This window comes from Dermacentor albipictus, chromosome 2 (genome assembly GCF_038994185.2).
Source record: "Dermacentor albipictus isolate Rhodes 1998 colony chromosome 2, USDA_Dalb.pri_finalv2, whole genome shotgun sequence".
Classification (NCBI taxonomy): domain Eukaryota; kingdom Metazoa; phylum Arthropoda; class Arachnida; order Ixodida; family Ixodidae; genus Dermacentor; species Dermacentor albipictus.
In genome coordinates, this window is record NC_091822.1 from 81,610,592 (window position 1) to 81,682,286 (window position 71,695).

Consider the following 71,695-nt stretch of genomic DNA (forward strand, 5'->3'; position numbering starts at 1 on the left):
TTCATCAAGACGGCTCCTCAAAAATTTTGGAGATATTTTAACGCGAACGTGCATAAGCAAAGCAATTTGCCGCAGAAGGATGCTTTCCAAAGAGCAAATCAGTTTAATAACTTTTTTAAATCCGTTTTTACACAAGACAACGGAATTTCACCAGATTTAAACCATCAGCCGAGGGGAACCGGCGACATACTTGGTGACATAGAGATAACAGAATCAGGTATACTTTCACTGCTGCTTAACATCGACATTAAAAAATCTTGTGGCCAAGATGGGATCCCCAATACTTTCCTCAAGAGATACGCAGAATGGGTCTCTAAATACCTCTTACTTATCTTTAAAAAATCTCTAGAATCGTCTGACGTGCCCAAAGACTGGAAAATAGCAAAGATTGTCCCGATTCTCAAATCAGGTGACGCAACAAGCCCATCAAATTATAGACCGATTTCGCTAACCTGCTCATCTTGCAAAATTCTCGAACACATCATACTAAAACACATCGTAACCTTTGCGGAAGATAATAACTTGCTTAGCATCAACCAACATGGTTTCAGAAAAGGACTGTCTACTGTTACGCAACTGACACAAACTGTGCATGATCTCGCTCTAACAATTGATAACCGCGGGCAGACTGACATAATATTCTTAGATCTATCGAAGGCCTTCGACCGGGTATCCCATCCTAAACTCCTGGGCAAACTACAACACATTCTCGGATCTGGCAGCATAATAAACTGGATAAAAGCTTATCTTGCAGGTCGGCAACAGTACGTAGAAATCGAAAGTCAGCAATCTGATTGGGTAGAAGTGTCATCCGGAGTACCACAAGGAACAGTCTTAGCACCAATTCTTTTTTTAATATACATCAATGACATGGCAGATAACATAAAATCAACGATGCGCATGTTTGCAGATGATTGCATTATATATAGGGAGATTAGGAACCATAATGATCAAGTAATACTAAATCACGAGCTTGCGCAAGTAGCAAATTGGTGTCAGGCATGGCAAATGAAGATTAATTTAGACAAGACTGTTTTTATGAGAGTAAGCCGAAAAAGAACCCCACTAGAATTCACCTACACGATTGAACAGCAAAAATTAAAGATAATCGATGATTATAAATATTTGGGCATTGTCCTATCATCTGATATGAAATGGGACAAACATGTGTCACACATATCTTCTAAGGCATTTACAACACTTTGTTCGCTTAAACGCTCTTTAAAATCTGCCTCACCAGACACTAAGATGCTAGCCTACACCTCATTCGTTCGTCCTATACTAGAATATGGTATTACCTGCTGGTCTCCACATACCAAACAGTGCATAAAACGCCTAGAAACAATACAGAGAAAAGCCATCAGATTCATTTATAATAGGTACAACCGTAATGATTCTCCGACAGAACTCCTTGATAAAGCTTGTCTCCCGACTATTTACAAGCGTGCGAAATACTTACGTCTCAAATTTCTGTTCCACCTCCTTAACGGAGTCTACAAATTAAACAGTGGTGCATATGTATCTTTCACTGAACAGCGAAACACTAGAACTAAACATCATAAACATTTAATTGAATACAGGTTCCACACAGACACATTCAGGTATTCTTTCTTTCCCCAGACAATCAGAGACTGGAATTCATTGCCTAGTGATATCATAATTTGCTCACCTGACGATTTCCTTCCTATGCTGGAAAAATATGTCTATGAAAGCGCATCTTGATTTACCAGTATCGCCTGCAGACCCCGCATTTTTGGTTTTGATGTACTTTTTTGTTATTTATCTTATGCTTCTGTATTTCTGTTCATTAACCTTTAAGGCCTGACTCAGGAAGGTCACACCCTTTGTTGTATTACTCAACTACGTCTACTTGTAAACTACAATACTAACAAGTGTATAAGTTTGTCATTCTTATTTTGATGCAATGTATTTTCCCATGTCCTGCAACAGCCTCAAAATGGAGGCTAGCAGTATGTATGAAATAAATAAATAAATAAATAAATGGTTTGGGGTTTGAACTATGACTCACGCACGTCGTCTCACCAAGACGGAGATTTTTGCTTTTGCATTGACCATCTACATGCATCGCATCGGACACTTAAACTACTACTGGTAACATCACACAACCTGCATTCTTTTTTTTTTCTGTCCACCTCCTCCTAGAGCCCTTCTTCTCCGTCCCATTCGCTGGCTAAACACACTGCATGTTCAATAAAGAGCTGTCTCTCCCTCTCGTTCCACCGACGACGAGAGCGGCCCTTCGTCGTGTGGAAATCGTGCCACCGTAGACCCGGCAACTCGGCTCATGCGCAGGCCACTTCCCCGCCACTCCTCCCCCACTTACCGCCTCATGCTTTCACTGTACTCTCCTCCCCCACTTTTCTTCTCGCACGCTCTTTTATTTCCCGCTGCACTTCGCGTTTGCTTTCATCTTTTGCTGCGCTTGTTCGCTCGGTTACACAGAGGAACGACGCCAACGCTCAACGCAGGAACAAGCGCAGGAACGGGCGCAGAGCTGCGCGCTAAAGCTCCTGGGGGTGTATTCTGTAAGAGTCCACCTAGTGGACTGTGTGTTTCGGTCGCTGCTGATTGGCTAAGGCCGCTCGTCTCGTCATCTCTCACAGAGCTGCATCCAGTCAGCAGTGACCGAAATTGACAGTCCACTAGGTGGACTCTTACAGAATACCCCCCTCCCCTGGAGTCCGCAGTGCAGCGGTTTAGGGAGCTAATACACACACGCTGTATATGGAGGCTGGAGTGAAAAGGTATAAGGGGATGTCAAAATAATAAAATTAAAAGAAAGTACTGAAATTAGCAAGGTGATCGCGTGCAACAATCAACGAAATATCCATTGGCTTTGTTCAAGTACCGAGGAACCTAAGGAGGGCAAGTCGTTGAAGCGGTGTTTCAAAAGCTTAAACTAGTTAAAACGTGATCACCAAACACTACATAAACGAAATACTAAGGACATGTTTTTTTTGTGTGTGAAAGTGATCATGTGCTCTGAGGTTTTGCCTCTACTATGAAATATAGAGCACGAATGTAGAGCCTGTGTGAGGTAAATTAGAAGGTGGACCTCTTTAGGGCCAGCTATCAATGATTCCCAAATAACGAAAAAAAAAATTCTGCAAATCCCACGGTTGCAAATCCCACGGCAATGCCCCGCGTTACCTAACGGCCCTCTCTCCAGCGAAGCCGACTGGGAAGAGGCACTCCGGAGCCCATCGCTCCAGACACAACTAGCGGCAATCCAGAGGGCCCGAGAAAGGGAGGAACATCACGGTATTCCTGCCCCAACTTGGACGCGGCCAGCGGCTTCCGCGGGTCCCCGATAGGGGCCTCCGCTGAAGCTCCTCAGGATCAAATAAAGTTCATTGTCTGTCTGTCTGTCTGCAAATCCCACGCACTGTGGGAAGCATTATTGGATGCATTTTCCAGGTAACTGGCTATCTAGCATTGTTTGGGGTACTGCAAAGCGCTACCAGGTGGACAGACGTCTTTTTTCTTTTTAATTGAGTAGAGTGCGTGGGTCGGGAAAGTAGTGCCTGTGACGATAGCAGCACGACGACAACCGTGTTGGTGACAGTCGTGCAGAGGCGACGAGACAATTTTTACGTTAGCCGGCGTTCGACGCGAGCTTACGACATGGCAATCGTTGGTTTCTACATAGGTAGCGGACGAACGCGAGTGAGAGAAACACGGATTCTGACGTCATCAGCGAATACATGTTGTGCAACCGTACGTGTACGTGCAGCCGGCTATGGATATATCGTGTGGTGCATGTTAAAACGACGATGGCATTTGTAGTATGCGACTAAATTAGGCGATCATGAAGTCGGTACAATGTCGCACAATTTATGCGTAACATGCTAAGAGGAAACGACTGATGTAAGTGGGGTGGTCTTGGAGATCGTGCAGTCTTAACAAGGCGCGTCAGAGCGTGGCTGGCAATGTAGCGAGACAAGTATGCGTGCGATCGTGGCCTAATTGTACTTTGGTTTACACGTGTTTCACTGTAACTGGCAACAAAAATAAAAGCGATCGTGGTGAATGGTTATAGCATCGGGCTGCTGTGCTCGACAGCAGAAATTCGATTCCACTGTCGGTCACATATATTCTTTTTATTAAACTGAGGCGAGACAGAAACCTACCGACCTACAGCAAAGTACCACGAATGAAACGAAGAATGCTTCGCATTATAAAAAAAAAGAAAAGAAAAACAGAAGGTTGTCGACGCGCACTATATAGACACAAGTAACAAGCGCACTATTGGTGGTGAGCACTTACGGAGTCGCCATCTGTCGGAAGCGCCTCCCTCGCGTAGTATGAGGGATCACGCGGCGCGCTCCTCATAGGTTTCGCTTACCGCGCTCAATAGAAACACCACGCGGCAGCCCTCCTGGACATTTATGTAGGTACTCTCAAAACGAGGGAAGTTTTTGACTGTCGATATAATAATCTTGGGCAAACTTAAAGCACAGAATCGTTTACAGACGCTATCGCTTTACCGAATACGTACAGCGAACGCCGCTATACGCGTGGTCGCCGCGATGGAGTCTCCCGAACCGGCTTCTTGCGTGAAAGGTAGGCACACGTTGAACGTAAACTATGTGAAATATGTTCTTATAGTGGGCTGTCTGTGTAACCAAATGGGGCATAACAGAATGAAGCCTCAATGCAGCGATCGCACGGGTTCGCAGCGACTGACTGCGCGTCTGCATGCATTTCCGCGCACAATGGTTTGCTTTCGCTGTGAGCGCGTTTTCGCACCGTGCCTGAAGCTTTCATCATCATCATCAGCCTGGTTACGCCCACTGCAGGGCAAAGGCCTCTCCCATATTTCTCCAACAACCCCGGTCATGTACTAATTGTGGCCATGCCGTCCCTGCAAACTTCTTAATCTCATCCGCTCACCTAACTTTCTGCCGCCCCCTGCTACGCTTCCTGTTGTGTCGGCAGCGGCAGGCAAGCGGGGGGCCCCGACCAGCGAACGCGCGGCTAGCGCCGGCGCAGTGAAGGAGACTCGGAGCGAACTGCTCCCGATGAAAACCGGAACGAAGACTCGACCGACCCTCGGCCGTTTATTCTTAAAAAGGCTTCACACGCCAGATGACACCTCCCGATTGGTCCAATGTTCGTCACATGACAGAAGGGAGGTGTGCCATCTAGCTAAACAACTACAAAACATACATGTGCGATGACACATAGATCTGACAGGGGGCGACACTATACTACATCATCCCCCCCCCTGGAAACAAAGTAAACATACAGTGAAACGCGCACATAAGACGCGCACTTAAGTCACACACGCGCACCAGTTGCACACAAAGCATGCACTTAAGTCCACAACAAATTCAATCCATCCCCGCCCAAGTTCACATACACGCGCACCAGTCTTGGGCACCAAAACACAGGCAGTCACTCAAAGTTCAACAAGGAACACGGCACAAAACTCACTGCACCGCAACAAGGAACACATTTTATGCCTGTGTTAATGAAACATGTAAATTGCCTGAGACGGCAATACGCTCTACACTATAGAAACAAAATCATCGAGCCACGGAGGCCGTTTTCTGTCACGATGAGGACGCGTGCGTACCTCAGAAGAACTTTGGGGGTTGCGACGCGTATCGGTCGACTTTCAAGACCTAGTCGTCCCACTACTATTTCCCTCCCCCTGGTTGGACAATTGAATGTGGTTGTTGCTCAAAGCTGGAGAGGGTTGCCCAGGAAGCTCCTCTCGACGTCCCAACAAGTCCTGGGAGGCTACCGATTCCCCCACGGAATCAGAGACGACTGCTGACTGCGTAGACTCGGAAGTGATACAGTCAGACAAGCTACTTAACTGATGCTTATGAGAAGACGATGTCACTACAGACAAGTAATCGGAATGACAATATGAGTACAAAAAGTCTCTATCACTTGTACACAATGTACTACCTCCTGGATCCTTCATCACTATAGGGTTAACTTAGACACATGCCACGTCTTCCCATCACTGAGTAGAAAAGTAGATGGTCCTATCTGGGCCTTGACTTTACGAGGTTTACTGTACTTAAAAATTCCTTTCCTGTTAAATCTAATTCTGACGGTGTCTCCCACCTTGACACAAGTTGCCTGAATACCTCTACGTTTGTCTACGTACTGTTTAGTCTGCCACTGTTTCTGCAAGACCCTTTCTTGAACTTGAGACACAAGACTGTCCTGTTCCCGTGAATCTACACAGAGCCGCATGGTTCCATCCTTCTTGTGCGCCACCACGAGTGGAGACACCCACTCAGAAGCGTCAACGCGCTCGATGACGTCGCAGTCCTCGAGACGTCGCAATTCATTTGTGACCTGGTCACGGAGAGCCAGGGGTAGTCGGCGCAACTTTGAAGATACTGGTTTTGCATCTTGCTGCCGATGAATTCGGTGAACAAAGTTGTTGACGAGACCCAACTCGTCACTTTAAAGGTGATCAAAACCCGGAGGCACACCTGTGGGGCTCTGTACTGAAGGAAGTGATGGTAGACGACATGTCAGCGACGTACCGTCGATCTGTATGCCCAAGCGTTGGATGGCGTCTAAACCCAGCAGTGATGTTCCAGTAGTCGTTACGTGGAACGTGACGGAGCATGACCTTTGGAAAAACTGGACAGTGGCTTGAAACAGGCCTTGAATGTCGATGCGTTGCTTGGAAAAATTTTTCAAGTCCACTGTTGTTTGTGACAGTCTGGGCTGTCGACCAAAGTGCTTTCCAAAATCTTCGGCCGTCATCAATGAGACAGACGCTCCCGTATCCACCGGCAGTCGCATGGAGACGCCGTTAACTACGACCGGAACTTCCAAATCTTTAGTTTCAAAACCGTCAAGACAGACGTGGACGGCTGCCCTGCGGAAGTTGAAGACAGCGTCTCTGCGGAAGAGACGTGTTGAACAATACGGGTTTTTCGGCATACGGATGCAAAATGGCCCAACGTGTGGCAGGCGTTGCACCGCCGGTTCCTTGCTGGACAATTCCTGTACGTTGCAATATGTTTCGTGCTGCCACACCGATCGCATGCACCACGGTTCCCGGAGGAGCCACGTGCGAAATGTCGGTCGTCTTGGCGGCCTCTCGGAAGAAGTCGGTCGTCTTGGCGGCCTCTCGGAAGAAGTCCGTCGTCTTGGCGGCCTCTCGGAAGAAGTCCGTCGTCTTGGCGGCCTCTCGGAAGAAGTCCGTCGTCTTGGCGGCCTCTCGGAAGAAGTCCGTCGTCTTGGCTCGTCGACGGAACGCCAAGTTCAGATGCCTCAATTCTTCGTACATTTTCGGAGCCGAACGCGCGGTTCGCTCGATGCAAGGCTTCTAACGAGCGTCCAATTTCTTCTGCCTTGTCCAGGGACAAGGTTTCGCCATGAGACATCAACTTTTCGCGAACGCTAACGTTCGCTACTTCATGTATGATTTGGTCTCGGACGCGCTCGTCATAGCTTGTGCCGAAGTTGCACTGTACCGCCTTCTCCTTCAATGCGGTCACGAATTCCAGGAATCCTTCTCCCTCGAACTGCTTTCGACTGGTGAATTCGTGCCGTTCCGCCAGGACATTTGTTGACGCGGCGAACAGCCGGTCAAGCCGCTGCAAGAGTCTCGGAAACTCTGACGCTGGCGAGACCGCATCACTTGACGTTGACGCTGCGCCGGTCGACTGCCTTGCTGCTTCGCTTGAAGCTGACGCTGCGCTGGTTAACTGCCTTGTTGCTTCCTGCTCCTCGTCTGCAAAGTACTTCCGTTGTCCCTCACGCCCTAGAGCGCTGACGAGCGCGGACGCCCGTCGCGCGTCCGTCCAGTCGCCACCGCCGGCCGCTTCGAGGTGGGCCTGAAAAATTTTCTTCCAGCGATACCAGGGAATTAACGGTGGGCCGGGCACTTCAAGAAAAACGGGAAGGTTGGCCGTAAAAGCCATGCCGGGTAGCGTGCAGGAGACAGTGCAGGAGGCAAGCCGGAGCTCGCCGCAGGAATGGGGCACGGAAGAACAAGGGGGCGAGTAGGCCTAGGCTCGGAAGCCTCGCGACGCCAAGTGCGTCGGCGGCGTTTGCCCCGCCGTGCAGACACGGAAGGGACGCTTCACTTACGAAGCTCGTTGGTTTCCCGGGGCTTCGGTCGGAACCGCTGCGGGAATCCCATTCTCGTCGCCAAAAGATGTTGTGTCGGCAGCGGCAGGCAAGCGGGGGGCCCCGACCAGCGAACGCGCGGCTAGTGCCGGCGCAGTGAAGGAGACTCGGAGCAAACTGCTCCCGATGAAAACCGGAACGAAGACTCGACCGACCCTCGGCCGTTTATTCTTAAAAAGGCTTCACACGCCAGATGACACCTCCCGATTGGTCCAATGTTCGTCACATGACAGAAGGGGGGTGTGCCATCTAGCTAAACAACTACAAAACATACATGTGCGATGACACATAGATCTGACAGGGGGCGACACTATACTACACTTCCCTTCCCTTGGAATCCAGTCCGTGACCCTTAATTACCATCGGTTATCTTCCCTCCTCATTACATGTCCTGTCCATGCTCATCTCTTTTTCTTGATTTCAATTAAGATGTCATTAAGCTTTAGGGTAGCATATGAGCATTTTATAGTCACTAGCAACCATTGTTGCGTGGACGCTATCAGCACTGTTAAAAATAATTTCGTTATAGAGACTTCGACGCCTACGGCGACTGTGATGTGCCGTCGCGACGATTCAATCTTTTTTTGTCTTCTAAATTCTTGGACATTTCAATATTATTTCTCAAGTTGCGTCGCACTGTAAGTTTATCGGTCTTCTCAGCGTGCGATTTCCCCCTGCTTCTTTTTTGTAATCCAGTGCATTAATTCTTAACACAAACATGACCATATGCCATGCCTTTGTTCAATGTGCATCTTACCGCTCCCTTTCCATTCCAGTGAACTTGCCAGTATCTAGCATCAACAAGTTCATAGACTAAACCGTCATGACATTAGCCGGGCAGCGGGCGCGGGCGAGCGGCTCAGTGCGCGTTTTATGCTACTCACCGAACATCGCGCATTCCCGGCGCCGTAGCAGAAATCTTCCTCGCGTGTGTGCTTGCTGCATACCCAAGTTGCAGCCGATGGCTGTCTGCCGGTTATAAGTTTCGCCAGCCAAGCTTAACGCAGCTCCTTGCCCTGCGGCTACGTGTGAATAAGGCTGACACCGGGCTCCGTTGCGTACGTCCGGCACTGCGGCACCGAGCAGTAGCCTACTATGCTGCATGCCTCCAAAGGCAGCCACTGCCCGTTATAGTAGTTTCAGATGTTGTCAAGTTGACACCCAAGGCGGTAAAGCCTCACCACTTTATCAGAACCGCGGCGCAGGTTGGGCTTTTAAACTTTCGTTTTCAGCTCGCTTCGGCGCTTCCGAAACAGCCGACGCGGCCGCTGTGTTCACGTGATCCCTCATGCCGCGTCACGCCGACGGTGGCGCCAGCTTTTCCAGTGGTGGAGCTCGCCGCCAATACTGTCCCTACATGGGCACTATGGGGTAGCATTATCCGGTACGTCCGACAGTCATCCGTCACACATGAACGTGTGAGCATAAAATTACATAGCCACGTAGAGGAGGCTTCGGTACTATACTCCGTTCCATAGATATCAGTCAACGCTGTGGGAGCTACGCAAGAACATCATATCTTGCTGGTAAAGCAGCGCACTGACACGGACACAGTGAAGACACACAAGACGACTTAAGGGCTTCAGCCCCACCTGAAATTTTTTCGTACTGTCATGCGCCGCCGACTAAAGCAACCCCCGGTGCCGGAAATCATGCTTGATTTTGTCTAGAGTGTCGTTTTCAGTCTCGAAAAGACATTTCAGCGCGAACATTACGAAATTGGGCTGGAGTTCGTGGCAACGCCAATGCACCAGGAGTCACATCGTAACGCACCCCCCCCCCCCCCCCCCCCCCAAGGAACTCCATCCGAGCACAGTTTCAAAGGCGTTTTGATGGCTAGCGGGCATGTCGCTGCATCTCGCGGAGGCCGCGGAATATAGGGAGCGCTTGGATTTCAATTCTGAAACTTTATGGGTATAAAGTTCTCATAAACTTTTGATGCGAAAGGTGCATTGACATTTCCAAAGACGTGCTTTAGATTTTAAATTCCGGAACTTTGCGGGTTCAATGTTGTTGTAAACATTTCACGCCAAAGGTGCATTACGTTTTCCTAAAGTCGTACGTCGGACCATACTATGAGACAGAGAAAAGCAACGCACTATCAGACAAGTTTGCTAAGTACGCAGCGAGGTCCGATGAGTCTAAGCGCTGTGGGGGTTCATTTGTGCCATTATGGCATAGAAAAGAATATCAACATGTTTTTCACCTGCACAAAAGCATCCATGTCAAGACACTAAACGCAGCGAAGGTAACTACGTTCTTATTCATTTTTCGACTTTGACTTTTATTGGCGAGTACACATTTAACCTCTTCAAAATAGAAGTGAGGCGTGCAGACAGGACACAAGAGTAGAGAAGTGGACAACACGAACGCCGACTTTGTTGAAGCTCCGGAAGTTTCATCCTCCATAGGAAGTCCGCATGTTGCATGGCTAACTTATTCCAATCGTTGTAAGGGCGGTTCCAAAGGTGACCGTCTCCCAGGGCCGCGCAACGGACCCTTAGACACTCCTGGTAGAACCTAACTTGGCGCCATGATTCAGCGGAAAGAATAGCTCCAATGCTCCTGGCATGCCCAGTTGATGGTTGAAGAAAGCCTCACATCATTTGAACTTCCAATGGGACGACACGATTACGACTAAACCACGATATGCTTCTAGCGCGGAACATACATATCGCAATTAAGGAAGCTAACGAAGCAGGATTGTACAGATAAGTAGGGGAACAAGGAAAAGAGCTCAGAGTACTAGAAATGAAGCTTAGAACGACAGAAAGCTGAGCTAGTTGGTAAGGATTCATTATGCAAAATAGAAGTGAGGCGTGCAGACAGGACACAAGAGTAGAGAAGTGGACAACACGAACGTCCACTTCCGCTTCTCTACTCTTGTGTCCTGTCTGCACGCCTCACTTCTATTTTGCATAATGAATCCTTACCAACTAGCTCAGCTTTCTGTCGTTCTAAGCTTTAACCTCTTCACTTTTCTTGCTCTCGTTACCCGCGGGCTGCCAGAGCCAGCCAGAGCGCATGCGTTTTTCCCGTGTTGCCCCGACCACCGCGCGGCGCACTTCGGTGCGTATTCGTTTGTCTGACCGAGTGGCTTTTTGCCTGGCAGAGTTTTGGACGCTTTCTGGCTAGCAGACGAGTAAAAGAAACAATGGTCCTTCGCCACCATCACAGTGGGGACTCGACGGATTGCAACGCGTTCGCGTGAGCGCAATCTGTCTGGAAAGTCCTGTTTCGCCGGTGTAGGATACCGAGGAGTATGCGTATGGTTCTCTGTGGGTCAAACGTCTCACGTTTTCTTCGATATTCATTCGGTATCCACATGAGGTGCCCAAAGTGGGGATTCGATTGTGGCCAACATGCTTTCCTTCACGTCTTTTTTTTTTTCATTTCGGTGCCTGCGCCCCACAAAGGAAAAAAGATATTGTTGCGGCGCAGCGAATTGCCGCATGGTGAAAGTTCGATTTCGTTACTTCTTTTGCGGAGGATAAAGGGCCACGGGACGCTTCAGTTGCCGGGTACTCTTATTATATTATTGTGATAGCAGTTATATGGAAACTCCAGGCGCATTCCTGCCGTCGCCGTCGAACTCATGTTCCCTATGAAGTCCGAAGGCGATAACATCGTAACCGCGCTCGGCATGTTGCATGTGCGAGTGAAAGCGAAATGGGGGGGGGGGGAGGGCGGCATAGGTGAGCCGACGATGGTTACTCAGTCTTGTGTGCGCAAGGGAGAAAATGTGGGAGGAAGCGCGCCGCCTTCCGTCGCGCGCGATACATCGGGGGATTGGAGGGAGGAGGGGGCGGTGATCTGTGAATCTGTGGTTGCGCAACATGTTTATTTGGCTTGGTTGACGCATCATATATAGTGACTTTTGCTTAGATACGTAGATTTATTGGATAGTTATACGTATATTTAAATATCTTATTGCGAGGTTTTGTGTATATGTGCAGTGAACTTTGTTTCCAGTTACACATTTTTGCCATTTATCAAGGTGTTTCTTCGCATTTGTGTATTCCATTGTATCTTCGTATTTCTAATGTACGAAGGCGAGTCAAATGAAAGTGAGGGAACTCACTCTGCGCAATAATGACTCAATTCATTACCTGCGACGCATGCGCGAGGCACAGAGACATCTCTCATTTACAAAAGTGACACGCAGGTGTGAGGATCAAGGTTCTTTAATGCTCTCATACACTAGGTTGAACATGGTTGCGTCACGTAATGGACAATCCAAAGTTGAACGGTGGGGCGTCGTGAGGTTTGTGACACATGAAGATGTTTCCCAAAAAGAAATTAGTTGCCGTATGGCTGCCGTGTACGTTGAACATTGCATTTCATTGGCCACTGTAAAGCGTTGGAGCAAGCGGTTCAGAGAAGGACGGGAAAGTTGCGAGGACGATCCAAGACCGGGCCATAGCCACCGTGCAATCACCCCCAACACAATTGCAAAGGCTGATTAGAAAAGAACGGATGATAAGCATTGAAGAATTGGCAGGGCGTGTGAACATCAGTCACGGTTCGGGTCCCACCATAATTCATGAACATCTCGGTTATCAGCTCTTGTGTGCGCAATGGATGTCCAAGATTTTGAACCACCGCCAGAAGATGGATAAGTTCGGCGCTGCCTTGACTCATCTAATCCGGTATCATGATGAGGGTGACGACTTTTTGTCTGCAATTTTGAGCGGGGACGAATCATGGTGCCACTACTATGAGCCTGAAACACGACGGCTAAGCTTTCTGTGGAAACATTTGAACTCACTACCCCTAAGGAAAGCAAAGGCCGTCATTTCTGCCAGAAAGGTGTTGACTTCTGTTTTCGATCGTCAGGGGCCATTATTCATCGAATTTGCTAAGCCTGGAGAGACTATCAATCGTTTCCGATGTTATGAAACGTTGGATCTGCTGCGTGTCGCAATCAAGAACAAACACCGCGGAAAATTGAGGAGTGGGGTCATCTTGCTCCGCGACAATGCCCGTCCCCACGTCGTTGGTGTGGTTAATACAAAACTGGCAAAGTTCAAGCGGGAAACGCTGCAACATCCGCCATACAGCCCAGACCTGTCGGATTGCGACTTCCACATTTTTGAGCATTAAAAAAAACAGCTTAAGGGAACCATATTCGTGTCGGACAATGACGTGAAATAGTCAGAGACATTTTGAAGCAACAACCCAAGGAGTCTTATTAGAATCACGCAACCAGTTAGTCAGTGGGACAAATGTCTAAATGCTCATGGAGGCTACTTTTAAATAAAGTACCGTGTTTGTTATATATTCGCATTGGCTCACTTTCACTTCCCTCGCCCTCATACATTTTGCAGAACTTCTGCTTTCTATATATTCTCTCTGTTGAGACTAATTTTGGTGCAATTAATAACTCGCAATACACGACCAGTGACAGCTGCTTCTGCACAACACATTGGAACAAAGGAAAGCGTCATTGAGATTTTTCCCTGGTCGTTGCACATGTACAAAAATGTAAACAAGCTTCTTGAATGAGAGAGAGAGAGAGAGAGAGATGCAACTGAGCGAAAGGCAGGGAGGTTTATAAAGCTTTATAAAAATATTTGTCCTCAACGTGTTCATTTCATGGCCTTTACATTTTTCATATCAGCGGCATGCACTGCTTTGCTGGTTTGACACTGATATGGTTCTAAAGTTCGGGTGATGTTTGCTTTAGGTATTAAATATACAGAAAACATGAAGCATTGATATCAGTTATTACCGGCACAATTTTTCAGACATACGTGTATATTCTCATATGAACAAATACACATTTTACTTGTCTTGACAGTGCGTAGCGTTCAAGAATTCGTTTGCAGCATATCTGGCAATGGCAACGCACTTATTATTAATGTTTAATGTATTTGATCCCTGTACAACCTCTATAAGGAGGAGGCCGAGCTGCAAATTGAGCCCCCCCCCCCTCCCCTGAACCAAATTTCTGGCTACGCCACTGCCAGCAAGGTATGATGATCAATCACCAACTAGCCCAACTTTCCACATTACTGCTACCCAAGAAGTTCGGCCAAGAAAAGTCATCACTCCGCGCGTTCTATCTGTGCTTCGCTGAGCGCCAACAGCGTTCGCTCGTGCGAGCATGTGGAGCATAGAGTTTCCTACAATGTTCTAGAGGGAACTCTGGTGCTGCGGTTGTTGACCCACCGTGGGAATGATGGGAAATAGATGGATTTGTCTGATCTTCGAGCTTGTGGATTCAGACGTTCTTGTGGCTTTCTTTATTACGCTTTACATGCCTTCATTCTCGTAATTTTCAGAGCAATATATACTCTTAGAAGTGCACGAGACGCTGCGAACACGCACAATTGCTACTGATTGCAACGATTGAGCCTGTCGAGGTCGCCAAATCGAAACGCGCCAAGCGTCTTGAGGCACTGCGTCCGTGGCGTAATAGCTGCAGCTATCGCTGTAGTGAAGGGTTTCGGCAGCGTAAATGGAAGCGTGCTAAACTGGGGAAAATGCCTTGGCTTCCGGCACGGAGAATGGCCTTCCACCCCGGTCACTTTCGCCAACGTCTCGTGGCTGACGACACCCGTTAAATACCTAGGCGTCCCGCTGAAATATTACAAAAATAACGAGGAGTGTTGGCTAGGTCAAACAAGAGAAACACAGATAAACGCGAACAAGTGGAAAGATGGACATCTGTCAATGTTTGCAACAGCTACAGTTTGCAATTTATTTTTTGTCGCAAAATTCTGGTATGTAATGCAGCTATTGCATTGTTCAACGGTAAATATACAGAAGTTGCGCCGAGTCTTCGCAGTATTTGTGTGGGCTTCGAATTGTGAACGATGCAGTCGAACGAGTTTGTTCAGGCGAGTTAAAGGCGGAGGTTTGGGAATGACGCACCTTTTTATACGAGAGGTCATAAACCGGTTTTGATTTTTCCGCGACTTAAGCGATCCTGCACGGTGTGCCAATTGAGGCTAAGGAGCGCGTGACCTGGCTATGTAGTCTGTACAGAGAATATGAGCGGTACTGTTTGTGGATTTCTTAAAGAAATTATTTTAAGTGTACGGTTCTTCTCCGTTCGATTTTCAAATGAGTACCTTTCTTCAGTGAAACGTGAAACTCTGTACAAAGATGTATGCGATGTAGTTCTCCCTGTGCCAATGTACAGGGCCATATATAGTGGAGGCCAGGTGCAAGACGCGCTTAAGCGGGTGAAAAGAATGCAAGTAACGCCAGGGACCAAGTCCTTCCTTTTTAAGCTTCATACGGGTACGTTGACTGTCAAAACATTTTTAGAAGATCGTGGTTTTTTCTTACCCTGGGGCTCGCATTGCTTGATCTGTAAGAAACCAGAAACTATAGATCGTGTATTTCTAGATTACTGGGCGGGTGTCTTCTTTTGGGATGTACTTCAGAGGACTATCAAAAAAGACTTTCCTTTAGATCCACAGGGTATTAGATATTTATCTATAGAAAACGACGATGGACTGCCGTTTGACCTTATTATACTAGTTGGCCTTCACTGTCTATGGTGCGCCCGTATGGCGCGGTATCACTGCGATCCAGATGCTAGGCCTGCACGAATGCTTTTTCGAGAATGCATGTCGAGATTTGTAGAAATTCAGAAAGCACAAGATTGTGTACCTGCGTGGCTGTCAAGGGTGGAACCCTTTATCGCGCTCAAAGAATTCTAAAGTAGTCAGCCCTGCAAGGCTGACACTTCGTGCTGAAAACTTGCTAATTTATCTTGTTTTCTCAAATGTCATTTGTTGTTTGATATAGTAGTACAAAACAGGCAATTTAGAAAAGCGTCCGTAGCGTAATTACAGTTTCAATAGCAGGCCTCTGTGCTAGAGGTTCCGTGTTCGAATCCTGCTGTCGGACAATTTTAACCAGTTTATTTAATTAGTTATTAAAACCGACGATTTTACAAAGTCACAGAGCCGCTTCAAGCCAGAAGGACGAACTTTCGGCAAATCCATGCACTTCCCATAATTCCAATGCTGGGCCAATCAGCCATTGCAACTCCCGTATACACTAGCGCCAGAGTTCTCTTAGTAATTGTTGTATGAAACTCTATGTTGTGCAGTACATGAGGCTCCTACAAAGAAAAACAAAAATTAAAATAATCTAAATAACCCATTAACAGCCGTATACTGCAGCGTGTTTGTTTCTAAGGGTTAACACTTGTTTCACTCAATACTGAGCCTATATGAAAAATCATGAGCCATTCCACTCTGTGAAGGTGGATGACCAGCGAAGCTGCTTAGCACGTAGGCGCGTTGCTCCTCGGGAGTCCTGACTACCCGCGGCCTCCATATTACGACGACAGGAGAGAAGTGAAATTCAACATGGAGGACGGCAACTTGTCTTCCTGCTTTTTTATATACATTCGCGTAGACCACGGGACCGCTGCCCCGAGGATTCAGAGGAAACTAGAAACACGTGACGTCTCGACTACTAGCCATCGAAGAAGCCATTCAACTATGTGGTGGGCGCACAGAAGACACGACTTGCATCTACACTGACAGTCAAGAGGCCCTCAAGCAACAGAACTCCAGATCGTACACGACTACCATAGCGCACCGCACAAAACAAGCCTGCCGCCACCTGCGGGATAATTTTCGTACTCTCGACACCAGGTCACAACATGAGGGGAGTGGGGAATAGGACGGCCCGTGAGGCAGCAGGCGAGAAAACTAGAGAAGCGCGTCATCGCAGTCGTGAGCCCGCCACTGCGGGACCACACCTATAGCTCCCCGTCACCCATTGTTGTACCAGATCACCAGATTGCCCGGCTGAAACACGAGAGGAAGGCTCTACTATGGGAGTCAATTCCTAGCATCCTTCTTCCCGTTCCCACTCGCCTTTCCAGAACAGCCCAAGCTCTCATCCACAAAGCAAAAGCTAAGGCATCCATTACACCGGATGTTCTGAGCAAGTGGAGATGAGCACAAGAGGAATGCCCCAACTGCCCTGCGATCAACGTCGATCTCAAACGTCTGGTCTGGTCCTGTCCTGCCACAACCAGCCTCAAGCACAAGCATACTTGTGCCTGAGTCTGGTTGTACGATACCACAATTACATTCAAGACTTCTTGACCAACCGCAGCGTGGAACTGCACGCCGGAGACCTCAAGCTCCCCGAACACAAGCTCGGCAGTACGGGTACTCCACAGGGTTCGGTTATATCGCCGTTGCTCTTTAACCTCGTCATGATCGGGGTAGCGAGGGCAGTAGCGGGGACCGGCGTCCGGCATACGATCTACGCCGACGATATTACCCTGTGGGCGGCCGGCGGCACCGACGCCAGCATCGAGCAACAGCTGCAAGCGGCGGTTACTGCCATCGAGCAGCACCTTGATGGCACAGGCCTCATGTGCTCGCTCGCCAAATCCGAGCTGTTCGTCCTCACACCGCTTCGACCGGGACGGAAGCGCGCTCCTCTTCGCGAGTGTGATCACATCAAAATTGTGACTGCATCGGGGCAACGCATCCCCGAAGTTCCCAAGATCAGGGTCCTGGGCCTGCTGCTCAACAAGAGCGGCCGCAACGACGAGACCATCAACAAGCTTACCACCAAGGCAATGGACGCCATCCCGCTCATACATCGAGTCTCTGCACGACGGGCGGGCATGCGTGAAGACAGTCTCGTGCGCCTTGTCCAGTCGTTCGTGATCAGTCACATCGCCTACGTTGCTGCCTACCTTAACTGGCACGTCACTGACAGGACCAAGATCAACACGCTGATCAGACGGGCTTACAAGGTGGCACTGGGTTTAATGGAGACCACGAGTACGGCTCGGCTCTTGCAGCTCGGCGTCCATAACACCCTAGAAGAAATAGCCGAGGCGCAGCTCAGCGCGCAATTCGAGCGCCTCTCTACCACCAAGACGTGCCGCAGTATACTGACGTCTCTGGGTTACAGCCCCCAAGCTACCAGCCGGCAACCGTGCGAGATCACAGATGAGGCGCGGGCTCACATTTACGTGGACCCCATCCCGAAGAACATGCACCCAGAATACAACCAAGAACGGCGGCAGGCGCGGGCCAAAGCCCTCACTGAACAACACGCCCAAGACCCGCACGCCCGGTATGTGGACGCCGCGGAATACAAGCGGGAAGGCTTCGCGGCGGTGGTCGTTGCGGCGGCTACCGGCACCAAGACAACGGCGGCGAGCGTGCGGTGCACGAACGCCACAGACGCTGAGGAGGTTGCCATCGCTCTGGCGATCACCGAGGCCGAGTGTCGCACCGTGCTCAGCGACTCGAGGAATGCCGTGCGCAACTTTGCCAAGGGGCGAATATGCGCACCGGCGGCCGCCATCATCGGCAAGCTCCAACTTCAAGACCGCGGCAGCACCGTCCGTATCAAGTGGTTCCCGGCGCACGCCGGCGAGTGTGCATCCTCACCGAACTACAACGAGACGGCTCATTCGGAGGCACGAGCGCTTACTTTCCGTGCCCCCGAGAGTGACCGTTCCGTGTGGTGGTTCGAAACCAAGGACAGATTGACTAGTTATGCCGAAGTAACCAAGTGTTACCGCTTAGCTCGACGGACAATGCCGCCTCCCCACCCGGCACTCAGTCGGGAGGAGGCCGTAATCCTAAGACAAATACAGACCGCGTCACTCCTCGCCCCCGCAATGCTGCACGTGCTTCACCCAGAGTTCTATCCAAGTGGGCTGTGTGGTGTTTGTGCAGCGGGTCCGGCGGACCAATGGCATATCATGTGGGACTGTGCCAGGTTCCCGACGGCAGCTACCTCCAGGACTTACCCGCCAGAACTTCAAGGTGCACTGCAGTCTGCAGACAAGGAATCACAACTATGGGCCGTCCAGCAGGCCCGGGGTGCGCTCGAAAAGCACAAGCCTCATGACCCACTACAAACGGGCCCAACTGGGCTAGTGCAGAGTAGGGTATAATCCCGGGTCGACGCTTGGCCAGCGTCACGACACGTTACATCGTCGTTTGCAGGCACTTCATTAAAGTTATCCCTATCCTACCACAAGGTGGCACCGTACGAAGACTGGGTCACACCGCAAGCAGATGCCACCATAAGTATTACCGCTTTGCTGTCATTTGCTAAGTAGACAGGCATCCTTCCTTTCACCTGATCCCTTACCTCTATCTTAGGCCACAGGCCATACTTTCTAATGAAAGTTTCAATCAATCAATCGACGGCACCGCCACCACGATAGTGCTGAAGGGAAGGAAACTATAGATATGCAAGCGCTTGGAACGCCGACAAAGAGAGGGCAGTCGCGGTCGCACAGCGGCAAATCTTTGAGAAACCTTCGTTTATCTGGGAGCCTACTGATGTTGAAAATGGTGACTATTGATAACTAAAGTACTCAGTATGCATATCCGAGGGACGCCGACGAGCCAGCTGTGGAAGAAGACGACGACGAACGCGTTCGCGCAGGACCTGAGTATTTGTTGACGCAGAAGAAAAATGCATGGAACCCTAGCCATAAACAGCTTCGCTACAAGAATAGTTTCGCAGAATCGCGGTCAAAGAACTTCGAACTATATCCAAGTGCGAATGAAGCCACTGCAAGAAGCCGGTGTATACGTGCTCGTTGCTGTTAGCCAAGGAGCTTGTGGCTTTTACCCGCTATGAATGATTGGTCAGTAACTGGATTGATTCGGGGCGGAATCTAACGCTCCATGGACGCATTGTGTACTGAAAATTCTGGTAACCGAAAATTAACGTATGACTATGTATGATTCGAAACATAGCCGCCGTGAACTCATGCCCAGCAGCACTCCACGCCCGAATGTCCTGGAGTCCTAAGCACGAATGTCCAGCGAGGCGAAAGTCCCGAAGTCCGATATTTCTTTGTCCGTTGTACTACATTCAGACGCTTTACTCATTAAGGCATGGTTGGGTATTCCGTATGCAGCAGAATTACGATCGCATTGATGATGATGATGACTTTAGAGCCGTTGGCACCTACCCGCTCTGGTGGATTTTCCAATAATCGGGTGGATCTTACAAATGGGTCGGGGTATAAGTTTAAAGATCTTCAATTATATGTAGTACCAATGAGTACTATACCATGGAGTACTATACCAAGCGAAGGCAATTAGAATACAGAAATGCTTTCGTCAGCAGCCATTGTGATAGTACACACAAAAAGGAAGACAACGAGAGAAGCATCAAATGTCATCCTAGGACTCGGGCCTGCCAGATAACTGAGCAGAATCTCAATAAAGTTGTTACCACCACCAGGTTCCATGCGATTAACAATGAAATCTACTGGATTGACAAATAAATTTTTCTATGGCGGTGCATAGATCCCCGAGTGAGTGTCGCAACCCCAAGTCCGGGATGGACAACAACACAGATTTCAATGGCAAACCGTGCTGTCGCGCAGTGATATGCGAGGTCCTCTTCCTCAGGGAGGAACAGCGCCGACAGTCCAGTAAGTAATCATTTAATCGGTTGCAAAAAATGGTGCACTAGCGAATCGCTTCCAAAGATGACGGTGATGATAGTGCCTTGCGGGCACGGCGACGAGGACGAAGCTGTTATGGCGGCGCCCCCGCGGAGCTGAGCGGAGCTGCGCCGAGACTCCGGCGGCATGGCCGCGAAGTCTCCGAGCCCGCCCGCCGTCAGAGCCACCACCTCCAAGCAGTTCCTCGCCCTCGCCGGCTACATCTTGGGCCGCGAGATCGGCCAGGGCACCTACTCGAAAGTCAGGTGAGCCATGTGCGGACCGGCGGTATACCTATAGCAGCGGTAGAATAGTAACAAGGTGTGTGCGGCACACAGAGGTGAGACGTGTGCATTCCGTCTGGTGAACTGTGACGTCTCGCACTGTGTACGCCGATAGCCGCGATTCGCCACTTCTCGGCAGAGTTCCGAATCGCTTTCGCAGGTCACTTTAGGCGTACGGTATGTAATAGGAACGGAACTTTTCGTCGGCAGAGAGTGACAGCCGGTGAAGACCGATTGCTAGTGTGGTGAATGCTTACATTTTATGATATAGAACACTGGCGTAGAACTTGCACGTTTCCGTCATGGCACTATGGTGACAGGCCATGACGTGGTTCCCTGACACGACACCTAAATTGTTGACAGGAACCTATACCAGTCACTATGAGCTGATGCCCATAATTCTCTTACGACTCGCGTAGGTGCGTTGTGTGAGGCTGATTAATCTTATAGGCTACCATGTCGACGCATATCTGCTCAACTGGTGTTAACCATTTTTCGCTGACTTAGGCAAAGCTTTCTCTGCTGCCACAAAAACAGTGTACGTTCAAGCTCTCCCGGATAATTGCGCGTCATAATGCAGCTGCGAAATTGAACGCGGCTTACCGCGCCATGGATGTTGCACACATTAGCGCCGATTGCACGCGTCGTTTACAGAGTGTGTGAGTACGCCAGAATATTCTGTTATTTGCCGGTGTCCGCGTCATGTCGCTTTAGGTTCGATAGTGCACCACGATTATCTGCTGTATGCTGGCAGCCGGTGGTTTTAAAACTTCGAAGACAATTTGTGCTAAGGGAAGGAAACTCTGTCAAAGACGTCAGAAAATTAGATGGCGTGACACAATAGAAAAATTCAAAAATAAAATATATAATTAAATTATTGCGTTTTATGTGTCAAAACCACAATCTGGTTATGAGGCACGCCGTAGTGGGGGACGCCGGAAATTTGGATCACCTGGGATTCCTTAGCGTGCACCTAAATCTAAGTACACGGGTGTTTTCGCATTTCGCCCCGGCCGGGGCCGGGGCGAAATGCGGTCGTCGTGGCCGGGATTCGAACCCGCGACTTCGTGCTTAGCAGCGCAACGCCATAGATGGAAACTTGCAGTCATGCAGGGTAGGATCGGCCGCCCGGAGAGACTTTCCTTCTTTTAGTACACATAAACTGGGCTCGTGATGGTGACTGCACCGCGAGGTGGCATATCGGATGCCGTAAATCTTCGTGCAGGATTGGCGTTAAGGGCGACCAGCGTTATGCGGTTAAAATCATCCCGCGGCATCTGGCACCGCGGGAGTACGTGTTCCACTTCCTTCCGCGCGAGCTGGCCATCATCCCAAAGCTGAAGCACCCGAACATCATCCGCGTCTTCGACGTGCTCGAGATCAAGCGCAAGGTGTTCATCGTCATGGAGCTGGCCACGCAGGGCGACCTGCTGCTCAAGATCACCAACGACGGCCGCTTCTCTGAGAGCAAGGCGTTCCACTACTTCGAGCAGATCTGCGACGCGGTCGCCTACTTGCACCGGCAGAACATCGTCCACCGGGACCTCAAGTGCGAGAATATTCTGCTTAGCCCTAAACGACAGGTCAAGTTGGCAGACTTCTCGTTCGCCCGAAACACCCGTAAGCAGACACTTCTCTCCGTTCGTTTTGTCAGCGCGTTCCCTGGGTGTTGTATGTGCTTGGCGTGCTCGCTGTCTGCAAGCTGTCCTTAATGTGTGGGGCGTGGCGATGGGTCAACCTGCTCATATGAAGCAACTTTACTCATGCAGCCTTCCTCGACGTACTTCGTATACAAGAGTAACATTTAAAGTACGAACAGGACAAGGCTCGTTTGACATCTTAGACAGAAGTAGGACAAAAGGGAATAGGAAATGGGGCAAAAAGGAGCGGACAAACGCAAGAGATCCCTTTTTTTTTCTTCTGCCAGGCGTCAAACACGAACTGCTGTGTTCTAAGATGTCGCACAAGCGTTTCACTCCCTGTTGGAAAATGAACTCGTAACTCAAAAGCGCGCACGCAGAATAGCAATGCCGTTCATATATAGACCTGCGGTCACCCATCTGCGGTGATTTAGCGGCTACGGCATTGAGCTACTAAGCACCAGATCACGGGTTCGATCCGGCCCTAGGCATTTGATATTAGTAGCACTCTCCTGCTAAGCAACTTTCAACCTGATCGAGACGTTCCCGCGAAATTCAAACTCCCGAGGAGGTCGAACTTCGCATGTAGAGGAACGAAATAACGAGGTTGTTTGCACCGTTGGGCATTGAAATTAATAGTAATGCAGCCATCCTGCAAAGTTGACGATTTTTGTAAAATGCTACTCATTTTGTACCGGAAGCGCTCGGCGCTGTTGTTCGATAGATGGCCCGAGTGGTCTATTTTCTTAACTCCGCAACATGTCAAGAGATGACAACGGTTTCTAGTTTGGGTTATTTGTTACCACGTTAAACGTGGTAAACAGTGCGCTGCAGATACAAGGATTAAAACAGATGGACACAAGCCAATGCCTGTTATGTCTGTACAGCGCTGTTGTATTAGTTCTCTCCCGTAGAGAAATGGCAGCGCGCAACAGGCTGAAGTAACGGAACAAGCGGTCGCTTCAGGTTTTGGTTGGGCGAGGTCCGTATAAAGTAGGAGCAGAGCTGCAATCGTGTTTTGTAAGCTGTCGCCGCTTAGAATAATATATGGTATGACACAAGCACTGAATATCAACTTGTCTTAAAGAATATTCTTGCACTTCGTCCGTATTCTGTGCGCGCTTTATGTCGGCGCAGACATGTCAAAACTACATAAGCACATCCTTACATATGAAGGCTCTTATCGCATTTCCTTTCATGCAAGATTATTTTTCGATTGCGTCGCGCGTATATATTTTTTGCACCTCCACACTTTGTTAAACGTAAGTGAAAACTGTCGCGCTATAGCGGTTTTACTGTGTACCAAAATCTGTCAGATGGATAACGCATACCACGGTGCGCTTATGTATACCATGCCGCATAAAATGAAATGTGAACAGGGACGAACCGATTGAAACACGTTTCACGCGCAATTACGTGGATGCGCGATGTGTAATCGCTGTGTAGCCGGTTTTTTTTTTCATATGGGATTTTACGTGCCAAAACCACTTTCTGATTATGAGGCACGCCGTAGTGGGGGACTCCGGAAATTTTGACCACCTGGGGTTCTTTAACGTGCACCTAAATCTAAGTACACGGGTGTTTTCGCATTTCGCCCCCATCGAAATGCGGCCGCCGTGGCCGGGATTCGATCCCGCGACCTCGTGCTCAGCAGCCTAACACCACAGCCACTGAGCAACCACGGCGGGTCCGGTTTATAGGAAGTACTATAGTCCCAAATGTACGTTTCGTGGCCTCAGGCAAGCCGCTCTTATATATGTGCAATGGAACTTAGAATCGGCAACCACGCATTGGAGTGTCGTTTCAGAATTGTTCGCATTTGAACATATGCTGATTGAATGTATGCAGTGTGTCGGAATAGAACAAAAAACCAAAATGAAGAATGAAAAAAAAATATTTTTGGCCGAAACGAAAACGTAACCGAAACGTTATTTATTAGTTTGTTTCGAAGTGAAACAAATATTTTTTATTCGGTTTTCGATTCAAGGGGAAAGTCGGCAATCCGAAACAACGGACTTCAGGCAACGTCAGAATTAGCGCGTTTATCTCAGGCAGGGATAGTGCAAGCGATAGCAGGTCGAGCGCAGGCCCTAATCAAAGCCTGTCGCTCGGTGCACTGTCAAATCGGCATAGTTGCAATACTCAGGGGTTGCGCGCTTAAGAGCTTATTGTTTCGTTTTCTACGGGTATCAACGCTTTGTTACCGAAGTTTTATCGTTCATTTATGTTCGTTTGAGTTCGTTTTATCACAACAGCGGTCTCTCATTTCGCCGAGTACACTCGATGACGTGCTGCTTCTGAGATGATGCTCAGTGGCTTGACTAAAGGCACTGAGCATGATCTCAGAATTCATAATTCACTTATTGAGAAAAACAAATATCTTACTGCGAAATAATAAAGTAAATCTTCGCTTATTAAGAAATAATAAGTAAGAAAAAGCTTTATCTTTGCCTTGCTTAGAAAATTTTTTCATGCGAACCAAAACCATTACGAACCGTTACGGATCATCCTTTGTTTTTTTCGTTCCGGAGCATAACAGAAACGGAACGTTTTTCAGTGGAACGAAACTATAACCAGAACGAAAAATATTTCGTGCCGGCACCCTTGATTGTGCGTGTACAGAGTTTCTTCTCTCCGTGCTCTTGGTTGCTTGCGCACTGCTTGCGTTTCGACACCACCACCACCACCACCATTGGCGGCGCAGACAACGCGAACAATCGCAAGGTCCTGAGCCGGACGTTCTGCGGCAGCGCGGCGTACGCGGCGCCCGAGGTGATCCAGAACATCCCGTACCGGCCCAAGCGCTACGACTCGTGGAGCCTCGGGGTGATCCTCTACATCATGGTGTGCGGCCAGCTGCCCTTCGACGACACCAACCCGTTCCAGCAGGTGCGCGCCCAGATGAGCCGCCAGATCAGCTTCCCGGCCTCGTACGGCCTCACCAAGATGTGCCGCAACCTCATCAGGCACCTGCTCGAGCCGTACGTGCTGTACCGCTGCTCCGTGCCCCGCGCCATGAAGCACCCGTGGATGCGCAAGGAGAGGATCAAGCGGAAGCTCAAGTCAGTGGCGCCGCCGCGCGCGTTCTTTTGCTCGAGGGATACGCCATAACAGGAAAGCGTTAGCGGCCAACTGCCACCCGAAATTTTTGGAGCGGGTAAAAAGCGTAGTTTTGAGATACTGTCGCTACAGTGAAGCCTCCATGCGAAATTTTACGTTTGAAACACCAGGGATAACTTCGCTTTTAGAAGCTCGCAGAAATAGCCGCTTTTTTGATACCGAAACTGCAAAAAAAAAGTTACGAAAACGACGTCGCCATTATCCGCTCGCCGGAAGTGATGCATGCCGAAGAGCCTGATGGTTGTCGATAGACTTAAGTCTTGGCGACAACCATCAGGTGCACGCGAGGTCTGCTTAAGTGTTCCTTAACGCTTGCTAACCAGAAAAAAAAAATAAAGATTGCAATTACCAGCCCAGCGGGTTTGCCAAGATTGCTCTAGGGGTGTATACTGCTCGTTTCTAAGATATTTAGCAAAAGTGAAACTTCGTTGCAGTTGGCGTATAAGTTTAGCTCCGCTTTCCACTTCTGCAGTACTACTAGAACAGTCAGTAAAGACGCAACAGATCGTGATGTCCCGTTTTGGAACCTTTGAGGTTTCATAAATAAATAAATAAATAAATAAATAAATAAATAAATAAATAAATAAATAAATAAATAAATAAATAAATAAATAAATAATGAAAGACGCATGGCGACACGCTGTTAATGTAGCTATCCGGGACGTGATAGATTTTGAGTTTTTGAAAGCATCCAGTCGGACTTAGTTAATCGCTTATCAGCCGTCAGTTATTTAACACAGAAGAAGAAACACACCAAATACACCTAGAAAAAGAAATGTGACTTTTCATTTACTATAACTTTGTCTGCTGCACATTAACTTTATACTAGCCTCTTGGCTTCGCGACACTAGCTCCCATAATAGATGCGGGTGTTCAACTGGTAAACTTGCATCCTGGCATTTCGTCTGCTGAAAATCTTAAAGCGTTATTGTCACGACGCTCAATTAATTTGATGGCGCCGAGCTAACAGTCCTATGCCACTTCCTTGAACGCGTGCATGATTGTGGACAATCGGTTAGAGAAATACAATATACAGCTTTCTCGAGCTATTCGCGAGAAAGAACACACATACGTGCCCCCCCTCAGTTGTTTCAACTGGCGTCCGAGGGATGACGGCTATATAAGAGTGAGACATTTAAGCGGCGCACACCGCTGACACCACTCACACCATTCCGGGACGTTGCGACTTTGCCGTGCTTGTTATTGCTGTATTGAATGACGTGCATCCGTGTATCGCAATGACATATGTCGTGTTTGTGTGCTTGCGCGTTATTTCATGCCCATGTTGTGAAAAAAAATGTGCAGTGTGCAAGAACTGAGTACGCGCCTGAAGTTTCACCGAAGTTGATCTCTGTTTACAGAAGCAGCTTGCAGAGAGCGATATTAACTAACTTTGCTGTTATTATATAGCAGCGCATTATTAAGAAACTCGCAATATATGAGACATTGAGTTACCTGTATTACGCAGTAAGTGCCGCGGTTTTCTTCAATGTAGTGCTTGTGAATATGTCTTCTTCATTTTTTATGTCTGTTGTGTTAAATGTGCTAAAGTCAATTCTCTCTCTCTCTCCCTCTCCCTCCCCCTCTCTCTCTCTCTCTCTCTCTATATATATATATATATATATATATATATATATATATATGTGTGTGTGTGTGTGTGTGCGTGTGTGTGTGTGTGTGTGTGTGTGTGTGTGTGTGTGTGTGTGTGTGTGTGTGTGTGTGTGTGTGTGTGTAATATCTGTGGGCGTTGTGCAGATTCAAGCACGAAAGAGAATAAAAAGTCATGCAACTGTTAGAATACAATGCACACGAAAAGATACAACTTCCAATTCAGAGAAATGTTACACTAAAATAGGAAAATTTCCAACAAAAAATATAAATGAAATAAAAAATACCGCAGTTTCGGCCGAAACGCGCAGCATCGATTGCAATAGCAAATTATTATTAGACAGCTATACCCAGTAAGGATGATAGATTTGGCAGCCTCATAAGCTTGTAAACATTCGCTTACTAACTAAATTAGCAAGTATAGTGTCACACGCGCACAGGCAAACATGAACACATCTCACTCGATGAGCGCGCGCACTCGCTGTGAAAAACGCTTGAGTGAGGAAGTGCGGCAGCAGCAACGAGCGAATTGACCTTCGTGCTCTTCTCGTTTTAACGCGAACTAAGCGGCCAGAACACAGCGCGCACGACCCAAACAGGCCTCGGCGCGCCTAGACTCTGTACCCATCGCAGATCGTTTTCAAGATTAGGCCCGCTCGGCGGTGCTCAGCCGCCGCCGCAGTAGAACCGCACCCGTATCTCCCGGTGTCTTGCGCGCGATGGAAGACGCGCTTCCTCTCTTGCGCGCGTGAGATCGAGCCACCATCCTCGGCTCACCCTCGCAACTACAGAATACGGCACGTGACCACGATTTTATCGCACGTGGAATTTATACGAAACATCACGACGACGGCGACGACGGACATGCGCCTGAAGTTTTCATGTAATTGCCATCGCAATCTAATAAACATAATGCAATTTCGGGACAGGGTGGCGTATACGGAAAACATATTTCGTAGGCGCCAGGGGATCAGAGCTGCGTGCCTATTGGCTCTCGCCACAGGCCACTTCCGCTAGCATGGTGGCACCCAGGGACGAGGCCTCCGACGTTGCCTCCGAGATTTAAGTTTGTTTACGCTCCGACGCTGGGCTGCCGCCGCGGTGAACGCGATGCAGCGGTGGGCACTGAATCCCATTTGGTGTTAGGAGCACGCATCACTTGCATTGTGGTGCATCCGAGGCGCGTGAAGCAACTTGAAATGCTTCAAGAAACGCCTGTGCAACGTTACGCAAGGGTGGTGTGCAGGCCATTGACTACATCACGCCTCGCTGCCGAAAACCGCGTTGCCCCGTTTTCCATGTCGCTGGAAAAAGCATTCATGCGGAAAGTGGACACGCGCCACATCGAAAAGGAAGAAGGCGGCGGCATGATCACGGAGCCATTTGCTGAGGCCACAGCAATAACGACGGTACGGTAAGTTTTTGTTGCAGTTCAAAAGTGCGATCAGGTAAGACTTAACACCGCATACGTTACGTGGAGCGTGCACTTGTCCAAAATAATTCGACGCCGCACAGAGTGCATGCCATGCAGAATGAGAAGCGCGCATATATTTGCAGGTGTGCGTCCATAAGCCTTGAAAGCGTGCTTGAAACCATAAGCACTTTCCTGCTGCCACGCGTGGGATTCTCCGTTGGATATGATTTTCTTATACCTGCTATGCGTGAAGGAAAAGCGCGTGGCCAACACGCAATTGTCTTGCCTCTTTTTGGAATAAAGCGTAGACCAAGGGGGAACCTCTACTAAAACAACGAGCTTGCTGCGATTCTTCAGTTAGGAAAAAAAAGGAAAACAGTAATTTATAATAGCTTCAACGCACGGCATCTTTGTAATGCCGTGGAGCATTTAATGTATTGCAGTGAAGCGAGTGAGAATTGGTGCGCATACGCAGTGTAAGCAGGACTTTATATGCATTTCGTGATGACGAATGTGATTTAAAAAGCTTCTCCACAATACTTATAGGTACTGCGGTGAAACTGTATATCAAGCGAAAAGAAAAATAATACGAATAATAAATAATAAGAAGAATAATAAAAAATAATAAATAATGCTTCAGGTGCGTAGCTAAGATAATAATAATGACTACAACCATGGCCCAGTTGTGTTTCCAGTTTTTATAACATGTTTCTTACGCTTCGTAAGCGCGCAAATTCGCACTTCGCTTCACTGCAAGACACTGCATGCTTCAGCGCGGAGGCCTCAGGTGAGCAACTGAGATAATAATAAAGGCCAGACCGTGGCCCAGTGAAGTTTCCCGCTTTTATAATAGTCTTACTTACACTGCGTATGCGCGCAAATTCTAATTCGCTTCATTGCAATACACTGAATGCTTCGCCGCATTAGAAAAAATGCGGTGCGTTGAAGCCATCATAAATTACCGTTTTCTAATAATTTTTTTTTCATAGCTGAGGAATCGCAGCAAGCTCGGTATTTTAGTAGAGTTTCCCCCTTGGTCTACGCTTTATTCCGATAAGAGGCGAGACAATTGTGTGGTTGCCACGCGCTTTTTCTTCACGCATAGCGGGTATAAGAAAATCATATCCCACGAAGAATCGGGCGTCAGAGCTAAGCCGCACACGCGGCAGCAGGAAAGTGCTTATGGTTTCAAGCACGCTTTCAAGGCTTATGGACGCACACCTGCAAATATATGCGCGCTTCTCATTCTGCGTGGCATGCACTCTGTGCGGCGTCGAATTATTTTGGACAAGTGCGCGCTCCGCGTAACGTATGCGGCGTTAAGTCTTACCTGATCGCACTAGCGTTCTCGAAAAAAGGCACTTTGAACTGCAACAAAAAATTACCGTGTCGTCGTTATTGTTGTGGCACCAACACTGGCTCCATGATCATGCCGCCGTCTTCTTCCTTATGGCTGTGGCGCGTTTCCGCTTTCCGCATGAATGCTTTTTCAGCGTCGTTGAAAACAGAGCGACGCGGCTTTCGGAAGCGAGGCGTAGTGTTGTCAAAGGCCTGCACACAACCCTTGCGCAACGTTCCACTGGAGCTTCTTGAAGCATTTCAAGTTGCTTCACGTGCCTCGGATACACCATAATGCAAGTGATGCGGGTTCCTATTACCAAATGGGCGTCAGTGCCTACTGCTGCATCATAGAGCTGCATCGCATTCGCCGGCGCGGCAGCTCAGCGTCGGAGCGTAAACAAACTTAAATCTCGTAGGCAACGTCGGAGGCAGCGTCCCTGGGTGCTGCCATTGTAGCGGAAGTTGCCTGTAGCGAGAGCCAATAGGCGCGCAGCTCTGATCCCCCCGGCGCCTACGGGATATGTTTTCCGTATACGCGACTTGGTGCAATGGTATGAAATGACTATTTCCGATAAAGTTAACAAAAACGTTGATGATAGGCAAGTTTACTGGCCCAATGTTTTATGTAACCAAACAGGGTGCATATCACGCAGGCACGCACGCACAGAAGCGCACAAGCGCGCGTATAAATCAAAGAAAATTATGCCCACACGGGGCTCATTGCGGCGTATCAAAAGCACAGTGTATGAAAGTTTTTTGCACTCCGCCATCCCTTGTCTTCAGCTCTCGCACTTTTTTCGCCGCTGTACTGCAACGTTCATGTTTTCACCCGGATGATGCGTGTGTCGCAACACTCGCAGGCACATGAAGGACAGCAAATTGAGCGAGCTGGGGCGGAAGGGGAGCGACGGGAGCAGCGCCGGGTTGCGGGACGCCCAGTCTGACGTGAGCATGCTGCGATACCGGGAGCACGACGACTCGCCCGGCTACTACAGCAAGACAACGCTGGCCTGCAACACGGACGAAGGCCCCATCGGCTGGGGGCAGCCGGGCATGCAGTACATGCCGAACCCGATCTTCCAGCAGCCCATGCGCCATGGTCACGCGGTCGTCAACACGCACGTGGTCCCACCCCCGATGGGTGGCGGATATGACGCCATGGGAATGTACGGAAACATGGGCATGATGGCGGGGACGGGATACATGTCACCCATGGCCGGAGCGGGAATGTTCCCCATGCAGGGAGCGCCCATGATGGGCATGCCGCCCCGAAGGCGTCGCTCGGGCGGCAACCTGAACATAAACGTGGCCACACCGCGCTGCTCAATCTCGGTGTCCAGCAGCTCGTCGGGGTCCTACGTTTAGGTCGAGGCGTTTCTTCCCTACGCCCAGCAGCACCAATGGAGTGTTCCGAGAGGACCAACGTTGTGCGCCAACGCTACTGGGAAGTGTATAAAGAGCAACGTATAGTCGCGGCGTGCCCAATACCCGTGCTTAGAGCGCGGTACGTACGGTTAAAGAAGAAAAAAATGAGGAAGAACGCGATGCCTGGACGAAATTATGGATATTTTTTGGCAACGGTGTGAAATTTGGTTGTCGCGTGCTGTGCATACCGTTAATTATACCTCCGCGATGGGGAACGCTTTTCACTCGACCTACCGCTTTCTCGGGACGATGACGGAATCGTTCTGTGTTGAATATCTGGTGGGCGGAGGGGGGTTTAGTAAACGACGTGTATTGTAGAATCCTCGTTCCACGATTTACTTTGGCCTCAAATAAAAATTTCGCACCAGCGCAAATTATAAAGCCTTCGGCTATTTGCTACTATAGAGGACACATTAATTGAAAACGGAATGGTTGCCGTACAAATCGCAAAGTGGAACGCCTGATGCAATCTTAGAGCCTTGTTATAGGTAATATTAGCTCAACTGTGCGATCACGTTTGCTGTTTACAGTCCCCGAGGAATCAGCGGAGAGAGAGACAGACAGACAGACAAAGAACTTTATTAATGGTCCTGAGGAACCGGCGTTAGGGTACCCCCCTTTTCAGGGAGTCCCCGTAGCCGTCGCGGGCCGCACCCACGTCGGGGTCGGAAGATCGTGGTCCTCCGCCCTGTCGCAGGCCCTCTGGACAGCCCGTAGTTGCTCTGAGAGGTCGCCGCTCTTAAGGGCTGCCTCCCAGTCGGTTAGAGTGGTTAGCGATGAGCTGCGTAACGCAGAGCATTGCCAGAGCATATGGGACAAGGAGCAGTACGCCTCCCCACAGTCTGGACAGTGGGGTTCTACGTTAGGCGCGAAGTGACTGAATCTGCCCCTGGAGGGAAATGACCCCGTCTGAAGCATGCGAAACGCCGACGATTGTGGTCTATTAAGTTTAGGGTGTGGTAGCGGAAAGGCCCGCCGAGCAAGTTGATAATGTGTCAAGACTTCGTGGAAGGTGAGAAGCGAATCCCTATACAGCCCTAAGTCGCCGCCCGTGAGTCCACCTGAACCGCCGCGGTGTGTAAGACCTCGCGCACAGTCATGGGCCAACTCATTGGCGTTAACAAGCTCAGAGTGTACATTGATTCCCATATGGGCCGGGAACCATTTGATGCTATGAAAACCAGCAGCCCCCTCGCTGCCGAGGATGGCCGCCGCCTCCTTTGAGATCGAGCCGGAGGCGAAAGCTCGGGCTGCCGATCTGGAGTCTGTAAAGATATTGGAACGTAGAGGGTCCCTCAGTGCTATAGCTATAGCAACTTGCTCGGCTACTGTTGAAGAAACCTTCCGCACGGATGCTGAATTAATGAGAGTGCCATTACAGTCAACCGAAACTACGGCATAGTGATCAGAGCACTCGTACTGGGCGGCATCAACGAAACATGCCAGATTCGGAGTGGCAGCAGCCGCTTTTAACAGGGAACGAGCCCTGGCTACCCGGCGCCCTACATTGTATTGAGGGTGGACGTTACCTGGCATGGGATCTACCTTGAACGTATCTCGGACCATGGGTGATAGGGTCACGTTGCGCTCCGTGATTTCCTGGTGACCGCATCCAATGGATTCGAGGATGCGTCTCCCCGCTCGCGATGATGATAGTCGAATTATTTGAGCCACTCGTTGGGCCTCGATCACCTCTGATAGGGTGTTGTGCATGCCTAGTTGCATGAGACGCGCGGTGCTGGTAGTGAGTGGTAAACCCAGCACGCGCTTGATGCTTTTGCGCATGAGGGCGTCGATTTTGGCCTCATCCCCTTTAGACCAGCGCAACGCGGAGGCTACATAGTTAACGTGGCTCATCAGAAACGCGTGGTAGAGTCTGAGTAGATTGCTCTCGCTTAAACCCCCTCTGCGGTTCGAGACCCTGAGGATAAGCCGAAGCATATTCTCCGTCTTCGAAGTAATGCGGGCTATAGTCTGTGAGTTGCCCCCGCGAGATTCCAGCAAGAGTCCGAGGACCCTGATGGTATCCACTCTGTGAATTTGTTGTCCGTCCTTCGTATAGAGGGCTATGGGAATTTGATCTAAGGGTGTGGAGCACCTAACCCCCCGTCGGGTGGGCCTATACAATAGAAGTTCGGACTTGGTTGGTGACAGACTCAGGCCCGTGTCTAGTAGGAAGTGTTCTGTGATGTCGAGCGCCTCTTGGAGCGCACTCTCAACTGCAGCGTCAGACCCTCCCAAGCACCACACGGTAATATCATCCGCGTAGAGGGCGTGACCCGTTCCTCTTACTGTGGCCAGTCTGTCCGAGAGGCCCTTCATGGCGATGTTAAACAGTAGGGGAGAGATGACCGCCCCTTGCGGGGTGCCTCTCGCTCCCAATGTAAATTCCTTCGATTTGATTTGCCCTATTTTGACAGTGGCCTTGCGATCCCTGAGGAAGGAGCTAACGTACGCATGGAATCGTGGCCCCAGGCCCAGATCTGAGATGGCGTCTAGTACGAACCGGTGCGAGATGTTATCAAAAGCCTCGGACAAGTCTAGAGCAAGGATGCCCCGAGTGTCTCTAGTGTCGACATCAATGATTTGCCTCTTTATAAGTAACATGACGTCCTGTGTGGAGAGTGCCGGCCGAAAGCCGACCATGTTGTGAGGGAATAACTCATTATTTTCTATATGCCTAGATATACGGTTGTGAATGACATGTTCGGCCACCTTACCCACGCAGGACGTGAGCGAGATGGGCCGCATGTTCTCCGGCCCAAGAGGTTTGCCTGGTTTCGGGATGAGCACCACTGAGGCTGTCTTCCAGGAGTCGAGGATGAGGCCCGTTTCCCAAATTTTATTGACCTCCCTGGTGAGCAGCGCAACTGATTGTTCGTCCAAGTTTCGGAGGAGCTTATTGGAGATGCCATCCGGGCCCGGCGCAGAGCGAACGTTGAGCGTTTGCAGCACCTCCCAGATTTCGGATTCCGTGAAGGGGGCGTCGAGCTCCCCCACCGCTCCCCCCCGATAACAAGGATAATCCCCGTCACCGGAGTGGCCCAGCGGAAGATACTTTTCGGCCAACTCTTGCAAGAGGACGTGTTCAAATACGCCCGCCGCCTTTTGATTATGAACTATGCGATCGATGGCTAGTCTCTGATTGCTTTTGGTTTGCGAGTCGTCGAGTAAGTGTTTGAGCAGGTTCCATTTGCCCCCCGTTCTCATCTGCCCATCAACCGAGGAGCACACTTCATTCCATTGTTGTTTGGACAGTTCGATGGAATGAGTTTCAATTGTACGATTGAGCTCCGCAATTTTCTTACGAAGCCGGCGGTGGAGTCTGTGCGTTCTCCAGCGGTGCAGGATGGAGTTTTTGGCTTCTAGGAGGTGTGCAAGGCGCGCGTCCATACGATCTACCTTTAGGTCGGTCTTAACCACCTTGGTCGCAGCTTGTACGTCCTTCTGTAGTCTTGTGAACAGACTATCGAGATTATCGTAGTCGGTCTGGTCCGCCTTCCGTATTTTCCGGAAGGCATCCCAATCCGTCACTTTAAATTCCCTGGTAGGGGCTGCGCTAATCGTTAGGGTAATCTACACAATGAAGTGGTCGCTGCCCAGGTTCTCTTGCAAATGTTGCCATCCTGCTCCGGGGGCGTTCTTGACGAACGCCAGGTCCGGAGTGGTGTCTCGGACTACCGACGTGCCGGTTCGCGTCGGGTATTGAGCATCCGTAATCAATTCCAGTGAGCAGTCAGCAACTGCCTGGACAAGGAGATTGCCCTTGGTGGAATGGCGGGGGTATCCCCAGGCATTGTGGGGGGCATTGAAGTCACCCGCTATCACTATGGGGGCTCCCTTGCTCAGGGCCACCGCCTTTGTCATGATCGTGGCGAATGACTGCCGTTGATCCGACGGCGAGCTGTATATGTTTAAAAGAAAGACACTGCTCTTAAGCCAATTGTTAGGGATAATTTCGACCATAATGATTTCCGCCCTAGTTCTGCCAATTTGTAATTTGTGTACTTGAAAGGAGCACTTCCGTGCGACCAAGGTTGCTAAACCCCGCTTTCCTTCCTCCCGTATCGATACAACCCGGTATCCCGGGAAGGTGGGCGCGTCATCGAGAGTTTCTTGTAAAAGAATTACGTGCGGTTTGACCGCCTGTGCCGAAACGAATTGCTGCAGCGGAGCTTTGCGCCGTTGGAAACTGGCACAGTTCCACTGCCACACAACCAACTTATTGGGATTGACCGCCATGGTGATTGCCTTGGATTGGCCATTCCACCGTCTTGTTGACGGGGACGGCGCTTGCGGGTAAAGGTGCCCGACGGGGCTCCCTCGAAGGCTGTCTAGCCGTAGCTAACGCGGCCTGTGCACTTTCCAGGGACGCCATCCTTTTAAGGAGGACAGTCACGCTTTCAGCGAGCTGCTGAATAGCCCGCTGCATGCTTTCTAAGTCCTTGTTATTGGACTCGGTCTCCATAGAGTCAGCGTCCCCCTCTGGGGGCGCGGCCCTACGTTTACCCGAGCGCGCCTGTGGCTCCCCTGAGGGGGGCACCGGTTGCTTCTCGACTTGCGAGGGGTACGACTTACGGAAAGACTCAAAGTCGGCCCTCATCTGCTGCATTTCTGCTTTGAGTCGAGCGTTCTCTTGCATGAGTTGAGCGACTCTGGGATCAACCTTATGCTCCGGCAATGCTACCTGCGTTACCTTTGAAGCCGGCGTCGTCTGCTTCGACTTGACACGATCGGCCCAGGTTGGCGTTTCCTGGATCCGAACCCGGGAGTTAGAGCGCCCTCGGGAACGAGAGCGCCCTCTGGAGAGGCTGCGTTGTCGACCAGAGGGCGTGACGGAGCGCTCCCTCCTGGGGGCTCCCGCCGCGCTGGAGCCACTTGGCCTGTTCTCCTTGGCCAGCTGTTGCTGCTGGTGCTTGTTGTTGGCGCGCTTACGGCGCCGTCGGCGTCTGCGTACGACGTATGGGACTTGAAAGCGCTGCTTACACGTTTTGTCCGCCGTAAGATGCGGGCCTCCGCAAAGGGCGCACTTCGGCGAACACTGGTGGTCATCGGGTGGTGAGCTTAGTCCGCAGCCCCGGCAATCCTCATTGGTGGGGTTGGGGCAGACGTCCGCGCGATGTCCCAAGCCGCCACACGCGTAGCACACCTCGGTTTGGCGTTTGTAGAGCGTGCAGCGCAGAAGGCTGACGCCGCACATGACATAGTTAGGCACTTTCATGCCGTCGAAGAGGACAACCACTGTGGTGGTGTTCTTAATTCGTTTGACTTCAAGAGCCTTCGGGTTACGATGGTTGACAATCATGCGCTGGAGTTGGGCCTCACTGATGTCTGCGTCGACCCCTCGTATGACCCCTTTGCAGGTGTTGTCTGGGGCCGCTATGTATGCGGCTACTTTGTAGAGTCCTTCGCTTATGCGGATTTGCTGGATTCCTGCATAAGCGGCGGCGTTCTTCTTCTCCGGGGTGGATACGACGAGAACGTTTTGAGTGAAATTAGGGCGAGAGAGAGGGAGAGATTTAGAGAGAAATTAGAGAGAGAGAGGCTGTAATTTTTTTTAATGGTATACGTGTACAGGTGATAGCATAGCCAAACGCTTGCAATATTACTACAGATGATTATTGTGAAAAACGAGACTATAAAGATAATTACGTAGTTCAGGTATTACGTAGGACGCATACTCCTCACTACAAGTGTAGGTGTGCTTACCGTTTCTGTGCAAATATATTAAAATTGTTTGTGCATCACTAGTTCAACTACGCAAACCGTGAACCCTCGATTATTTGTTGTCAGAACAGTGCGCCGCGGACAGGCGCGCATCACCCGATTTTTTCTTCGTCCTTGTTTCGGATATACCGAATAACTTCGTAGTTAGAAATAGGTAATCGCAATGAGTCAGCCGCGGGGGGTCGCAAGACTTTTGCTTGCCGTGTGTTCCTGTTGTGCCATATAAAGACGTCAAGAACAAGATTCGATCCGGTTTGGCGCCGACGGTGACGGATGGTTCCTTCTATTGTCTCTGCTACGGTTATTTAAGACAGCAGAATTTCTGGGACGCTTCTTACGCGTTGCGTTGCATCTGCGCCTGACAATGGTATCGGAGGGGAAAAAATAAACAAACGTATGGCAAGGGTGACGTGAAAAGCCACTTGCCTTCCTTTGTTTTCGGAGAAGAACTCGTAGTTGCGTGTCAAGCGACACTCCGAACATGCGAAAGCGACCGGCGCAGCTCCTCGCTCTAGGATTCGCCGTCGTCTTGCAGCTTTCGGGTAAGTCGCGTTAGATGAATTGTGCGGTTCATTGAAGGAGCTGGCGCAAGAGAATTAGGGTTATCTTTATTAGCCGTGCTGCCGGCAAGAATGTTTGATGAGGTCGCACAGAAGTTTCCGGAGCAACCTTTTTTTTTTGCTTGTGGCTATTAAAAAACACACTGATGTAATAAGAGGCGCTGCAGGGGAACGCGGACAGGCACGCGCCAGCATTCCTTTCGTTCCTTCTGGGTACGTCATACACCCCCCCCCCCCCCCTCCCGCTTTTTGTTCAAAGCAAAGCTTTCTTCGCCTCGTATTCTTCCAGTCCGCGGCTGCTCGATTTCTTCGAGCAGCCACGGACTGGAACGGCCTACCCCATGACATCGTCGCCATCGCTTCAACACCTGCTTTTCAAGAACGCGTAACAGATCACACAGATCACCTTCAATGTTAAATCACCATCGCTGATTGTTTTCCTCACTACAAATGTAATCCAACCCCTTATGTAACACCCCCTGAAATGGGGGCCTTTAAGGAATAAAACTGAACTGAACTGAGCCTGCCAACCCCTGGTGTCGCCTGGGTTGGTCGGCGGTCGCTCGGTCTGGTCGTTGGTCGGCCGCTGACTGGGTTCTCGCCGAGTAGGATCAAAGGTCACTTAAAGAAAAAAATACAGGCGTGTTTGGCGCCAGGATTCGAACATCGGCCCGTCACCCTCCCCCTGAGACTACTTTCGGTGCGCAAACTATTTCTTCTAGCTCTTCATTTCTGCCTTTTAAAGCAAAGCTTCATAACGTTCAAGTGAATGACAGAAGCTTCGCTGACGTTAATAATACTATGACGTGAATATTTTTATACGATTGGTGAAAACGGGCTATTCGTTATTCAAAAAGCGGTAGTAACAGTTCTCGATATTTGATTCGCTTCCATCGCTATTCAATTCGCATTCAGTTCGGCCTCAAAAAAAATTGCTCAATTGATGCGTTCCTGTTTGTTTGATGCCTCCAAACTCAAAATAACCCAACCCATTTCAGCAACTACAGCATTATCCGAAGCTGCGCACTGAGTGCTATGCAGACAAAACATAAAGGATGTTTCTTTTTCTTAGACAATGCAGATATTTTAATAGAAAGCCTATGAGCGCCGCGAACGTGGAGTTATTGCAGATATGTTCCTATATAGGCGAGGTGGAGAAACCTTGCCGCTAATAACGTGTCCTTCAAAAGACTAACAAACAAACCTTTATTAATGAATGAATGCGAAAGTGAAGGCAGTCACAATTCACCCTCATTTAAAGAAGAAAAGAATCTTTAATGTCGTACCTAATTCGGAATGTTTATAAGCGAATTTAAACGATAAATTTAGGCAATATCGAAACCAAGGGGCGACAAGCGCGACGAATTTTGAAACCGAGCGTTGAGTCAGCCAGTCGCGGCAGCTACTGATTACAGCACGCTTTGCACTGGCAAGCATTTGCGGCTTTGTCGGGTCAGGATCATTCAAACTTCGCCCAGCGCTTCTTTGCGGGACGTTGCTGTCTGACGCGCTTAATCTCGATATTGCATCGACTGAGCTTTGCAATTTGACAATGAATGTGTCGTTTAGGTGCGATTTTCAAGATTTGTTAAAAATATGCGTGCACAAAAATCTGGCTGCCTCCAAATTTGCCGTTTACACAACTGCCCCCAAGGCACTAATTAAAAAGTTCATTATTAAAATGTTGTGAATTAGACTTCGGAAGCTCGCATTATTACCGGCAAAGTATGTCCGCCTCGTCTAGGAACCTATTTGCAAGAACACCACGTTCGCTACGCTTGTTACTTCTTTTGTTCTTGTAAAAAAGTGTGGTTAAAAAAAACCAACAAAAGAAAAAGTCCGTGTTTATACCAAAGCAGTGCGTACTTTCGTACACGAAATCCAGCCGCTAACTTGCAGGATAAAGATATCGCCGAATTCTCTGAAAACAAACGTTACGCGTATATACGCTATTACGCTATACCCATGTATACGTTCACCCATTCACCTTCGTGCGGCCCGTCGTGCTAGTGTAAGTGGCATTGGCGGTGCGCTGCTTAAGCCCGAGGGCGCGGGATGGAATGCGAAAAAAACGTCCGTCCATTGGTCGCACGTTAAAGAATTCCCAGGTGGTCAAAATTAATCCGGAGTCCCCCGCTACGGCCGGCGTGGCTCACGATCATATCGTAGTTTTGGCACGTATAAAACCCCAGATTTCTTTTCTTTGTATTTTTTTCTTGCCTTTGCGCAAGTGCGATGTGCTTAGCGTCTTCGTGCAGCGCGATGGTGCTGAGCGCCTTGCGCTGTCTTTCACGCACACAGTGATACGCCGTCTGTCGCTTCGCACACATGTGGGCGTATTCGTCGGCTGTTACGCTCACCGTCGCACATGCTCAGCGCGTTCTTTCGTTGGTGACGCGCTTCGTGACGCGTCTTTCGCTACGTTTTTATGTGCGGCCCTTTATTTGCATGCCTGCTTGTACTGTGTGTCCCTGGCGTGTTCGTATACTCCACACTCAGTTCTTTGCTTCCGTTCTGCGACCGATCGCTACACATGTAACCGACTTGATTTTTCTTTGTTTCGCGTCACAGTTTACGTCACAGCCCGTGCACGGTGCCGCGACCAATCGCTTCCAACTATATTAACTGGCTTTCTGCGGTGCATATATTATGTACCTTATGCACCCTCAGTCAGTCCGAAAAGCTCATCCTCTGTGGACCGCTAGGCCCTCCGTATAATCGCTTCCACTCAATCGCCGTTGCTTGCGGAAGAATTATCGGCGAAATAAATACAAGTGCTTGGTTATAGCATAGCGCGAAACGAAAAATGGTAATAATTTGGTAATGCTATACCGCGTGTACTATATGGCAAGGCGCCATTGTAATATTCCGCAAGAACATTCAGTAGAAAACTCACTGCTTGCAGAAACGCACGTGTGAAGCTATCATTCCTCCACATTCGCGCAAATCAAAATTAGTAACGTAAAAAAAAGAAGAAAAATACCGTAAACAGACAGGGTTCCCCGTCTGCGGTTTCAGTACGAAATTAAAAGAATGAGGAGTTGGCTTTTGATTTTCTGTTCTTAGAAAGAATCTATTATTGCAGTATTTATGAAAATAGAGTTTTGAAAGAATAGCCGGTAAGTCTTAATTGATTTAGCGTGCCTTTTTGAGGTTCCTTTAACGCTTTCGAAACGAGTGGCGCGCGTCCTCCCTTAACCTGCCATGTACGCGTTCTTTGTCTACAACATGTTGGCCCAGTCATGAGGGATACATGTTCTCTTTTGTTGCTGCTGGAACAATAGATGGTGCCGCCGGAGAGTCATGCCCGAAGACGATCTGGCGACAACTTGTAAGTCCCCCCGATTGTAGACATTCATCGTGCACTCACCCATTCGGCTGAATAGTGTCTGCTTTTGTCAAGGATTAAAACTGGAAATTAGATGGCCGAGGCCCTTGTCCACACGCGCAAAGAGAAAGGGTAGGGATCAAGTGGTGGAGGGAAAGAGGGTAACAACAGCTGACACACAAAACCACCTTGTACGCTGGACACAAAGGTTTGAGAGCACACCTGGCGCAGATTTTCTGCGCTCCTGCACAGTGTACTGTATATGCCGAATGTTGAGTAATGAACGTGATAGTTATACAAGTAGAACGTGAGCGAGAAGATCAAGAGCAGCGTAAGGGGTGATTTTTGAACCACACGAAGCCAACGGGTGACGAAGCATATGGGGCAATTGCATCTTCTACTTAATTGAAACGTCGAAGTTACGATACTAACAATACAGGGGCGTTCAGCTTGTCAGAGGCTGAAAGCGTGCGGCGCTTTACCATTGATGTATACCACGGTGACCGTGCTCCCGCTTTCTTTTTTTGGCATTGGCGAATTTGTACTATATGAAACGAGCCCTGGCAGTGAATGTTAGCCAGCGACATTCACGGACATGACGGCGGATGTGGAACCTTCTTTCAACTGCAGGGGTCACGTGGTGCTTGAGCTTAGGAACAGGCAACTACATCCTACAGGAATACATCCCTTGTATGTTGCCTCATATCAAGGCTTTCAAGGTCTATAGACAGAACAGTATAGATCCTCACTATAGACAGAACGTCTTCTACAGACAGAAGTTTATGTCATGGCACCGGGTACATATTTTATATAGTGGTGGTTTTAGTAACGACATGTTTTACGACACTCTTTCGCTTACGAAATTTCTTTCTCGGTAACGATTAGGCTTTGCACACCTTGGACCATTAATAATTTACGCGATCAATCAAGTATTGCTGAACGTGGTGACCGTTTAGGATAATTGTAAGTTAGCGCTAGCATTACTCCCTCTGACCGTAAATTTGGGGCTGCATGCATGCTCACCTGAACGTAATAATGCTTTCATTCACGTCGCAAAAGCTTTTATATGTTCCTTAAGTTCATGTTTCTTAAGTTTATGTTTCTGGTTGACGAACATAGAGTAATTTGGAGAAGCGTTGCAAGTTAACTATTGGGATTATTTTTTGTTTTAGATTTCAACGCACTTGATTTTCGCAGGGGCTCACGGGGTACCTGAGCTCTTGCAGGTACTGGTGCAGGGGCTTCCTGCCCAGGATTGGTTATGAAAAAGATGGGACGCCCTGCACGGTGAGTTGCCGCCATCTTCTTTGTTCTTAGTGTCTATCTTATTTGCGTGCATGTCTCAGCGTGCTGCGTTATCGCAAGCATCGCGGTGCAGTTGCACAGTATACTGTATGCCAATGAAGAAAAAAGAAATAAAGAAAGGTTGATATCACTTTATTTAAAAAGAAAGAAAGAAAAACAAACCGGCAGCAATTTGCGGCAGCAGCAACTAGAACTACCTCAAATTGCTGCCGGTTTCATTTTAGCAACAAGAACTAGCCACACGCGTGATAGACAACAACAACAACAACAACAACAACAACAACAACAACAACAACAACAACAACAACAACAACAACAACAACAACGACTATGGAAAGGCCGCATCGTCGTCGTCAAAAGCTGGAGTGACGAGCTAATATTGTGCAGCTCCAGTTCAGAGCGATCTTCATCCAGTGATACTGACTCACTAAGAGCTTGCGAAAAGGACTTGAGGCTGCTATCTAACGAACGAAATAAATTGTGCCACTTTACATCTCAAAGCCGTAGTATGGCTATAAGGGATGCCTTAATGTGGTGTTCCTGATTAATTTTTACCTATCGACGCTATTTAACGTACACACAAAGAACGTCTCATGAATAAGGAGACGAGGCACCTAGCTGCCCCGTCGTCTACTCTTATTCGTGGATTTGTTTTTTGCTATTGATACTAAGATGATACTTTCGAATGCACCGACGATGCATAGTTGTTGAAACAGCATAGCTAGAAGTGCTGCTTAATGGCGCGTCTAGCCATGACAAAAATGGAAGTTTGGCGCGAACAGGCACGATTAACGAAAGGAGGAGCTATGAGCCCCTCAGAACACACTTACAGAAAGCAAACCTATCCTTTTTATATACACACCCATTTGCGCCTAGCTTACAGTTCGCAATGTTTTGACGAACTTAGCAAGAAATTCTTCTAAGATGGCTTTCTTTGTGGCCGCCAACCCACAACTTCGCAACTTCGCAGCCCTTTGCGGAAACGTCTTCTTTAAAAAAAAAAACAACACCAAGCTGGTTGAAATTACAGCAGGTGAAGTATACTGAGCGCACTAGACACTGCTTGTAACCGCGCTCAGTAGCGTCTGGCACCGTTTACGGAAGAGTACGAAGAAGGTTGTTTGTACAGTACGCAACACGACTGCTTGTTTCATGGTTTTTTTCCCACCGTCCTGCTTAGCTTTACCTAACTCACTTGTACCACTTATTCTCCATACCACTTAGTGTGTAGTAGGGAGCTAGAAGGATGTCGATGGCCCACAGGTTATTAGACCTTGCCGTTGAGTGCGGGAGTTGGCTGACGTTGAGGAGGATTTTGAGAACAGAAGGTTTATTTACATTATTTACAGTAATAACACAAAGTAATGAACAGTCATAAAGTCATCGACGGCCGGCAGCAAATCGAACGCTCTGGCCCGTGGCAAGAAGAACGAAAAAACTAGTCTCCCTGTCTGTCGCTTTTAACCCCTTCGGTCTCTCGGGGTCACGTCATTTTCGGCCAATCGTCGAGCCAGCTCAGGTGTCATCATTTTTCTCCAATGGTAGGCGCCCGCGCAAGTGTCGTCACATTCGGCCAATGGGGACGCTCCAAGGGCTCCATTGTCCGAGGGTTGACTTGCCTCCGGCGTTGCCTCCTCGCCTGGAAGCGCTCAGCTGCAGGAGACGGTTTGTTCTCGAACGACCTCCCAGAGCCGCAAAACAGCTTTGCTCGGGACCAAGATCACCTACCTGGAACCGTGCCAGCCTCCCGTTGCACTTTCGGGAAGAGAGAAGCAGGGATGGAGAAAATAGCTAGACATGCGGCCCATGAGGTGGGGGTCGCCAACCTGTCTGACGGGTCCGGTAACGTTGTAGACGCGCCCCGGCGCACTATAATTGGAATGCGACGGCGAGTGGATGTGGTCGGGAAACTTGGGTGATGCCGGGAAAAGTGTCCGTATCCAACAGCTCCTCCTCGACCCTGAAGTTCGGAATGGCCGGTGAACACAATTTGCTGACCATGAGGAACGCTGATGGAACATGTAGTGTACTGGTGGCGAGCCTCGTGCGACTAATTTCTGGATCCCGGGCCCTGGAGAACGTACGTAAAACTAAAGAAACAACATAGCGCTGCACCACGTGCAAGCGCAGGCTCTTCACCCCTGACTCGCCAGGTTATTACTATGTCAAAATCAACCCTGTGTTTTTTTTCCTTTTCCCAATTTTGATAAAGCAGTTCCTACCACCTCTCTAAACAGCTTTCCATACTCCCGAATGTCGACAAGGCCAGAGTCATATTGTCGCTGCAAAATAAACTGAAGAAAGTGAAACAAATAATGAAAACAACTTTTAATACACGAGCCAAGTTTTGAAACTACAAGTATGACTTCCAGCCCATAATAACACTTCCTACCTCGTTAGTCAAAGCAAGGAAAGTAATGCGTCGGTTTACCGAAACAGCCGGCTCAAACCATCCGCGTTCCCTTTTAACTTACCCCTTTTGTAACGGACGGTGAAGTTATATTCCTGGAGAATTAGATTCCATCTGAGCAAGCGTCCGTTCTGAGGGGACATGTGTCTGAGCCAGGTCAGAGGACAGTGGTTGGTCTCGAAAGTGAATTTTTCTCCGTACAGATAGGAAGATAATTTCTGGACCACCCAAACTAAGCAGGCACAATCTTTTTCGGAAGCGCTGTACGCCTCCTCTCTGCACGTTAATTTTCGGATAGCATAGAGTACCGGATGCTCCTCCGCGTCTTCGCCCACCTGGCTGAGGACGACTCAAAACCCTCTGTCACTAGCAATTGGATGTGGTCGGGGAACTTGAGTGATGTCAGGAAAAGGGTCCGTATCCAACAAGGTACAGAGTGGTCCGCTGTTAAAGGTAACACTGGAGTGCAGAGTATGTCCGGATTTTCCTCTCTCGCAAGAGTACAACTGCCTATAGATTTGCAGCAGGTCAGTTGCAATTGATACAGCTGACTCCTTTCGACACACATGTGCAGTGCACTGACATTGCTTCCGCAGCCACTTGCAGCTAGGGTGCCAACTTAGGGAGAGGGGCACGTTTGAGTGTTCCTTTAACAGTGGACGGCACTGTGCACGTTTGATTCGAGGTTTAAATGCAATAAATTTTAGTGCTTAACGTTCGAAAACTGCACAGTGGGTTATGAGGGACACCGCAGTGGAGGGCTCTGGATTGAGACTGACCAACCACCTGGGGTTCTTTAACGTCTACCCAAAGTACGGCATGTGAGGTTTTCTGGCATTAGAAATTTGAATGCAGCCGCCGCGGCCGGGACTCGAGCCCGCGACCTTGTGCTCAGCTGTGCAGTGCCACAGTCACCGAGTCACGCGCACCGCTATAGCGTGGCTGGAAATTACCTGGAACCAACCGTCCTTGTAAAAGCGTATTCAGGCAAAAAAATAAGTGCGCACAATAAAAAAACAAAAACAAAAAAAGAACGAGAGTCGCCAACTTTTCATCGATTACACACTCGGGGTGGGCCAAATCCCAACATTTTCCTCCCTCCCCATTTTACTGCTGTCGCAGAGATTCTTCCGAAGCGGTGCCTGCCGAAACGGTTACTGCATCACGGACGTCCCGCCTGACACGAGTCTGCAAACACCGGGTGACGGGGCCGGTGGTCGAAACGGCGGGCGCGTTGTCCAGTCCGCCGGTAGCGGGAGCGCTGCGGCCGCGCCGCCTTCCAAAGCGCAGGGAGCAGCCCCCACCGGAAGGGGCACGGCTGCGAGAGTCGTCGCCGCCGGTGTCGTCAACGGTGCGAAGAACAACACGACCGCGGCGCGACGCCCAGGGCAGCGAGTCCCTGCACCCGTGTCGAAGACCTAAGGCAACGTCACCGCCGGGAAACAATAATAAAACGGTATAAGCTGCCTGTTGGCGTTGTATGATACCGCTACCCACATTGTAGCTGCCTGGTATTCCTATTCCAAAGATATACCCATCCTCTGAAAAAAAAAAAAAACTTAATTGGCACAAGTGGGCCCTAAGAGCAAGCTTTAACTTGGGAGCTTCTATCTAAGTACGTGACAATGGAGAAACCTTTCTTCTCGGCAACCGCTGCACCAATTGGGATGACGTTTACTTCATTTAATGTAAAATAGTTAAAGCCTGCCTACTGTAAGAAGTACATTTTTTTCATTTAGGCCAACAAGTTTTTAGAAAATAGAATTGTGGATATTGTGAAAGCATAAATTTTACAACTGTGTAATACAGCAATGGAAAAAAAAGTATCACAATTCTGTAAACTGCATCTGTTGAAACACCTGAACGGGCAAAATTGATGCCTTAGACACCACTCTGTAATGCGTCACCCATTTCATAGTGCGACTTTCGTAAAACCCTCATAAATATTGTAACGATATGGCGCCCAGTCATATATCAACTTTATCCACTTCAGGGCTCTGTATTCACAGTAGTTCTCACGCAATGCTTGTTCGTCAAAGCAGGTGCCGGCCACGAATTCCCGCCAAAATGCATGTGGCGGGACTCGGAGAATACCTTCGCACTAAAAAAAGAAGAAAAAAAGAGAAAGCAAGCACAATCTAGATGGTCGCACAAGCATAATTAAAACGACTACGCCGGGAAATCAAATTTTTTCAACGTAATTATGCGCTTCCTTGCGTGTACAAGTGAAACATATAGGCAAAAGCGTAGAAGCGACAGCGAACGTTGCGCAGGATAGGAATCAGATGCCGCCAGTTCAGCGATCGATAGCGTTTCATTATTCCGCGGTGCTGTATCGGCCTTCCGTGGATAAAGCCAAAACCTTAACGTGTGTTCAACTTAAGGAAGGCTGCCTGTGCAAGTTCTCTTCAGTGTCGACACTTCGCATGAACTCGACAAAGCGTGTAAGCATATTGCGCGTTTATTGGTTCCCTTTATTGAATGGGAGAATGACACTGCGGCCTCGTTTTGACAGAGGCAATACGGAAAAGAAGACGCATACGCGCGCAAACACACGCACTTCGCATCCGGCGGTCCCACTCCAGTCGAACTCGCGCAAATGAGAGGAGGGTATCTTGTGCTCGCGCACCGTTCCTGGGAGCCATGCGGCCTTGTAAGGGCGCGGATAGAGGTGCCCAAGTGGTGGGTTCTTTGGCTTCCAGGCCACTGCACGTCCCACGGGGTATGTTTTACGGTCAGACTGACGCCAGCATCGCATGTTGAGCAACACATCTGCGGTGTTGTCGATATCTTTCGTCGCTGTCAGCTGTTTATATATGTATTGTGCGCACGCCCTCTCCTTGGCTCTATAGGTACGCCACTTGGCAAGAACATCATCAGTCAGTCCGGCTCGAGTATAGGTACTGTTTATCAACACTTTGCGCGTCCCTATAGACAAGCCTTTTTCGTAAAGGCACAAGGTTGACGGGTACTTGTCGTAATCTGCATCGGTACTCATGTCGAGCTATAGCTTTCAACTGAAGAGGTTCTGAGACAGGTGGCTGAAGAGGGACTGAGAGTGTGCGATTAGAGCAGTATTTTGCTTGCACGCTCGCCAACGATTTGGCCGCCTTCGTTACCGAAGCTACCCGAGGGTTCCGGGACTTAGTGCACTCGCACATCAAGATCTCTTTCCATAATGATTTATTGTAGCTATACACGCGTTCTCGCATGATAATCGCGTGTCAATAGCGTATCGGAGAGCGTTTGAACAGCATAAGCTGTTGACTATTATCGAGAGTAATTATTCATGGCTAAACCTCCTGTTAATATCGTGTAGTTTTATCTAATGCTTTTTGGTTCTCTGCAAAATTATTTTCACTCAAAGAGTGACAATATATTGTATGTTGCAGCGTTACACTTTGGTGCAATTAGTTTTTCTTATTATTTGCACGAGGAACTGTCCTGCGCGCATTAAAAAAAATATCGATTAAAAAGAATTCGGTTGCGTAAGCTGCCCGTTGCACAATGCACGCACACGGGCGCACTACCGCCACGCCACGCTGGCGTTAGGCAATCGGCTGGTGAGCACAAGTTCGCGGGCTCGCTTCACAGCCTCGACGGCCACGTTTCCGTGGGGACAGCTGGAATGCAAAGCAGCTTGTGTACTGTGCTTTCGGTGCGCGTTAAACAGCACGACGTGGTCGAAATTAATCCGGGACCCACCACCACTGCGGTGTCCGTCACAGTTCCCGGTGTATTGATTTGGAACGTTTCGTCAGTCACGCCACGCACAGTTCGTTGACGAGCGCTCTCTACGCGATTGTAGGTCAAGTTTCAGCGCGAGTGTCACTTCGCCAGCTACTTCTTTAGACTGACAAAATCGCACAAAATCTGCTTTGAACCTGGGGCGCATCGGCTACGCAATGCAGAGTGCATTGGCTCTCGTCAGCTCACCGAAGCGAACAGCATTACGATGCCCGAGGCAGAGGTTGCCACTCGAGTCAGCTGCCAGCTGCTTGCTTTCAAGTGTGACGACGAAAACGGTTTATTATGTCAGGACTCGATACCAGGCCTTGCCTATCGATGTGTCTTACTGTTATATGAATCCTCGTGTTTTTCTCTGCCGCTCAAACCTTAATGCGCGCGGCCGACATTGCTGTTGCCGTAATATATGCTCTCTCATTTTGCATATATACTTACGAATGGCGTTTCCATTGTTGCTATCTCAAGTTGCAAGTTTCTCTTGACTCACGTTTGCATCGTAACACCAATGAGCTTTTACACATGATAGAAGAGTCGCTGAGCTGCGTTCAACTCTTAAAAACAATGTGCTGGTAAAATTCTCTGGTGCATTTGCCTATTTCCTAATGGAGGTCGCCGCACGCGCTTACCAATATAGCATGCTAATCTTTGTAACACGCTTGCCGCCGGTGGCCAACTTTAATCTCAGGAAGAGAGAGAAATATATATAAAGAGGAAAGGCAGGGAGGTTAACCAGATATCAGTCTCTGGTTTGCTACGCTACACTGGGGATGGAAGATGGATAGAAAAACGACCGAGAAGGGAAACGGTAAAAAAAAAAAAACGCACACACGGAGGCGCACACACACAAGAGGCGTTCCAGTTAAATACGTTCACAAAGGCCAGCAGATCGCAAAAAGAGCAATAGTGCTTGCACGGCCTTCTTTTGTGACGGTATAGGTCCTTTCGATGGTGTAAAAATCTTTTTACCGTTAGCGGTTGGTCGTCTAGCTGATCAAGTTAGTGGCGAAGGCATTCCCTCTGTGGACTGTACTGCTGGCAGGCGCACAGAATATGGTCAATCGATTCTTCATGGCCGCAGTTGTCACAGGTTGTGCGTAATGCATAAGCTTTGGTGAAGGCAACGCCCAACAACAGTCGATATAAAAGCGTGGCTTCTCTACGGCGAAGCTGAGATGGCGCTCGAAGACTTAATGCGGGATCAAGTGAGTACAGTCGCGTATTTCTTAAATGTGGCTCATTCCATTGCGACGCGGTGCACTGCCCAGCAAGTGGGCGGAGCTTCCGTGCTGCGTCAGTTCTAGAAAGTGGAATTCGGACGTGGCACTCCTCAGTATGGGCTGAGCATGGCAGCTTGATCCGCCCGTTCATTGCCGATAATCCCGCAGTGACTGGGAAGCCACTGGAAGGTTATTTCATGGTCTGCATCACTTATATGGTGTAACGTCTCTGTTATATGACATATTAGTTGTTCGTGCGGTCCGCATCGTAAAGGTGACGGTAGAGAGTGCATTGTCGCCTTCGAATCGCAGAATACCATCCACTTGTGTGGCGGTTCATCACCAATGTGATGAAGGGCAGTAAAGAGCGCTGCGAGCACTGCTTCCGTCGATGTTGTCGCGTGGGTCGTCTTAAATTTGATTGTTGTGGTTTTCGCTGGTATGACGATTGCTGCCGCGGAGCTGTTTGGAAGGACAGATCCATCAGTGTAAATATGCGTAGAGTCACGGTAGTTCTCGTACAAATATAGTAGCGTGAGCTGTTTAAGGGCTGGTGATGATAGATCAGCTTTTTTCGAGATGCCAGGTATTGTGAGGTTTATTTTTGGCTGAGCGAGGCACCATGGAGGAATCGAAGGTCTCGCAGCCGGAGTGAAATAAGCTGGCAATGATTCATCAAATGCGGTTATCGTCTGGCTGAAATATGTGTGTGGTCTGTCCGCTGGTAGAGAGGATAAGGGGTGACGAGGAGTCCTGGCTAGATGCCTTATATGAGTCCTGAGCACTTCAATTTCAATGCGGGTCTTGACAAGGTGGTCTCTAGCAATTGCTATCGCAGCCACTGTTGAAGCACTCTGAGGCAGGCCTAGACAGATCCGGAGCGCTTGAGCCTGATGACTTAGTATTGTGCGTATATTCGTTTTGCCTGTGTTGGTTATTGCTGGCAAGCTGTATCGCAGAAATCCTAGAAAAAGCACCCTGTACAGTTGTAACATGGTACTTGTCGACATTCCCCAGGTCTTTCCAGAGAAAAACTTGAACAGGTGGCAGATGCCTGCCAACCGTTTTTTCACGTATGATACGTGAAGGCTCTATGACAAGCCCTTGTCGATTATGACGCCTATAAACTTGTACGATCGGACCCGTCGTATTATTTGGCCATTTATCATTACGCTGTAGTTTGCCATGGGTTTGCGCGTAAATGGCACTATTGCGCATTTCTCGGAGGAAATTTTCAGGCCTCGTTTATGGGGGTAGATAGCAGTTTGTGTGGCGTCTCTCTGAATTCTCGCTCGCAACTGTAGGCGTGTTACTGCAAACGTCCATATGCAGATGTCATCCGCGTACATTGATAGCCTGACTGTGGTTGGCACGTGTTCAAGGAGAGCCATTAGTGTTAGAATAAATAACACAGGGCTAAGTACACCGACCTGGGGGACGTCGCGGTAGCTATAATGTTGACAAGTATGGCCATCCTCGGTGCTTACAAAAAAGAGATCGCGTGGAGAGATAGCTCCGTATCCATTGAAACATCCGACCACCCACTCCTACCTCTGCGAAAGCAAAAAGGGTGGCTTCATGCGTAAGGTCATCACACGCCCCTTTAACGTCGAGGAATAAAGAAGCGCAGCGACGCTTACGGAATCTCAGGAATGTTTCAATGGAAATTACTTATGTTGAGCTTAACCTAATGTGCTGAGCCAGTGGAGCCTCTCTCGCCTCTTTAAGGACCTTCGGTAGCCGAATGGATTCCGACCCGGCAAGAAATTACAGCTGGAGAACCTGCGCCCCATCTCCCTCACGTCCTGCGTGGGCAAGTTAATGGAGCACGCGCTTCTCAATAGACTCACGGATTACCTCGAGGACAAAGACTTATTTCCACACACCATGATTGGGTTCAGAATACATCTCTCCACGCAAGACGCCCTTCTGCAACTAAAACACCAAATCATAGACAATCCGGGGCGTTCGACGAGGGCCATCCTCGGGCTGGACCTGAAGAGGGCCTTCGATAACGTTCGCCACGATGCCATATTGCGACAAATAGACCAGCTAAATCTCGGCCTGCGCAGGTACAACTACGTCCGAGACTTCCTCACGGGAAGAACCGCTCGCATGCGAGTGGGGCAACTACAGTCAGAGCAAATCAACATCGGCAGCTCGGGCAGCCCGCAAGGCTCGGTGATCTCGCCAATGCTCTTCAACCTCGTCCTGCTGGGGTTGCCCGACCGATTGTTTCAAATCGAAGGACTGCATAACACGTTATACGCGGATGATATTACGATCTGGACGACAACGGGCAGCGACGGAGCGATCGAGCAACGTTTACAACAGGCCATCCAATGCGTAGAAAACTACCTCGTGGGCACGGGACTCGCCTGCTCGGCCGAAAAATCCGAACTTCTGCTGTATAGACCAATCAGAAAGGGGCGCCCACCTAAATGCTACACCCCCCTGGAAAAGCAAAAGATCCAATTAACGGCATCAAATGGCCTACCCATCCCGACAGTAGAGAAAATCCGGGTACTAGGAATGATGATAGAGCATAAGGGTGGCAATGGCGAAGCACTTCGCAAGATAACGGCAAAGGCCACCAGCACGATGCAGCTCATTCGACGCATCACCAACAAACACGCGGGCATGCGCGAAGGCAGCGTCATCCGACTCATACAAGCCTTCGGCATTTCTCAGATAAGGTACACGGCAGCGTTTCACAACTGGACGGTTGCGGAAAAAAACAAGCTCAACGCGCTCATACGCAAGGCGTACAAATGTGCGTTGGGACTTGCGCCTGGAGTTAGCACCACCAAGCTCTTTGGGCACATTCACACCGGCGACTTGAGGAGGTCGCGTGACCGTTTGCGACTCGCAATCAAAAAGCGACCGAAGGCGACTGATGTTCACACCGGCAAGCCCGGCTGAGCGCGACCCGCAAGTCGCAATCCCGGAGATTATCGTTCTAAGCGAGAACTCTCGGAATCTACGCGGAATTTGAATGCGACGCTGGAGGAGGCCGGACGCAGACACACGAAAGATCACTTCCGGTGCGCCGCTGATTGGTTTATCAGTTTTGCGACCACGGTCGCGCGACTGAAAAATCGCGCAGAGAGCGACTCGCCCAAAATGGTCGCTTTTCGAGAAAGGCGACCGTTTGCGACCATTTGAGACTGGTCGCAAAGCGACCAACTTGGTCGCGCGATCTCCTCAAGTCGCCGGTGTGAATGTGCCCTTAGAACTAGGCCTACACAATACGCTCGAAGAACTCGTGGAGGCGCAACAAGTGTCCCAACTTGAACGCCTATCCAAGACCCGCCCGGGCAGACACGTACTTGAAAATCTCGGCATCACATACTGCTCGCCACACGGCGTCAAAGTAGACATTCCAAGACCCATACGCGAGCAACTATACGTACCCCCATTGCCTCGCAACATGCACCCCCAACACCACACGGGGAGGCGTAAAGCCAGGGCACAACAAATGAACAAAAGTTACTCTAACGACAAGGAGGCGGTCTTCACCGACGCAGCCCGCTATCGAGACAGGAAGAGTTTCGTGGCAGCAGTTACTAGCCACCGAGGCAACAACCTCACGAGCGTCACCGTGAACACGGCACATGCCGAAGCGGCAGAGGAAGCGGCCATATATAGCACTGGTCTTCACACAAGCCAAAGCTACATACCTGATCTGCGACTCGCAAACGGCAATTCGCAATTTTGCAAATGGGCGCATCTCGCAAGAGGCGTATCAGATACTCCAGCGACATCCCATACACCAGGGAGAGGCCGACGTTGATAACCGAAGGCATTTGCTATGGATCCCGGCACACACTGGAATGAGCACTCCCAACGAAGCGGCTCACGGCGTTGCTCGAGGCCTGACTCACTGAGCAGCATCGGAGGAAGAGCCCCCGCGGGGTACTGCAAACGTCTGGGCATGGAGGATCGCATGACCACTTTTCACGACATCACGGCACACTACCAATTACAAAGACGCATATACCCATTCCCTCACGCTAGATTAGACAGGACGCAAGCAGTACACTTCAGACAATTACAAACAGACTCTTACAGAAACCCCAGACTCATGCACGCCATGTATCCAGACATGTACACTACAAACAGATGCACATCGTGTGGCGAGGTTGCCACACTAAATCACATGTTATGGGAGTGTCGGGACCTAACAAACAAGTCGGGCAGTGCCGACCCCTCTGTCTCTTCCACCGCCAGCCTCCAGTCACGCTCGATGGCCGCACTGCTCAGCTCTGACCTGACAGCACAACTCTGGGCCGTCCAGCGAGCCGAGGAAGCCGCTTCGAGACAAGGTCTCGGAACCGCGTCCGCGGCGGGTGCCCAGACCCACTAAAAGACGCCGGACTCAAATCTTGCTGATTTGATATAAAAGTTTACGCTCTCTCTCTCTCTAATAATTATTTGAGAAGCCTGTTACCTCTGGTTAACCTCTCTGCCTTCCTCTGCATTATTTTCTCTCTGCTAGCGTTTTGAAAGTGGATAAGCTTAAAGGCTACCGGACACAAGAACCATATACGCGGTGCGCATCAAAACCTTCACGAAAGCCCATTCAGAAAACTCAGTGATTTGGCACTCTGCGAAGAAGGATGACCAGCGAAGTTGCGTATGTGGGCCCCTTAATGGCGAAGTGCACCTCCGGCGCGGGTCGGCCCGGCATTGCACTATCTTCGGGATCGGTTCAGGTGCTTAACACCTGCTTCACCACCACCACGCGTCGGCCGGAATTGCACTATCTTCGGTATTTTTTTTCTACACGCGGACACGATGGTGGGGAAAGTAGCCCTTAACAGCTTAGCAGTAATAAAATATTCCCAACACAATTCAAACAGGACAGAAGTACACAGGAAGATGGAGGCTTCAAGTGAATAACAGTAGTGGAACAAGGAATTCTATTTATAATGGGAATGGACGTTCATATTTGACTATTCCACATGAAATGAGGATTCCTTACGTAACGTGTTAGTGTCCGTTGTTGTTGAGAGCGCGCAGATGTCGCGTCTCTCCCCCGCACTCGGCTGTCTCAAAGACGAACTGCTGCGCTGAGTGGCGCTTTCTTTGTGCGAAATTAGGCATTGGGACATTAAGCATGTGAGCCTATGTGGCCCATCAAATTTTTTCTAGAAGCAGGCGCAATAACCTCCGATCGAACGCTTTGTCGCGAACTTGCAGGCGTATGCGAAGGCCGTATAAATTTCCCCGTCGTTCACTCGTTACGATGCTTTCATTTATTGCCTTGACATGCTAGGCCTTGGAGGAGGAGGAGGATGAGGAGGAGGAACAGGAGGAGGAGGAAGTTGTAATATATAGGAAAACTGCGGTATTTGTATCAGCTGTGTCGGTACCACATGCTGGTGGACCCCTCAACCGCGGTGCTGGGGGAAGGGGAAAGAAGAATTGAAAGAGTAGAAGGAGAGGACTAAAGGGAGGTGTTCAATGGTTCCTCCATACCTACGGCAAGTATACTTGCTTTGGGTACCGGGACACTGTGGGTTGCACTTGAATGAAATGGCTGATTCACTCACACGCGCATCCATCTATGGCCCTGTCGTATCTCCTTTGCCGACATCAGCTTATGTAACCGCGGCTAGGTACGGAAACCTCTCTATATCACAAAATTCCGCATAAGCTATGCTAACATCGTCTTCTGAATTGCACAATCTTTTTTCGCCGTGAAATAATAATTTGTGCCCTTCAACGCAATTTGAGGTTTCCTTTACAAAAGTGAGGTGCCGCATACCGACTCTAAATTTTTACTTACACAGGCCCAGTCTCGCTGTGTCCCGCCTATGTTTTGCAATGCACCTGAGCCTACCGATATTTTTCTTTAAGTTTCTGTCGACGATTTTTATAAGGCAAAGAAAATTGTTAGAAATTTAATTTCCACAACTTCGGCTATCGCTAACCTTGCCACTAATTCTTTCTCTTGGGGCGATTTCACTAGTTACAGCCGCATGGATGCTTTCCTCGCAGTTTACAATTTTATTAGACACAAAAAAAACTTGCTGAAATTCTAAAATAATCAATTATTCCTAGTATTTCACTTGTTTATGTTAAATTACTTTATCTAGAAACTCTTACGAATTTTCTATATTTTTAATATTTTTTTCTATATTTTCTATAATTTTCTAATTTTCTATATTTTTAATTTTTAAATATTTCTTTAACCCGCGCTCTTCTATGCAAATTTAGTATTTTTTATGTCTAATAAACATACCTGAAACCGCCTGCTTCTTGGCCAGTCCTCCGTAGTGGGTATGAGCCAGTATTTGGAGAGGAGGCAGGTTTCAGTTTGTCTGACTGCTCGCTGCATACTAGTGTAGTTATTATATCTCCTCTTTTTTGTATTTATTTTACTTTGCATTTATCGTTTTCAAATAAGAATTTCCTTTAGTTACCTCCTGCCGCCCGATTCTCGGCCTATCCCTATTAGTGGGTGCGAGCCATGGAAGAGGTTCGCCATCATAATCATCGTCAACATCATCATCATGTGGCCAACTACACAGCAGGGAACATCGTCGACGGAAAGAGTTAATGTTTGTCCAGAACCGTTAGTTCGCGTGGCTCTCCGGGCCATGTGGACCTAGACGCGAGCGGAAAGGTTGATGTCCTCCAGGAAGTCGAGCAGAGCCATGGAATGTCATGCTGGACAGTGCCCGTGGCCTCTAATGAAAGAAGAGTTTTTGCAGGCTCATAGTAAAAAAAAATGTAGGTTACAGTCGCCGTTGTGTGCCGAGCATTCTAGAAGAGTGTGAGCCAGGGGCTAACCCGGCTGACAGTGAATGCATTTGGAGGAGGTCGTCCGACCCTTCCAGAGAAGTCATTCGGCTGTATGCACACGTTCTACCTTCAGCTTCAGCAGGAGCGAGCGGTCCTTCCGTGAAAAAGCTTTGACCGGCACTGGTTGTTGGGGAAGTTTACTGGTGATCATAGGATCCGGATGCTATGTCCTGGAGTGAAGATGCCAGGAATTCTTGTGTTAGCGGGCACCCACTGGAGCATGACTTCACAGGACCTCTGGGCTAAATCTTTTGGGAGGCGAGGAAGGGGAAGTTCCATCGGTCAGATTGCTGGACGCTCTTCAGCGCTGCCTTCAAGCCCTGTAAGATGGCAGCCTGAAGAATCTTCTTCTTCTTCTCGTGAAGAAGCTCGGCAGCCAGGTACAGTCCCACGAGTTCTGCAATTGTGTACGTCGCAGGGTAAACGAGTCGGGCATATGAAGAGAGAAACCGAAAGAAGCTCATGATGAAAGCGAAAGATGGAGAGGAATCCTACGGAGGGAGATGGCACTGTAAGGTGCTGGGCACTGTGCGTGTCTCCGGTGTTAGGTAGCACGCAAAACTTTCGTTTCTTTTATTCACACCGTTTAACAGTCGACCAGATATATAGGTGCGAAAATAAAGCACTGCGTCTATTCGAATCGTGTTCTTGCAGTAGTATATCCTACAAATCAGTCACTAACTCATTTATCATTAATCTATATCTGAAATGTGCCCAGGAATAGTTGGAGGCCTTAGCGATGGAGTACTAAAGAAGAAAATATACGGATCCCACGCACTGTAGGAATCGGTTTAAGCGAAGCTATTGTTGGTGTTTGCGAAGAACGTTGTTCTTGATTAGCGTCATTTGCAAGTAAAGAGCACACGAAGACGTTGGACACATTTTCACAGGGAACCCCCTCGGTAAACAAGCTTGTGGTGTTCGATCTGCTCATCCTACGCATGGCGATGAAGGAATGACGATGATGGAACGACCGCGATTGCACGACGACGACTGTCTGGCGACGACACAGTGACGACACCGGATTGGCGACGACGGCTTCACTATTACAAAATGACAACAGTGGTACGACTACCACGGTATAACGATGACTCCATGATGATGACGCAACAATAACGATGCAATAACGACAACGGCATAATTGAAATGGCATGACGTCATCGTTGACGACGACAGTGTAACGACGACGGGATGATGACGGCTGTACGAAAACACGAGCATGACATCACTGGGACGGTGATGTTAAATTCATGAAAAGGGTATGACGACGACGGCCTGAGGATGACCGCCTGGCGACAATGGCACTGTAATGATGACAACTGCAGACGAAGACTACATGAAGAAAACATAAGGACGATGGTGGGAATGAAGGTGACTAATTGACAACGAAGGAATGACTGCGACGACGTGACGACGAAACTGTGTTTGTGCCAGAGCTACCGTCTGCGCTTGCGTGGGCCATCTGCCACGCCGGGTGGCCTTGCTTTTCACTATATCCGGTACTGGTCTGCGCTATACCCGGGACGGTAGTCATGCAGGACAGTAGCAAGCAGCCAGCTGGCACCAGTACAAGTTGCATAACTGGCAAGGCAGCAGCAGCCAACACCCGAAAAGTGGGAAGATAAGGCAGGGAAAGCTTCGCTTGGAAGTTAAAGCTTGAAATGCAGCAGAGGAGCGGAAAATGTGGTAAAGTGGAACGCAATTTGGAACCAGTGCATCTCATAAACAGGGGACTGTATCCTTGCGCATTATATAGTAACGACACAAATTTCTTTCCGTGTGTGGGGACACGAGAGAGAGAGAGAGAGAGAGAGAAATGAAAGGAAAGCCAGAGAAGTTAACCAGAACTGAAAATTTGGATTGTCACACTAAACTAAGGGGTCTGAGACATGCTGAGGTGGGTAGAAATATAGGAATGAAATAAAAAGGAAAATGAGGAGACGAAGTGCACACATTTTTTATTTTTTTGCATATAAGGGCGCTTTCATGCTCCCTCTCGCCCCTTGCACAGTATAGGCCGTGGAAGTCGACTGTGCTCGACAACAAAGCGCAATAGTCGCTGAGCTAGGGTGGTGTGTACTTTACAGGAATGAAAAGTTGCGAGCATGTTTAAATTTTTTAAGGAATGCTAAAGCACGCAGGTCCCACCCTTGGTGGCCGTTAACTACACAGAAGCAATTTCCTTGGCAAACAAGGTTGACAAACCTAGTGACACTTAGCCTAGTGATCTTAGCTTTGAGAAACATTTGAATGTATGTTACACATGTCTTTGAAGGTCTCCTACAGTTGGTTGATACAAGTTTTGTTCGGGCATCTTATTTTACGGAAGAATACTTCAGTTCGATGTGCAGGGTGATATCGAAAGGCGACCATATAATAAACGCTGAATCGCCCCGCTGACGCATGATACTAATGTGGCCTAGGGCGATAGGTTTCTGTGTTCGTTATTATTTTCTATATTACATACTTTCAACTATGCGAAGCTATCTTCCTGCGCACACACTTATTGTCAAGCCACAAATGTCTACCCTCCACCCAGGATAACAAACGCGGCACGTGGCGTGATCTCAGGGAGACACTTTTCCTCCTTGGACATATTCTTATTTCAACTAATGCCAACAGGTGCCGCTTCTCAATGCCAAGTACAAACCAGTACTTGTAGTCTACTCTGAACAGCTGTCGAATTTTGTACCCCAGCTGTTCTTTTCAAGAAGTCGGCGAAAATAGCCTCGAAATGATTGTTTGTGTGCGTGTGTCTGTTTTAGTCGCATTCTATTGGTTTCTCCGTTCAGAAACAATCCTGCGAGTGAATGGTGTCAGTCATAAATAGCTGTTCACAGCTCTCTAGCCCATTTGTTTGCTTCGGTGTTCGGTTCGGAAAGCCTCGCAGCGAGAACACCCGAGGAAAGTTTCACGTTTAGTACAGTGCCTGCGTGATGCGCCTGTTTACGGCAGCTATCAGGCCGGAAAGTATAGGTAACTTGTGGACTCGTACAAAATTCGTCCTTCCGGCTCAAAACTACCTTCACAAGAACTTATTTGTGGGCTAGTTCATGCATATTTGTTAGGATGAATATTTGCGCTAAAACACACACACACACACACACGCACGCACATGCCCTCGTCCTGTCGATGTGTCCTTGCGTGGTTGTGTTTATTACGGGCAGACAATTAACTAAACTGCCTTCTTTGAGTTAACGTAAAATGACAAATTATGGGGTGCAAATGATGAGCCGCAGTTAGCCTCTGATGCGGAAGTTCATCATAGGGATTTTCGGTTCTTTCACTTGCGGACTACCAACGCATGACAAAAGCCAGGCATGAGTTGCAAGATGCGACGTGCTTCAAATAGTGAAAGTCAAAAGTGTTAAAAACAGCGCAATGGCGACAATAACATCCCTTTTTTTTGCCAGCAATGCGTTATATGTAGCACCAAACATCAATAATTGTGAGATGATTGCTCATTTCCTAAAATTATCTGAGGTTTGATAACGACAATTTTAGTAATTAGCTTTAGTGCACACGTTGCTATTTGCGAAATTAAAGGGTGTCGTTTCTCGGAGACGATCCACATACTAGGAATCCTTCGACGATCTCACACCCGTTTCGAAACATTGGTCCTCAAAACTCAGTCGCAGTGCGAGAGAGGGCTGTCTTGAGAATAATAACTGCAAGGGCAATGCGTTTCTCCGCGACTTTTAAAACGCGGCTCCACAAGACGCCAGAGGTGAACAATTAATCGAAACGCTGGAATATTTCAAGGAAAAGTCGCTTTGACATTCAGCAACTGCACATAAATCTATAAAGAAAACAACGTACTGGTGCACGTCTTGGTGAGCTAAAGAATCCCACGTTTTCTGTCGACACATATATTAACGTCAGCATAAGGATGCCGCATACCTGAGCAACCCTTTGCCATTCTGTCTGGGTGATCACAGGTCTTGCACACTAAAGGGACTCCTATAGGTTGAGAGACAAGCTTTGCTAACTTCAGCGAGGTCAAAGCTGTGCGAGCTGGTTTGTATTCAAATAAATCCAGTAATTTTACTGGGTCCTACTGTAGGCGTACAAGTTCACTGCGCTGTAATTTATAACAATATGCGTAAACTTGGCCATTTCATGTTCTTCAACGCACACCGAAATTTAATACAGTGCAGCTTTCGCAATGCCCTGCCGTGTAGTCGCGCGGCAGCTGTGGACAGAAATCGAAACACACGACCTCGTGCTCAGCACTTCTAATTGCATCGAAGATACAAAAAGATACTTCTCCAATCCAATGGCACTCGTGAATGCACTTGCATGGGCTCTTGCCGCAAAGGGGGCTAGCGCGACTTTACACACACACACACACACACACACACACACACACACACACACACACACACACACACACATTATATATATATATATATATATATATATATATATATATATATATAGAGAGAGAGAGAGAGAGAGAGAGAGAGAGAGAGAGAGAGAGGGAGGGAGGGAGAGAGACCACATTTAAAGCTATTCCAAGTAGTCGTGTGCGTCCAATAGAAAATTCCACTGCTAATTTGCTTATGGTTCAAGATGGCTCGGTACGGAAATAGGTGCATTTAATTCTTATTGATGACTTTGCACCGACGCCATCCGAGGCGCCATCTTGGAAAAAGTACCACGGTGAGCTGCTCCTCCTCCTGTTGTGCGGCACTTGTCCAACACTCTCCAACACACCCGGTATAGGGCAGGGGCCACTCCTAGGCCACGAAAGCTGGTTAGCTGCGGCAGCGAATATGATACATGGATGTCGCCATAGGTGCCACACCACAAGGTTTAAGTGGGTAGTTTCTTTGGGAACTGCTCAAAACCAGGAAGTGCGCATAAAAATGTTCCAAACACACGAAACACGGTGATTCAGACACCGGACTGCATACGTTTGGTTTGCGTGTTCTGAATCAACTGACGCCTTGCAGATATTATTAAATAATACGCAAGAAGTAGTACTTTTTGCGATGTCGACTGCGTGGAAAAGAGCAAATTTCTCAGGGAGAAAAACAAATGAACAGCCAACCGAACTTTGCCGTTGATAAGTTTTAATGATGTTATTTACTCTGCGGAGCTTATTATGCTTGAGATTTAACTTAATAGGGAGTCACGTTTTCTGGCTTGAACGTCCTGCGTAATACCAGACGGTTCCCTAAGCGTAGCCGTATACATGCTCCTGTTTCAGGAATGCGCTTTGCGTGCAGGAAGAATATGTGAGGAGGCCACAAGATGTCGGCAAACTTTTGACGCCCACACAACCACCTTTCGCAGCTCATTGCTTTGAAGACAAATGAACAAAGAAACAAAGAAACAAACAAGCAAACCATAAGAAAGAAAAGCTACCACTTTTCACCAACGCATTTAAAAACTGCTATTCTCTCTCTTGTGAGTTTGGATAACCTAGATTCCCTTCATTCGGAGACTGCAAAGGACGAGAGCGCTGCCCTGGCATCTCATTTCGAACGTCGCCGGCGTCGGCCATCTCTATAGGGCATTGATATTGCGACGTCTCACAAGCGTCACGCATCGCGTAACACGCGAAGCATTCGTACATAATCGTCCGCCGATTGTTCGAGTAGTATGATCGTGTATACCGGCGGGGAGCAGGACAGCTGCCCGCATCTTCCTTTCCACTGTTTATTCCTAATTGTTGACGCGTCCAAGTGAACGTCACTTCCGCGAGGGCGCTTGACGAGCGTTATCGATGCTGCTGCGTCGTCTGCTCCGCGTATACCTCGCACTCCACGAGACCTACTGCCGAAGTGCGGGCGACAGCGAGGACTTCGCAAGTACGCCGACATGAAGGGGTTGGTTGTGGCGCTGCTGCTCTGCGCGGCCCTCTTCTCCGCACTGCCGCAGGGATCGGGTGAGTCATGCGGCGTGAGACGGTGCTTGTGCGGTCTTAGTTTGCCATTGCTGGAAACCACGCAGTAGTATAGTTTCAAAGGTTTCCATACGCTTTTTGAGCATGCATGCACTGTGGCCGCCTCTGACGTTTCGTATGTTGTACTTGTTAAACAAAATTATGGGGTTTTACGTGCCAAAGCCACTTTCTGATTATGAGGCACGCCGTAGTGGAGGGCTCCGGAAATTTCGACCACTTGGGGTTCTTTAACGTGCTCCTAAATCTAAGTAGTAATCTAAGTCTCCTAAATCTCTCGCAGGAGACGAAAGATCTGATCAAGAAACGCCAATGTATGAAAGCCTCTAACCCTACACCTAGAATAGAACTGACAGAACTTTCGAAGTTAATCAACAAGCGTAAGACAGCTGACATAAGGAAGTAAATATGGATAGAATTGAACATGCTCTCAGGAACGGAGGAAGCCTAAAAACAGTGAAGAAACTAGGAATTGGCAAGAATCAGATGTATGCGTTAAGAGACAAAGCCGGCAATATCATTACTAATATGGATGAGATAGTACAAGTGGCTGAGGAGTTCTATAGAGATTTATACAGTACCAGTGCCACCCACGACGATAATGGAAGAGAAAATAGTCTAGAGGAATTCGAAATCCCACAGGTAACGCCGGAAGAAGTAAAGAAAGCCTTGGGAGATATGCAAAGGGGGAAGGCAGCTGGGGAGGATCAGGTAACAACAGATTTGTTGAAGGATGGTGGGCAGATTGTTCTAGAGAAACTGGCCACCCTGTATACGCAATGCCTCATAACGTCGAGCGTACCGGAATCTTGGAAAAACGCCGACATAATCTTAATCCATAAGAAAGAGGATGCCAAAGACTTGAAAAATTATAGACTGATCAGCTTACTGTCAGTTGCCTACAAAGTATTTACTAAGGTAATCGTAAATAGAATCAGGAACACCTTAGACTTCTGTCAAGCAAAGGACCAGGCAGGATTCCGTAAAGGCTACTCAACAATAGATCATATTCACACTATCAATCAGGTGATAGAGAAATGTGCGGAATATAACCAACCCTTATATATAGCTTTCATTGATTACGAGAAAGCATTTGATTCTGTCGAAACCTCAGCAGTCATGGAGGCATTACGGAATCAGGGTGTAGACGAGCCATATGTAAAAATACTGAAAAATATCTATAGCGGCTCCACAGCCACCATAGTCCTCCATAAAGAAAGCAACAATGTCCCAATAAAGAAGGGCGTCAGGCAGAGATACGATCTCTCCAATGCGTGTTTACAGGAGGTATTCAGAGACCTGGATTGGGAAGAAATGGGGATAAAAGTTAACGGAGAATACCTTAGTAACTTGCGATTGGCTGATGATATTGCCTTGCTTAGTAACTCAGGGGACCAACTGCAATGCATGCTCACTGACCTGGAGAGGCAAAGCAGAAGAGTGGGTCTAAAAATTAATCTGCAGAAAACTAAAGTAATGTTTAACAGTCTCGGAAGAGAACAGCAGTTTACAATAGGCAGCGAGGCACTGGAAGTAGTAAGGGAATACATCTACTTAGGGCAGGTAGTGACTGCGGATCCGGATCATGAGACAGAAATAATCAGAAGAATAGGTTTGGGCTGGGGTGCGTTTGGCAGGCATTCTCAGATCATGAACAGCAGGTTGCCATTATCCCTCAAGAGAAAAGTATTCAATAGCTGTGTCTTACCAGTACTCACCTTCGGGGCAGAAACCTGGAGGCTTACGAAAAGGGTTCTATTCAAATTGAGGACGACGCAACGAGCTATGGAAAGAAGAATGATAGGTGTAACGTTAAGGGATAAGAAAAGAGCAGATTGGGTGAGGGAACAAACGCGAGTTTATGACATCTTAGTTGAAATCAAGAAAAAGAAATGGGCATGGGCAGGACATGTAATGAGGAGGGAAGATAACCGATGGTCATTAAGGGTTACGGACTGGATTCCAAGGGAAGGGAAGCGTAGCAGGGGACGGCAGAAAGTTAGGTGGGCGGATGAGATTAAGAAGTTTGCAGGGACGGCATGGCCACAATTAGTACATGACCGGGGTGGTTGGAGAAATATGGGAGAGGCCTTTGCCCTGCAGTGGGCGTAACCAGGCTGCTGCTGATGATGATGAAATCTAAGTACACGGGTGTTTTCTTATTTCGCCCCCATCGATATGCGGCCGCCGTGGCCGGCATTCGATCCCGCGACATTGTGCTCAGCAGCCTAACACCACAGCCACTGAGCAACCACGGCGGGTGTTGTACTTGTTATTTCATCACCGATGAACAATGAGACGTCATAAAAATCGGGGCGGCCTAAGGAAACGAGTGTCTCTACGCAATGACATAAGCCTTGACAGAGCTGCCGCTTAGAATCGAACGATTGAAAGGGTAGGACAGGGCAAAATATCAACATAGTACAGAAGGCGGAAGCGAGAAAATCGGAGTGGAACTGTAGGAAGAAATGTTGGAAGCTGAGCATATAATTCGCGTTTAGATGACGTATTGTTTTGGGATACCGTTCCGCTCAACTTCGCTATACATTACTTATATATACCGTGTTGTAGTCAAACAGCTAACCCTGAGAGCGCTTATAGTGACGCTCGTATACTGGACTGCCCAAAATAATTATGAATGTTTTTAGAAAAGTACGGTTTACAAGCTGCATGCGGATTATTTGGGTAGGGAGGGACTGTGTAAAGCTTAGAATCGGCCGTTTGTGTGTTGTTCGTTTGTCGGCAGAATGAATCACTCCTCAAAGTTCCTGTATTAAATGTTTAGACGCGCGCACGCGCATTGTAGCTGTCTGTAGGTATATTGTGCAATCGTGTTGCGGTAACGCAGACTTTTTCCAGACTTAGAAATGAAGTGTTGGCGTGTTCAACGTATTATGATAGCATTTACATCTACAATTTGCGGTATTTATGTTCCAGCAGAGCAATGACGATGTTAAATGTTCATTATTTAGCAACAAGGATGGTGTCAGGTAATTTTCTCTCACTTGCCTGTAATCACAATTTGCTACGTTCATCACGTTCAAAATTTTTTGGCGCGTACAGCCTTTGTCAAAGGTATGCAGCCCACCCCGCTCCTTCCCCACAAATGGTGAAGGCAGAATCTACTGAGAATTTTGCCTGTACTCACCCCCCGAAATTCGCCACATTGTTAGTATTGATGTTTTGTCCCAATTGTTCACATGTGTAGCATGAATTGATGTGGCTAAAGCTCGCAGCGTTACACGTACTTCTGGTATTTCAACGAAGACTATAAGTAATATTTTGGAATAACGAAATAGCAGTAACTGGGCATTTTCTTTCCGGAAACACAATATTCAAGTGGACGGACCGCAATGGGCTACAACGATGTGAATAGCTATTTCACAAATTATTTTAGAGCACACGTTGAAATCGCTGGATTGAAAAAGAGGTCAATGGTCAAGGGGCGTCCAATTTCGTAGTAATGTATCGTGAGACTAGCCCAATTTCTGCGACGTTGTTTGACCCCAATATTAGCAGAATACGTTGCTTTCTTGCGTAGCTTTGTCGTAGCCACACTACATGCCCTCCTGATATTTTATGTTGCTGACCATTACACTTTATTTCAAGAACAATGTGCAGAGGCTTATGTTCAGTATTATTTTTTAATCGTCACCATGACAGATAATAATAAATAAGAATTAGCGTCGGTGCAAGAGATTCGAGCGTAGACAAAAAGATATTACCATTGTGTAACAGAAATCAATTGATATTTCAAGGGTATAATTTGGCTTTGTGCCTGTAGGCGTTATTCTAAGTAACGGAAAAACTGGTTTCTTTTCAGAGTGTCTCTTTAAGAAGCAGAAGTGCGGGAAGATCATAGCCAGCAAATTTGTGAGTAATCGACACGCCAACTTTTCTTTTTGGTAGGCGATTCCTGCTTGTTGCATTGCACGAAATGTAACAAGTACACCTCTAATATCACCCTCCCGTTTTTCTTCTCAGACGAACTTTTTTGGTCGCACGCCGTACTGCTCTTACTTGTGCCGATCGTTTCCCCCGAAGATCGAGAGTGAGACGGACGGGACACCTTGCTGGGTAAAGTTTATTTCTTGCGAACTTTTTGTTAGAGTAAGTTTTAGCACTGTAGTAACATGGAGAACCGCGAATAGAGGAGGCCTGGTTGTGAACAGGGCTGAAATGTCTTCCACAACAAACAAGTGTGAGATGATTCGCACTTTCAAGCAGCTATAGGTATTTCGTTTACAGCCCGCAGTTCTATTGCCCCATTCGCCTACTCCTTCTGTGCAGGCAACAATGGAGCAGTCGCACGCAGCATAAGAAAAGCGCACTTTGTGAAGTCCTGGAAACATTTGGCCGTCGGACTCCATGACGCCCAATATTTCTCTGTGCAGTTTTTTTGTCTACATTTGCGGGGGGGGGAGGAGGAGGAGGAGGGAAAAAATGATACTCCACATCTTGAGCTATGACCATTATGCAATAAACACCTTGAAAATGTCTCGTAGCAGATGTGTCCCTATATGACCCGAGTGAAACTCGGCGGCTTCAAAAATAGCATAATGAAAGACGATTCGGGCACTTCAGCGACTGCGACTGAGGCGGGTACGGGGTGTAAGAGTTGTAGGTCCTAGGGAGGAACTAGGCGTGCAGGATTTATTTGCAGATATTTACATTCAAACAGGGGATACATTCGACAGTCTAGCGTGGCTACCAAGTGGAGCACGTAAGACGAAGCATACAGCATACAGCTTACGAGCACGAAGCTCCGAGCACACTGCTTGTCGAGCACACGAGCACACATCTGACGAGCACACCCTAGCAGCCGATAAACAGCTGCTTATAAACACTCCGTACTCCCTAGATTCCTAGGTGAGAAAACGGCAGTTCACCGCCAATTCGTAGCGTCCAACGTTATCGTAGTTGACCCGCCTTTTTGTAGGAGCAGGGCTCACGCACACACGTACGCACTGGTTTCACCGCCCCCACCGAGGTGAGACGGACTTCGCAGAACTGTGTCTTGCCCAAAGGAGGCGATTCTTATTCCCCGATCTGACCCCCGCAGCGTGGCCGCCGTGGTTGTAATAATAATAATAATAATAATAATAATAATAATAATAATAATAATAATAATAATAATAATAATAATAATAATAATAATAATAATAATAATAATAATAATAATAATAATTTATTGACACACATCCAAAAGCAAAACAAAGAAACGGGCCTGTCTAAGTCCACGAGGACTTGTGCGAGTAGGCCCGGCAGAGTCGGTACCGCGATGTGGTTACATATTTACATAATAGGTGCAAAGGTAGACATTTACATAATAACAAACTTTTTTTCCAACTTTCAGAAGAATGGTTGGTAGTATTGCCCGTTAACAGACAATGACATAGTAAACAAAGATAAACACATAAGCAACCTAAGTAAAAAAGCAGAACTAAATTTCAAAATTTCATCAATAATTTCTTCAACTGATTTTTTGAAGTTGCCAAACCATTAAATATTTTTGCGATGTACGCACTTATTCTCGCTTCTCCATACTTAATAGTGCAATAGGGTACCTTAAAACGTTTTTTTGTTTCTTAACAATCGAGGTGCATAGTATGCCTCTTTAAATTCATCGCTCCAATTATGCCGCATAATAACAGTTCTGGTAAATAAATCCTCCAATGTGCAAAAGCCTGATTCCTAAAAAAATATTATTGTCATGTAGTGTAGTACCATAAGGAACATTTTTTAATGTATTTTTAGTAATTTATTAACCCGATTTTTCCAGCGCTCTGCACAAAAGGCGAATATCGTTATACCATACCTCAGCACACTGTACGCAGGAACATATTAAAATAAGGCATGAAGATATCCAGGCACTTTGAATGGGTATTATATGTTGCCTGCACTGTAGGTGTAGAGGTCACAAAAATCTTAAGGCTGAAAGGCGCGCTGTTTCCTTGTGCCTTTCTGCGGAATGTAGGAGCGCTCATTAGAAAGCAGGTGCGAGCCGCAGATAATTCCATGTATTATTTTTATTAAAAAAAAGAACGAACATCCGATTTGTTGCGTCTACAGGTGAAGGTAGGTAACGCGAGTGTCTGTGTTAGCTCTATGGAGATGGAAGACCTTTCGCAGAATCGATGTTTAAATACAGATATGAACTTTTTTTTTGCACATTTTAGAGAAGCTCACAATTTGACCTACAAGTGTCGCACCAAATCACAGAGGCATACTGAAGAACTGGAAGGCATACGCTCTTATATAAAGCTACAAATGGCCCAGGTTGTTTGAAGTCTCTCGTCACCCGACATACTGTGCCCAGCGTTCGAAGTGCATTATGCCTCGTCTGTTGAGAGTGGGGTGAGAAGCTCGGAGAGCTGTTGAAGTACACTCCAAGGTCGTTCGTTCCCTGAGCTCTTGGCAGGAGAGCGTCTTTAACGCTATAGGAAAATAAAGTCCTGTTAGTCCCCCGCGTGAGGCTTACAACTATCGTTTTTGATGCATTTATGACCAGCTTCTTTTCAGGGCACCCTGACGCAAAATTTGCAATGTCCTTCTGAAGAGCGAGGCAATAATTAACAGTTTTTATCGCATTGAAAATTTCGCGTCATCAGCGTAAAAAAAAAAGAATTGAAGTTTTGAATGACTGCCGAAATGTCGTTAATAAACAGCGAGAAAAGAAGATGGCCCAGGACAGACCCTCGAGGAACTCCACTTGTAACCGCATAAAGTTCTGACATCTGACCATTAATGCTAACGTAGCAGTACCGGTCGCGTATGTAGCTTATGAGCGCTGTGACAGAGTGGTGCAGATTAGGTTTTGCCAACTTTGGAGGAGTATTTTGTGGCATACAACATCAAACGCCTTACTGAAGTCAAATTAAATGACATCCAGCTGTCCTTTCTTATAGACTGCTTGAGAGGCATGCACTATGAAGCTAACGAGGTTGGTAGTTGTGGAGCGTACCGATATGAAACCGTGATGCTGAGGAGTGATAATATTTTTTATAGAGGATGAAATTATTCGGTGCATAGTTTACTCGAATAATTTAGATGCTGCGCACAGGAATGAAATAGGCCTGTAGTTGCTCGCAGCAGTTTTTACCCCTCACTTAAAGACGGGAACGACCCACGATGATTTCCTAGCCTTAGGGAATGTGTGGGTCTGCCCGTGAACCTGTACACGGGATTGTATGTTTGGCGGAAATCTCAGGCATTATTATTTTCGTTTCGTTCTTTTAGGCAAGAATGTCGTCCCACTTCGTCGGACTGGGCATTCACTCATTTTTAAGCCAGTTTAATCCCTACGAATGATAAAAAGAGTATGCCGCCTCGACCTTACGTTCCCCCGATTTGTGATGTCTTGGCGAAAACGTGGGCAACATTAGATTCGCCACCCATCGTTCACTATTTCCCGCTTTTACCGCGTACGTTAGTCTTTTACTTACTGTAAAAGCCTACTGTTTTCCTTTCTGTAAGCGTCGCCTAATGATTTAGCCGACAGCTTAACATTTTCTGATTTTTTGCTTCATGCGCGAAATGTGAGCCCGCAAATGTTGACGTTACAATCTTAAGAGGAAGCTTGAGCTCCTGGTCAAGTCCAATTTCTCTATTCAAGTACATGTAGGGTGAAGAAGTGTTCCCCTGAGAGAACCGCTAGACTCTTTTAGGGGAAAATTGTTGCATTTGAGAAGGAAAGTTGAATTCTAGCAAGTGCAGCAATCAAAATGCTGACTTAAAACATCAGGTGTTGTACTCATATTGCCATAAGTCGGTAATGTTTGAAAAAAAAAATTGTTTAAAAATTCGTAACCCTGCAAAAAAAAAAAAATGCCGCCCATGCAGCCGTACAGATATAACACCATCGTAGCTGAAATGGGCGGCCCCGGTGTTTATCGCTGGGTTAATTCGGACGGTTTATTAAATTCTTTCTCAATTATTGGTTACGCCTTTGTGTTTCCTAATGAGGTTACGGATACGTTTGGCTTGGATTTATCACATTGTTTATTTGAAATGCCACACATTGCGCTTCACATAATCACCATCATGGAGGGGTGGAATGAGCGGTTCATTGTGTTAATCCTGTGAGTTCATCAAAGTCTGTTTGAATTATGCAACTCATTTGTGTTCCGTAATGCGTTAATCATAGTGTTTATGACTCCGTTATGCACTGTAGTTACCAAGGGATACACCGGGGCTGCATATTTCATTTAATTAAAGACAGATACATTTTGGGACCTGTTGCGAAGTCCGACAGAGGCTGCTGCGCGCTGTTGTGTACTCCAGGGTAGCGTATTGTACTGCTGCCGAGTAGTAGCGGCGCCTGCTTATCGAAGCTCCACCGACGTTACTTATTGGGTAGCGTGGCGTTGTCGGCGGGCTGCAGGCATCCGGTAGACCATGGCGACCAAGCAAGGGCGAGACGATTTGTAGTGCGGAACTTGCACGGTTTATTTAAAGGTAAATGAAAGAAAATGAGAAGAGCATGAAGTGATGTAAAAGTACATTTCGGAGCCCCTTAAATAGGCTCTTTACAATCGTGGGCGGGATCTTGCTTCCGTCGACGTCATGTGACCGGCACAGGAAGAGCTGCTGCAGAGAGGAGCTTGCTGCAGAGTGGAGCTGCTGCAGAGAGGAGCTATACCGAGCTTGCTGCAGAGAGGATGTGGTCACGCCTCCTGGAATTGTAGACGCTTGTCCGTCTCTTGTGCGCGTTGCGGGTTCGTGGAAGCTTTCCTCTAGGTCCAATTCGAGGAAAGGGCTTCTCTAAACTCGCACACCCACACACATACACACACAAAAGAGGCCTGTACGCTGCAGGGCTTCCGGCAGACAGGCAGGCACTCGAAACGGTCATGGCAAATTAGGAAGTCACGCTTCATTTCCACGAGGCAGGGTGAGATGGTCGGTTGAAATTCTTCTCTGCACGTGGTGCCGGACGCCAACCCTAAGAGCGCGCGCTCTGCTGCGAAAGAGAAACGACTTCACTATCGGCGTAGCCAATGGTGCGCCACAGTTTTGCTGCGAGATAACTATGTCATTCTGAAAATGTATTAACCCTGTCCCCCTCTGTGTCCCTTCCCTGCAATAATACGTAGATAATTGTATATGTTCTGAATGCGTAAGCATTTCTATGCCTACCCAACGAGAAATTTGTCCGTCCATCACGAGGGCCAATGCAATGACTCATACCCCTCTAAACAATGGCCCATACCCCCGCAGTAGGGTTTCTGTGGTCGGACCACGAGTGTTTCACCTAGGCATATAGAGCTTCGCTGTCAAATTAGAAGAACAGATACGGGA

At 48.3% G+C, this 71,695-nt stretch overlaps 3 protein-coding genes across 4 annotated transcripts in view; all 3 read left to right on the forward strand.

Annotated features, from left to right (window-relative positions):
• The first annotated feature begins 20,611 nt into the window (after positions 1-20,611).
• LOC139055975 (testis-specific serine/threonine-protein kinase 3-like) lies at positions 20,612-31,703 on the forward strand. The gene is made up of 4 exons (XM_070533693.1): positions 20,612-20,817; positions 22,061-22,455; positions 25,180-25,537; positions 30,819-31,703. The coding sequence occupies exons 1-4, from the start codon at positions 20,699-20,701 to the stop codon at positions 31,321-31,323; spliced, it is 1,377 nt and encodes a 458-aa protein (XP_070389794.1). The 5' UTR covers positions 20,612-20,698; the 3' UTR covers positions 31,324-31,703.
• A 5,799-nt stretch (positions 31,704-37,502) lies between these two features.
• Positions 37,503-46,197, forward strand: LOC139055456 (uncharacterized). The gene is made up of 4 exons (XM_070532940.1): positions 37,503-37,652; positions 40,955-41,001; positions 42,196-42,285; positions 45,836-46,197. Exons 1-4 carry the CDS (start codon positions 37,592-37,594, stop codon positions 46,133-46,135), a joined length of 498 nt encoding a protein of 165 aa, XP_070389041.1. The 5' UTR covers positions 37,503-37,591; the 3' UTR covers positions 46,136-46,197.
• Positions 46,198-62,184: 15,987 nt separating this feature from the next.
• The window catches only part of LOC139055457 (uncharacterized), a 10,746-nt gene continuing 1,235 nt past the window's right edge, over positions 62,185-71,695 (forward strand). Inside the window, exons 1-4 of one of the 2 annotated variants that reach the window (XM_070532942.1) lie at positions 62,185-62,380; positions 66,219-66,268; positions 66,380-66,472; positions 66,686-66,809. In XM_070532942.1, coding sequence (XP_070389043.1) covers positions 62,314-62,380; positions 66,219-66,268; positions 66,380-66,472; positions 66,686-66,715 — 240 coding nt within the window. In that variant the 5' untranslated portion in view covers positions 62,185-62,313 and the 3' untranslated portion in view covers positions 66,716-66,809. Of the gene's footprint in view, positions 62,381-66,218; positions 66,269-66,379; positions 66,473-66,685; positions 66,810-71,695 lie in introns of those variants that run through there. The other variant, XM_070532941.1, reaches the window with a different exon arrangement.

Excerpts from the sequence above, each read along its gene's own strand:
- LOC139055456 (XM_070532940.1), top strand. The coding sequence starts at position 37,592 with ATGCGAAAGCGACCGGCGCAGCTCCTCGCTCTAGGATTCGCCGTCGTC. Across the intron at positions 37,653-40,954 it reads CGTCGTCTTGCAGCTTTCGG|ATGGTGCCGCCGGAGAGTCA; the intron begins GTAAGTCGCGTT and ends CTGGAACAATAG. Across the intron at positions 42,286-45,835 it reads AAGATGGGACGCCCTGCACG|AGATTCTTCCGAAGCGGTGC; the intron begins GTGAGTTGCCGC and ends CTGCTGTCGCAG.
- LOC139055975 (XM_070533693.1), top strand. The coding sequence starts at position 20,699 with ATGGCCGCGAAGTCTCCGAGCCCGCCCGCCGTCAGAGCCACCACCTCC. Across the intron at positions 20,818-22,060 it reads GGCACCTACTCGAAAGTCAG|GATTGGCGTTAAGGGCGACC; the intron begins GTGAGCCATGTG and ends ATCTTCGTGCAG. Across the intron at positions 22,456-25,179 it reads CTCGTTCGCCCGAAACACCC|ACAACGCGAACAATCGCAAG; the intron begins GTAAGCAGACAC and ends TTGGCGGCGCAG.